The sequence below is a fragment of the Diadema antillarum genome, unplaced genomic scaffold (assembly GCF_040938485.1).
Source record: "Diadema antillarum isolate AM-2024a unplaced genomic scaffold, OU_Dant_1.0 seq00000178_RagTag, whole genome shotgun sequence".
NCBI lineage: Eukaryota > Metazoa > Echinodermata > Echinoidea > Diadematoida > Diadematidae > Diadema > Diadema antillarum.
This window is the reverse complement of record NW_027271245.1, coordinates 71542-128654: the sequence shown is the minus strand read 5'-3', so window position 1 is coordinate 128654 and position 57113 is coordinate 71542. Positions and strand designations below refer to the sequence as shown.

At 38.8% G+C, this 57113-nt stretch overlaps 4 protein-coding genes across 4 annotated transcripts; all 4 read right to left on the bottom strand.

Moving 5' to 3' along the window:
- Nucleotides 1-2457: 2457 nt before the first annotated feature.
- LOC139728425 (uncharacterized) lies at nucleotides 2458-28642 on the bottom strand. The gene is made up of 5 exons (XM_071639370.1): nucleotides 28526-28642; nucleotides 9522-9834; nucleotides 8431-8723; nucleotides 7252-7854; nucleotides 2458-2480 (listed from the first exon to the last, which is right to left on the bottom strand). The coding sequence occupies exons 3-5, from the start codon at nucleotides 8693-8695 to the stop codon at nucleotides 2458-2460; spliced, it is 891 nt and encodes a 296-aa protein (XP_071495471.1). The 5' UTR covers nucleotides 8696-8723; nucleotides 9522-9834; nucleotides 28526-28642.
- Nucleotides 23591-24834, bottom strand: LOC139728424 (uncharacterized). The gene is made up of 2 exons (XM_071639369.1): nucleotides 24501-24834; nucleotides 23591-23913 (listed from the first exon to the last, which is right to left on the bottom strand). Exons 1-2 carry the CDS (start codon nucleotides 24754-24756, stop codon nucleotides 23591-23593), a joined length of 579 nt encoding a protein of 192 aa, XP_071495470.1. The 5' UTR covers nucleotides 24757-24834.
- A 2949-nt stretch (nucleotides 28643-31591) lies between the features above and the next one.
- Nucleotides 31592-37610, bottom strand: LOC139728422 (uncharacterized). The gene is made up of 3 exons (XM_071639368.1): nucleotides 37319-37610; nucleotides 36439-36853; nucleotides 31592-31703 (listed from the first exon to the last, which is right to left on the bottom strand). Exons 1-3 carry the CDS (start codon nucleotides 37608-37610, stop codon nucleotides 31592-31594), a joined length of 819 nt encoding a protein of 272 aa, XP_071495469.1.
- A 779-nt stretch (nucleotides 37611-38389) lies between these two features.
- LOC139728421 (uncharacterized) lies at nucleotides 38390-40411 on the bottom strand. Its single transcript, XM_071639367.1, has 2 exons — nucleotides 40095-40411; nucleotides 38390-38738 (listed from the first exon to the last, which is right to left on the bottom strand). Exons 1-2 carry the CDS (start codon nucleotides 40358-40360, stop codon nucleotides 38390-38392), a joined length of 615 nt encoding a protein of 204 aa, XP_071495468.1. The 5' UTR covers nucleotides 40361-40411.
- Nucleotides 40412-57113: the final 16702 nt, after the last annotated feature.

The window sequence follows — 57113 nt, the reverse complement described above, 5'->3', positions numbered from 1 at the left end:
GTGGAGAGAGAAAGAAAGTGTTGCACACTTATATTTTTATATACAACTTTTATGTACAAATATGTTTGTTTACGGCATGTCAGTGAGGGTTATTTATGTTTACTGATATCAAGTGGACTAGCATTTGTTCCTTATTTTGAGAAAGGTTTTGCATGCTGTGCTACTTGTGTTTATCTTCTCACTCCATCACAAGACTGACCTCTTCAACATTGGAATCATACTGATGAAGAGATGAAAAGTTTACCTTGTTTGTTTTTACCTAAACAAAGCCAGACTGAAACACAGGAGGTTATTGCACAAAGTGTTAATCACACAGTGTTATCACACAGTTTACTGCTACCATTGCGTTAGGCTATGGCCAAAGCACAAGTCTCCATTGCAGCACAAAGGCAGCTTTGCTGATAGCTAGCAGAAAGAGGACCAGTCATGGAAGATGCTGGCATCTCCCTCGACAGGGTCTTTCATTTTTTGTTTTGTTTGTCGGGAAAGAACACAAGTGCACGCTGAACAGAATGGAAGTGAAGTTGCAGCTGTCATCATCCCATTTCTTTGCACCTTAAATTTTATGTTGTATGCAATGAATTGTGACCTGTTTTAGAACATAAGGATATCAAATGTGCCACATACTGATGCCGCTGTGTGTTGTCTTTGCGCCATTCACCAGTATTAATTGCCAAGTCTATTATCAAGATGTATCAAAGAGAGTTGATGGAACATTTATTCTTCACAGGAAGATGAGTGCAATGTTTGCTCTCTTCTTTCAAATGAGCCGGATGTTAATTTGATTACCCTATGTGTGGTGAGTGTGAAGTGGGCTTCGAGAGCAAGCCTTGAAGTAATATGTTTGGCTAATGTTCATTATCAAGTCCATGCTTGTAAGCAGTACAGTGACTTTTACACAGCAGCATTATGCAAGCACGGCAAATATGTGTGCAAAGGCAAGTTTGATATATTGTTTTAGGGAATTCCAGGGAATTGTACTCCTTGTTTTTATATACTTGCCTCATTTGTCATTTTTAGCTCTTGATTGTGTCTGGAGTAACATGTGCTGTGTATCGTGTAGGCACTATTAATCAAATCTGTGTGGAGCTCACATTGTCATTGCGTCACTGCGAACTTTTCTATGGAGAGAGGTCCTACTTAAGAGTGATCTTGTTTTGCACCTTTGATAGGTTGACATTACAGTACACCATGTAGTTTGATTTGAGCTGGTATGTCACTCAAGTCAGGAAATGATATGTGCAAGTGAAACTCGACTTTGCTCCTATAATGATTGATCTTTATCTATGTCATAACTTCCGATGTTTAATCTAATCTTGGCCTGTATCACTGTGTCCTTTACTGCAGTGCTATTCCCTTCCTGCTATGTATGTGGTCCATTATCCTGTCATCCCATTTAGTGTAGAAGCATTGGAAACACATTACAACTGTTTGTGCATCTGACTTCCTGTACAGGTGTAGGTAATCTTTCCACTTTTCAATACATATAGAAATGACATGGTATTTCACTGTTTATATCAAAAGCTCCTCCCTAGCCACAAAGTGATACAAGTGACCAACCATTGAAGTAAAGAAAAACTAAGGGATAACTCCACATATTTAGACAATCTTCCACCACAGCTGTATTCATTGACAGTAGGATTTCAGTAGTTATAGACGGCAAGAGCAAATGTGAGATCACTGTTTGCTTGTGAAAGACTTATGTAATTTAAAACCCTTTCAATGTCTGTATGCAGTGGTTTATAATACAGTGGTTTGGCTTTCTCCTTACATGTTTGTTTTTGTTTTCTATTTGTTTGTTGTCACTGAAACGTTTAAGAGCATACTCTATGTACATTTGCTTCAGACATGCCAGAGGCAGCCTTCAACAGAGACTACACTGACCAGTCAAGATGCAAACACTGTTTTAAAACACGGATAGATATCCACAAATTTTAGTTATTGTATGTTTGCAAGGAATTATGGGTCATCGAGTGTTCTTTGTCATTTTTATGTCCTCTGCATATCTTGCAGTCATATGGGGAACCAGAAATCAAATGCATTAAGGCGGAGGCATACCAGTCGCCATAGCGACATTCCTAGTTTGTTTTTGTATCGATAAGACTCATGTTGCAGTGTGGTGCACATTCATTGATAAATGCACCTTTGAGGCCACCTCATCATCTGAATTGGTTAGTAAAACCCTACTTAGTTTGGCATGGAATCCCCTGTATATAGTGAGGAGCAAGGAAAAAAACACAGTACCCACCACCATGCCATTATTGCAGCAATGATGGATTAAAGGTGCACGGACCCCTGACTCTAGAGGGTGCTGTTGAATGACACGATGGTCACTTCTATCTTTATTACAGCAATCAACAATGTAAAAGTATTGACTGTAACTGTCAATCAAAGTAGATCAAATATCTACATATAAGTTTCCACAGCTACGGCAGACAAACTTTGTCTTTGAAAGATCTACATGCTGTAGCCAGAACCAGCTAGGAACAATGGAGATGAACTGAGGTTGACATTATATTGACCCTTTTCAACAGGCTTGCTGAAGGAATCGATTCTATTTGGATGTTCTAATCATGGCAGATGCATAATTATTTACCGTGTGTCAATGTAACTGTGCCCTCTTGAGTCCCTGCTATTTATACCTTTAACCCTATCACAACAACCAGCCTGAAGTCCAGTTGACAGTGAATGTAATCATGTTGCCAAGAGACTGAAAGGGTTGAACAAATGAAAGCTTGGGTAGTTATGCTACTTTTATCTCAGTGAATGAATTACATTTCTAAATGTGCTGCAACAATCTAGATTAAAATAAAATATAAAAATGCCTGTAGAATTTGCTTACTCTGGCTCTTTGAATTCGGGAAGTAACAGATCAGATGACTTTCATCAATTTACATTTAATTTTCCAGATTCTAATAATCCAATTTCAAACAGTGTTTCTTTAAAAAAGAAATAAATTTTGATAGTTTACTTCCTTTGTAAGAATGCTACATTCATTGCAAGTTCACAGTTTTGAATACTGGTAAGCTACATGTATTTTGTTTGAATTGATTATTGCAAGTTTAGGCCCTCTGTGAAATAAAGTATGAAATGAGGAAACATCTGTACCATTACCTGCACTTCAACATTAAACTGATTTTAAGCAAGCATATTTCCAGGAGCTTTTGAAACATTTATGCACATTTTTTTAGAAAAAGGAAAAGGAAAAACAAACCTGAGCTGCAAATATATATAATAGGTTGTTGATGCTGATGATGAAATGGAAGTTATTTAAATGATTCAAGTAAAAAATGTCATTTTTCTGGCCACATGCTTTCTTGCCTTTCCATGGTAAAATCTGATGCAATGATGTTTATAATGGATCAGGAATGCCTCACACGACTGAAATCTTTGTCAGGTAATTCTTATCAAATTTTGAGAATTGATTTAACATGCACTCATGTTGACTTCAGATTTTCCTTGCAAAAGGCAGCATTCAGTTACTTCATCTGTATCAAATGTTGCTGAGTAAAATGATTGCCAAAGCAAGTTTGAAATGTTTTGCAATGTCAGTGCCCTGGTCACTACTTTTCAAAATCAAGAATATTTAGTGGGAGCACTTGATTTTTTTTTTTGTCCAACCAGTTGTAATTGTAGTACTCATCATCATCATGCATGTATACAAACATTTGAACTAATGTGCATGGACATCCTTCTGCATCAATACCAGGGTATCATTTGTAACTTGTGACAGAAATGTTCTCCATTCTCATGATTTGGAAAAGAAACCAGTAATCCTGGAAAGGTAAAAGACAAATTATGTACATTTAGATGGTAGACTGTAAGTTCTGGACTATGGTAATACCATGCATTGCCCCTTCAGAGAGTTGCATGTTTGTTTTTTGTACACGATTGTAAATATGGATAGCCATTGATATTCAATAAATATGCCATGTATGGTTCTAGTGCTATGACTCTATCAGTGATATGCCTCATTATGTATGTTTTCTTAATAGCCTTCATTAGCCTTTTCTTTATCCAATAGTGTGTATGAAAAAATTCATCCCTCAATCACTGTGTACAGTGCACTCCCATTATAACGAACACGGTTATAACAAAATTCCGGTTACAGCGCAATAAGAATCCAGGTCGCAAAATTATCAGCTCTATGTGCTTTTATTGTTTATTTGTTCGGTTATAACGAAATTTCTATATAATGAAAGAAAATTGCCGACTTCGTTATAACAGGAGTCCGCTGTAAAAGACAACTGTGACACAGTGGACTCCTGTTATGATGAAGTTCTCGGACCGGCAGTTTTCTTTTGTTATATCGAAATTTCGTTATAACCAAACAAACAATCAATGAAAATACATAGAGTGGATTATGTTATGGCTTGAATTTTTACTTCATTGTAACTGTAATTTTGCTATAACGATGTCCCTTATAACGGGAGTACACTGTATAAATATTCCTCTGGTCAAACATTTAGGAATAATAAACAACCATGGATGACTAAGGGGTATTACGTGTTCAATATCAACCCATAACCATCTATATATTGAGCAATTATAAGCCAAAGTGACCCAAAATTCCTGAAGACAGTAGAAGACATACAACCATATCCACGTCAGTAATGATGTTGTCTGGTAGATTTTATTGTTCATGATCTCTTGGGAGAGGCTAGAGTAAAAACTATCAGCACTGCCAACATTTGACAATACGCAATTCCCAATCCTACCATGTTTGATAATGCACATGTACTATGAGTGATTATTTCTCTGATATTTGTTTGAGCTTAGCATCCAACATAGGATCCAGATACCATCATTTTTTTTTTCCAATTATCTACACACCCTTTGCAAAAGTTGTTATTTTACTCAGCTATCTCTTATTATCATGTACCTTATCATGTTGGGATTGTACTTGAAGAAAAAGGAACTCAATCTAGATTACTAAATCAGCGCCTCATGTGGGTTATACAGCGGGGCACAGTTTGTTTGCAATTCCACCTCTGTTATCAATAAAAACAAAACAAACCAAAGCCGAGATACAAACTAGCAATCCTGTCATTATAAAGTAAATGCATAATTATGATGTGACAGGAAAATTTAGCACTGTGTTTTCCTCAACTAGAGCCAAAGCTGAGTAATGGTAAGCAAGGTCCTATTACACGTAGTGCTTGAAGTTAAGACTTTTCAGTGCATTGGTTAGAACGCACAAAGTATATCTTAAAGCTGTCACCAGCAGATCAATGACTTTAATACACAATGGGAAACTGCATTTAATATGCAACATTTACATGGTAGTTGTATACAATAAAGGCTCAATTGCATACAACAGCAATGTCTTTCCTTATGTCTACTATCTATTCCAGTATTCTTTGGTACTCAAGAAGCTTACTACATGTATTTCAAAAGGCAAGTATAATAAGGCAAGCATAATTAGGCAAAGAAAATTTTCCAAACATCCAGTGTTCAGGACTTCACACATGTAAAATTCACTTCCAGGCCTATTCACTGGTGCTCCAGTGATGTTAACATTACACAAGTATGCCATGAAGTAGGATCACTACTACAATAAAATCTTTGAAAATTGCTTGTTTTCAATCTCAGTTGTTACCATGAGCAGTCATTCATTTAATGTACTGGTATAAGCAAAGAAATGACTACCGGTACTGTATGTAATGCAGTATTTTTTGTGAGGCAAATTACAATCATGAAATTGAACATTTTCAAAATACTGCCTCCCAAACATAAATGTGCCTCATAATTCTTATCACTATAAGGTAGGAAATCAATAACTTCTCATTTGAACGCGAAAACAATATACATGTAGTAAATCTTCTGTAAGTGAACATTGCGTAAGTCAACAAATCACACACATGTCGATGAAATGTAAAAATCAAGAATACTGTAGTTAAATCTCCCATTTTGTTTTGTTATTTTGTCAATACAAATATTCCCATAAGTCAACAGATTTTCTCTGGCCCTGTGTGGGTTGACTTTTGCAAGGTACAATACTGATTTTTTTTTTCTCAATTTGTCACTGCTTTATATAAAACCATAAATTCAACTGCTGGCACGGATTGTCTCACGAGTCCCAACTTTCAAAATATCATACTAGCAAGATAAAGTAGCTCTGTTTTGAAATGTTCATGCGTGGCAATGAACGACTATTTCATCATATTTTATCATCAGTGTATGACAAGAAGCTATCAAAGGGAATTGCTCATCCACAGCACCGTAAATCGCATCTGAATCACATCGCCATTCGTTCTTTCCAAGAACAGTAAGGAGCTGGCATCGGAAATTGTTGCATCGCAGCGCCATCTGTGGGAGCATTCTGTAACCGACTAACGGTTGAACACAGTGGCTAGTCTTGTTCTTCATATTTGTTATGTGCTTACAAATACATTGTATCTATAAATACACTATATCATAATGGAAATAACACAGTCTGTAAGAATCTTCAGCTTATTGAAGGAGGCAGACATAACCAGAAGAAGAAGAAGAAGAATCAAGAGCGGGCCATGTCTCTGAATATCTTGTTAAACAAATCCAGCACATATTTTCTTGACACCAAACAGGCATACAAGTAGACATCTGCCAACAACAAACAATTAGCATAATTCTGTCGCTGGCAACTATGCTGTGAAGTTTTATGATATATGCTGCAAAACTTCGGATATTTCAGTTTGGAAAGAGGAAGGAAAAATGTGCACTTCTAGCAGTTTTGTCCTTCATGCTTGCAAATTTTCTAGTTGCATCCTTTGCTCTTTGTAGACTGATAAGATATCATAGTAAAACAGGCCCTCTTCATTCTGTAAAGATAATGCACCATGTTGTGTGTGGTATTGTAGCACGCAGCTGCCACATACCATGGTATCAAGAACGGAAGACGAGCAAGCCACAGGGACAGGTACAGGCAGGTCTGTAGTTTGGTCTTCAGCCATCCTGTTGCTATGGTTACTGATGTCAGAAGGCTAGACCCATTGCCTCTCTGTATCTCCCATGCAGTGAATGACAAATATGATCTGAAACACTCCTTTACAGTGACATGTGATGGTATCATTGAGTACATCATCCACACAAACTCATTGATGCCGATGTAAATTGTATACACTGCATTACAACTGTTCTGTACCCACTCTTTTGGGATTGACAATGATTTGATCATCCCATACAGCCAACCAGCACAGTCCTTAACATAGTTCTTAACAGTGGTGTAGTAAGCTGAAAGAGATCCAAAAAGATATGATCTCCCTTTCTTACCAGAATTGACCAAGCTGATTGGCAGACGGCACCACACACCATTAGCAAAGGCTTTGGAATAGGATGTAACTGAAGCACAGATTTTGCTCCCAGATTTCTTCATATCATGACAGGCCGTCTTCAGGGAGTTGCTGTATGTCAGAGACCAGCGCTGTACTGAAAGTGGCATGATGGGTGATGAAACAACATCCTTCAGCTTGGTGCAGATAAGCATCAGCGAGAGGGTAATGTTAGCAAACAGAAAGAACATCCCCTGCCGCAAAGGAGGATGCAACATAAACAAAATGATCAGGAGAATCTCAATCATTTGTTGAGAAAGGTTCCATGCAGATTCACACATAATCCCTGGGAGTTCTGTGACCTTGAAGTGAGTGGTAGCCATGCGCAGATTGGTGACAAACCTCTCTAGCTTCTCCAGGTCACCCACATCCATCTGTAAGATGGCATCCATCCTACCACTGGTGAGGACCAGGGCGGAGCTATCAAAGGTGGTTGGCTGCTTGATGCGGAAGCTTGCCATGCGAGCCTCCTGGACCTGGGTGTGCAGGTTCTCATTTGATGGCCATGGAAAGTCATGAGCTATCACAGCGACATTTTCTCTTCCTGCAGAGCGGGGAATATGGGTGGATTAGAGTGTTATTGTATGTACATAATGCTGTATTTTGATTTAATATTTTCCATATTGTTGCACTTAGTAACATCAGTATTAGGCACTTATAAGTTATATAATATATATAGTTATATATATTTTAGTATTATTACTATCATCATCATTATTATTAATCAAGGGAGAATAGGTAGAAAATGAGATGGAGAGATAGATAGATAGATAGAGAGAGAGGGGGATTAATATAAGAACAATCATGCAAGTTTAATACCACTATTTCTCTATATTATATTATAGTTCTTCTTCCCAACACTGATTCACTAATTTGTAACTATAAAACTCAATGTTTTCTTTTTAATGCCACATTTCAACAGCAATCACCTGAAATCTGGAAGAATCTAAATTTTCATTTTGAAACTATTCGATTCTTTTTTGTTGTTGTCATCGACCAATAGCAGAAATAGACTAAGAAAAATATGGCAACAAGATTCATAATTTCGTCTGTCCTTAGAGAAAATAATGTGAAACTACTGTGACAGTAATTGTATCACACATCAAACTGATTTGCTCACCAAAAGTCTCTGCCATGCGAGGTAGAAACTTATCGTACAGGGCATCATCAACATCAGTGATGGAAAAACGGCGATTGTGGATAGAGTGACAGAGAACGATTCCATCCACTGTGCCACGTGCCAGCTTAAAGCTGTCCAGGTCGTTGTATGGTAGCTGGATGAATCTCACTTCATCGCCGCTCCTGGATGAAAGATCTCGGAGCACACGTAGCAAACGGTTGATGCTGGATTCTGGTCCAGAACTGCATACGCCTATTACACCCATGATGGGAGACCTTGTTCCTTGGATAGTTCTGTTACAGCAGACAATAAAAAAAAAAATACATGTAAAAAGGAATTGTGCTCCCAGGACAATGATATGTACTACAAAAGAAGAGATGGACTTGATTTACTTTTGAAGAGTTTAAAACTTTTTCTAATTCAAATGAATGCTTCTTTTTCTGTCCTTAAAATCTATCTGTGTCCATACTCTTCCAGCATGTAAATGAATGGCTGCACATTGGCACTGGTCAAATGGTCCCTGAATCGATCATGATAAGCTCATGGCAACTTCTTTTGGCTCTACCAATATTCCTAACAGAAATCAGCCATCTCTTTCCTTGATCATGCTGTCTCATAATGTAAACACCAGAAAATCATGACTTTATACATATCTTAGAATTCCAGGATATCAGTCATGGTTTCCCTGCAGTGTGTGTCTGCATGGTGCTTTAATAGAAAGTTGAATTCTAAAAATATATCACCATCAAAACACTTCATTGAAGTCAGAGCACGATTTTTTTTTCGCAATTCTAATATGATTCTGTAGAATCTAGCTATGAGAATTGATCACCAAACTATATGAATGTTTTTCAAAGTTGAAACATATATTTGTATACCCGAACGAACAAAACTTTGCTACAGCTATATATCATAATACAAAGGCCGAACCAAACGTCTGCTTTTCAAGCACCCTTTACTTTTAAGAAGATGACCACCAAAATGTGGCATACTAGTATATACTTATGGAAGAGACCTTTATGTGGTTTGTTGATGCCCATCATGATCTGAAAAGTGTAAGTGCAAGCATACACGCATTCTTCACTATTTACCTTGACTGCTCTTCTGAAGAGAGTTTGCACACTGTATCTTGTAACTGCTGCTAGGTCTCTGGTAGCTGGCTGGCGAGATTAAGGGACAGCGATCCACGATTTCGACGAAATACGATATCAAATGTAATGCACGTCAAAGACAACTGACGAAGTCGGAGATGATGACGAGTTTTGTATATGACTCCCTGCCGAGACCCTGGCCTGGCTTTTGCTCTGGCTTCTGAAGCTCTGCATTCACTCTGCATTCAACACAAGTAGCGTCGTTTGATCCATGTACTTTACCCCTCTGCAGCTACTGAAAATGTTTGCCTTTCTATACGGGGCGACAATGACATAATTTTTGAAAGTCACATTCATGAGATATGAAGCATGTATCGACCGCTGAACTGCACGTAAATAGCATGTGATAGTTTCGTATGTCGGCAAGGAATTTCCTGCCGCACGACGGGGATTCTCCACCACCACATACATGTATAGTACTAGTATGCACTGGCAAAGGGTCTCAACAGTGGCGAAAGTGTCTATGGGAAAGGCACATGACCAGGCATTCTGTCGCTGGCTCTGTTCAGCGGTTCAACTTAACCTTTTTGCTTTTTTGCTTTTTGAATAAATACTAGTACACATTAAACATACACTGTAATTGAAATAGATATTGAAATCCCCTCCAGAATCCTATTCGATGAGTGTGATTACTCAGCACTGTACATTTGCTTTTTAAAGCCATGAATTATGATTTATGATTCATCCAACATGTAGGACAATGCCAGGGGAGTGGGGGGTGGGGGGGGGGGGGGGGGAGGTGGAGGGCTCTTAAAAAGACTTCCCTCCCCCCCCCCCAACAAAAAAATAATAATAATGATAAAGAAATGAACACCCATGCATGCATGAAAAAAAAAAAACTTAAAATGAAAAAGCAGTGCAAGTGCAGCACATCGAACCATCCTCAAAAAAGTTTATATACATGTATATGTACAAACATAATCTTGAATGAAGCGAGGTTATTATAGCATCTATAGATAAAGATTTGATTTGAAGGATTTTCATGATTTGTCTCCATCAGCGATTCCGTAGAGACGTATTTGGTTTGTTTCCCTTTTCCGACATGTTTGTTGAAATATATACTGTAGATCAGTAGTTGTGATCTTACAAATATAATTGCATACAGATATATTGTATAATGGAAGTCTGTCGGGTTCGACAATGACGTCAGTGACGCCGGAGGTGGGAGCGGAGCCCAAAGGCGGACGCACAGACGCGGCCACATGTTGGGCATGCCACAGCAGAAGTAGGGTCCGTGATCCTCTCTTTGCGGGCTTTTCGCTTCTGGTCCAAGCTCCTGAGGCGCTTCTCCTCAAACAGTCTTGCACCCCTTTGGACAGCTGGGCGCCAGACGGTGCGGTCAGAGGCAAGCGACTGCCAGTCACGGGCTGAGATGCCACAGGCAACAAGGGAAGTTTTCAGACTGTCTTTGTACCGCTTCAGGGGCCTTCCAATGCTCCTTGCTCCAGAAGCCAGCTCGGAGAAGAAGATCATCTTTGGTAGACGAGTATCATCCATTCGGACAACATGTCCGACCCATCGGAGCTGGGCCTTCATGATGAGGGCCTCGATCCCAGACATTTTGGCTCTGCGAAGCACCTCAGTGTTTGAGACTCTATCCTGCCAGGAAATTCCCATGATTCGTCGCAGGCAGCGGAGGTGGAACTGGTCAAGTGCACGGTTTTGCCTCCTATACAGCGTCCATGTCTCACAGCCATAGAGCAGGGATGTGACGACGACTGCCTTGTAGACTGCCAGCTTGGTAGAAAGCCTGATGCCTCGTTCACCCCACACACGTGTCCAAAGTCTGCCAAACGAAGTTCCTGCTTTTGCGAGCCTCTTGGAGACTTCCTTGTCCATGCTGCAGTTTGAAGACAGGCAGCTTCCCAGGTATGTGAAGCTCTCCACGTTGTTCAGTTTTGTGCCCTCGATCTCGATCTGAGGCTCAGGAGGTGACAGGCCAGGTGCAGGCTGGAGCATCACTTCTGTTTTTTGCAGGCTGATGGTCAGTCCAAAGGCTTTTGCTGCTTCTGCAAAACAAGTGGCAAGTTCTGAGAGGTCTGGTTCATTCAATGCTGCAAGCGCACAATCGTCTGCAAACAGGAAGTCTCTCACAAGGGCCTTCAGGACTTTGGTCTTTGCCTTCAGACGTCTAAGGTCAAAGAATCGGCCATCACATCTGTACCGAATACTGACACCAGCATCACACTTGGAGAGGGCACAGAAGAGCATGGTAGCAAACATGAGGCTGAAGAGTGTAGGAGCCATCACACAGCCTTGCTTTACACCATTGGAGACTGGGAATGGGTCAGAGATATCTCCGTTTGCCACAATGCGAGCCATCATGCCATCATGAAAGGACTGGATGATCCTGACAAACTTAGGAGGGCAGCCCAGCTTGGTCAAGATAGCCCACAGACCCTCACGGCTGACAGTGTCAAAAGCCTTCGTCAGATCTACGAAGAGGATGTATAAGTTCTGGTTTTGTTCTCGGCACTTCTCTTGTAGCTGCCGTAATGCGAAGATCATGTCTATTGTCCCCCTGTTGCTCCTAAATCCACACTGGCTCTCAGAGACCACGTCGTCCAGCAGATGGTGTGAGATGCGGTTCAGAACAACACGGGCCATAATCTTTCCTGCGATGCTCAATAGTGATATGCCCCGGTGGTTGTCACATGAAGCTCTGTCCCCTTTGTTCTTGTACAGATGCACAATGTTGGCATCCTTGAAGTCCTGCGGCACCGATCCTTCTTCCCAGAATTGCTGTATCAGCTCGGTCAGCTTGATGGCAATGGCTGCACCTCCCTCTCTGAAGATCTCTGGGGGTATTCCGTCAGGACCAGGTGCTTTCCCCGCATGTAGTTGCTTGATTGCCTTCAGGGTTTCTGCCAACATTGGGGGGTCATCAAGGAAGGTCAGGACTGGGCGCTGTGGCATATCTTGAATGGCCTGCTGGTCGATCTGAGAAGGTCTGTTTAGTAGCTGGCTGAAGTGTTCGCTCCAACGCTGTATGATGTTGCTTTTCTCAGTAAGCAGGGTTCCATTGGCAGAGCGCACAGGTGCCATTGCATTTGGCGTGGAGCCATACACATCCTTCAGGCTGGCAAAGAATTTCTTTGAGTTGTGCTCGTCTGCGTACTGCTGTAGTTCTGCAGCCTTGTTCTCCCACCACTTGTCTTTCATCTGTCGCAGCTCGGTCTGCACCTTTCCTCTGATGTTCTTGAGGCGGTCACGCTTCGCTTGGGAGTCTTTGTCATTGAGCCAGGCTGTAAAGGCTTCTTTCTTCTCCTGGAGGAGGGTGGTGATCTCCTTGTTGTTGTTGTCGAACCAGTCTTGGTGTTTCCTTGTCATATATCCAAGAGTCAGACTGGCAGAGTCATACACCACATCCCGGAAGTTGGCCCAGGCCTTCTCGTAGTCTTCCTCTGCTGGTAGATGTTCAAGCTGGTTTGCAAGGTTGGTGATGAGGGCTTCTTTTGTGTTTGGTTCATTTAGCTTCTGGACATCCATTTTCTTTTTAACGTCAGATTTCTGACGTCTATGCCTGCTGACAATGGAAAAGGACAGTTTGCACCTCAGCAGCAGGTGGTCTGTCCAGCAGTCAGCTCCCCTCATTGCTCTTGTGATGCGAACATCCTGGATGTCTCGGCGCCTGGTGATCACATAATCAATCAAGTGCCAGTGCTTGGATCTTGGGTGCATCCAGGTAGTTTTGTGGATGTCTGGCAGTTGGAACAGGGTATTGGTGATGGTGAGTCCATGTTCAGCACAGAGGGTGAGTAGCAGTTGGCCGTTGGTGTTCTCATGGCCAGTGCCATGTGGCCCAATGACATCTGGCCAAGACTGGGCATCTCTACCCACCCGGGCATTGAAGTCCCCTAGTATCAGCAGCTTGTCGTCTTTAGGAACTGACCGCAGCACTTTGGAGAGGTTCTGATAGAACAGCTCTTTCTCCTCCAGAGTATAGGTCATGGTGGGGGCGTACACACTGATGAGTGACAAGTGCGTCTTGCCATGGAGAGGGATTCTTATCACCATCAGGCGGTCGCTGATACCCCTTGGGAGGGACCCCAGGTTCTTGACGAGGGTGGTGCGAATGGCAAAACCAACTCCTGCCTCCCTGCGTTCATTTAGTGCCTTTCCCGACCAGAAGAAAGTGTATCCAGCTCCAGCCTCGGTGATCTCCCCAGTGTCTGCAAGGCGTGTCTCGCTGAGGGCAGCAATATCGATGCTGTATCTCAGCAGTTCTCGACCTACAAGTGCTGTTCGACGTTCTGGTCTGTCACAGTTTTGGTTATCCATGAGTGTCCTGATGTTCCAGGCTCCAACACATAAGGTGCTTTTCCGGCGGGATGATTTTGAGTTCGTCTTTCGTGTTTCTCTTGTATTTCGACCGCGTGGTAGATGTCCAGTCAGCTGCGGTATGCTGACAGGATGGAGATGAGGCAAGCTTTTTTTAGGTCACCTTTTCTAGACCCTTCCCCATGAGGGGGGAGCAGTGCTGTCCCTGAAAAGGGCTGCTCCGTCGTCAGAGTGGCTGCCGAACTATGCCCTTGCCCCGGTAGGTTGTAGAACGACCATCCTTGCCCTGACCGCCTGAGTGTAGGTCCATGGCTAGAAGCTCCCAGCGCCATCTTGCACCTGCTACCGTCGCCACTCGCCCATCGCCTCAGGACTTGGGAGAAGAAGAGAAGAGATGGAGGGTGGAGTCACTGAATCCTGGGCGAGAAGAACTGTGGAGGCCTTGGGTTGCCCAAGCCCAGGACCCCCCTCTCGGTCCAGCTGATCTAGCCAGGAGGGACGCAGGGCGACACATCCTAGCCACAACTGGACTGTAGGAGCTGCCGGAGAGATGATGAAGCTGCAACACCTAACCGCCTTAGGGGCTCCGCTCCGGATTTGGATAAGGTTTACTCCCTAGCCTTTGATTAACCAAAAAACTGCCCGCAAGGCAGCGGGAGACTCGTGGAGGGCGGGGACGTCTCACTACCCGTACAGGACCAGAAGGACCTGCCCACTGCCCACTGGGCAGTGGGCAGTGGGCAATATTGTATATTATATATCATATTATGTTATATGTTATATATTATTCATTATATGTTATATATTATATGTCATAATCATAGAACAAAACGTAATTTTTGCCTAATCAAAGCATTTACCCTTTTACACTAGAAAGTCACTATACACAAGGCCGGAAAAGAGTAATTTCTGTGACGTTTTATGATCCTATAGTGTTCTGTCTGTAGACGTGATTCCTAAATTTCTGTTATATGAAAATCATATTCTACGTTCATATTGAAATGTTTCCTTGAAAACAGAAGACAAAGGATTATAATTATTACCATGACTACTGTAGAATGTTGTCGTACATGGGGATTTGCTGTAATAATATGTACAAAAATCTCGCAATTCAAGCTTACTTATTATTGATAAAATCATCAATACTGTCGTCCGCATTTTGTTGAAAGGGCGCATGTTGTTACATATAACAAGAAATAGTTGAGAATGAGGTTATATGATATACATGTATATATATATATATATATATATATATATATACATATATGGAAAATGGGGTATCCGGCGTCTTTTTCTCTTTTTCACTATTCAGATTAAAAAGGAATTACCCTTAAATTTTTATGGTCGGTTTGATTAACTTGACCCTATAATCCAAAGGGGGATGGGGGGGGGGGTATGCGCACGTTGTGCCCCCGCTATATTTACATTTACCACACCTACGCCCTTAGTTCAATTTCAACCAAATTTTGATGACTTTTCCTAAAATTTTTGTCGCGAATATTTTGATGTATAATTCAGCTTTGTTTGATATTGCCGGTTGCCATTATGGCACTATATCCGGGCGATTACCCTCAGAGGGCAATTACCCCCCCCCCCCCCCCCCCCCCCCCCGCCTAGATACGGTTTAGTGGTAAGGTTAGAGTAAAGATTAGGGTTAGGGTTAGGTTTAAGGTTAGGAGTATGGGTTAGGATTAGGATTAGGTTCAGGATTAGAATTAGGATTAAGGCCGGGGAAGGGTCAAAATAGCTTGGGCTTTATAGGGTTAGTGAAATCAGTTTTGACAAAAAAAAAGAGTGAAAGGCACACTGAAAATAGGAAAGGCATGTCCATTCTTAAGTTGTACATGGTTTTCTCGAATCGTCGTATTCAACTGGTAATGGTAAAAAAATCACGTAGTCTTTACTGTTAGTGGCTAGGGAAAAAAACGATTACAGACGATAACAACTATCATTGCTTTACAAGTTTTCCCCTGGTTTGCATGCAAAGTATATCTTCAGATTTTAGTTTTAGTTTTTTTAATTCATGAATTCAAGTTAAATCGTTCTAGAGTTGTAATGATTTACCTATAATAGTGCTATGAAAAGCGTGAAAATATAGTTGGTACAGTTGGTAAATACTGCGACTAACACTATTAATGCAATGCAACATATCATGCAACTCTCGCCAAAGAGATGTAATAAGGAGCATGTTGGCATTTCCGCCTGACCAAACTTGTATGAGTGAGCGATATCATGGTCTTCCCGCAACCATCTCAAACTGAATGAAGCCAAAACTGAGCTGTTGTTCATCTCATCCCAGTTTAGGCAGCAACCGGGATTTCAACCTTCTTTGGATATGGCTGGAGAATGCGTTTTTTCCTCTGACGGTGTGAGGGATCTCGGTGTTACTCTCGATAAGCATCTCATTCTCACTAACCAAATTCGAAATGTCTGCAGATCGGCTTCTTTTGGCATTGTTAGAATTGGGAAAATAGGGAGATTCCTTAATGAGCCAACTACAGAAAAGCTGGTACATGCATTTGTGTTTTCACACTTGGACTATTGCAACAGCCTCCTAGCTGGTCTTCCTCGCTCCTGTCTTGCTCCGCTACAACGCATCCAGAACACCTCTGAACGTCTCATCACACGCACCGTAGAAGAAGCATGAACATATCACACCTGTCATCAAATCACTGCACTGGCTACAAATTCATGACCGCATTATCTTCAAAGTTCTACTCCTCACCTACAAGATTGTCCACAACGTAGCATCATATCCTATCTTCATCATCTGGTTTCCCTCCGGACTATATCTTCTTCCTCAACAACCAGACGCCTTCGTTCTCACTCCACTGCACATCTTCAACTCACATCGGCACCGCGCACCCGTACTCGTTATGGCAACCGCGCCTTCAGTGTAATCGCACCTACACTCTGGAACAACTTGCCCATCCACGTCCGTGAAGCTCCAACAGTAGACTCCTTCAAAACAGTACTGAAATCTCATCTGTTCTCTCATGTTATTGTAACATTGTGGTTTTTGTCGAAACAAAGAGAAAGAAAGATTTCTGAGAACCAAAAATTCAAAACAAAAAGTAACATAAAAATATATTTTCTGGAAAATGAGTCACCCTGCGTCATTCAGGAAGTCCAATCCTTCCGGTCACATTTTCCACTTTTACTTGCCAAATTTGGGCATAATGTCCACTCTCTGCCCTCCTTGGGTCAAGCTATGACCTCATAGCCAGACATAGCCCTCCACCCAAACAAAGTGGCAGTAAAAGTGACGTAGAACTGTGCGTCGGTGGATTGGAATTTAAAGTTAAAATATATCTTTGGGAAGGGTCCTAAACCCAATAAATAGAGAAAGTTTTCCTCTCCTCACTTCATATTGGAATCTTTGACAACGGGAAAGCATCGAGACATATTGTGAGCAGAATTCGTGAGAGTCAGCTATCTTCGTCTCCGGCAGGGGGCTTGCTTGGGTTTGGTTTTGACGATCAGAACCTGCGAATAAAAACGAACACCAGTAACCAACATTGCGAGTCCCGGCTCCATTTGTTGTCGTTACAAAAAATTGGCGTCACGGACAGGATCGCAGTTCACTGGTCATCGACAGCCCCCTCGCCGGAGACATGATGGAGAAATCAGCAGAAATCGAGGTGTTGAACGGAAGTAAGCTGAAGGCGGAACCAGTGGAAGAACGGTCACGTTCATGGTTTCTGGCCGTGTCTATTCAACTGTAAGGAAGCAAGCGTTCAGTCGCAGTTGTTGAGGAGTGGGATGCCTCAACATTACCAAATGGACTCGTTCTCTTACCTACTTTCGTAAGGGTGCCCTCCTCGGGAAGAGTTCCTGTCCAGATGGTAGACTTCAGCAACAGCGACATCTAGCTTCAAGGACGCCGACTGGTCTTCTGGAACTATTTTCAGGCAATCCCTATTCATCTGGCGAGTGTAATGCTGTTGTACGAGGATGCGTGTGGTTCCTCCTCTGGCCTCAATTAGATATTGAGGATGATGCCCAGACGCGATGACGGAGAACCTGGAGATAGCTTAGGAGCCCTGACGTCCCCAGAGCAGTCGTGTATAGATGACAACCCAGACGTCAACCACGGAACGACAGTGACCATGTAGGCCTATCAGTTACAGATGATGGCGAGGCAGCCACCGCGAGGGAGGACGACCTCCCTGCTTTGGAAAAAGCAGGGGAGCGCCCGGAAGATGGACTGGAGTCAGCTCCACTCCCAAGGCGTTCGGCTAGGCTGCAGGGAAAGGCGCCGCCAACCGTAACTGAAGAGATTTTGGCGGATGTTAGCAAGTCGCACTTGCTACTCCTTACTCTACTTTCAGGTAGAAATTAAGTGTATCATTAATTAATATTAAATAATTATGTTTGTGGTATGTTGTCAGGGATGCCAACATGAAGCAGGGGAGAATGTAACATTGTGGTTTTTGTCGAAACAAAGAGAAAGAAAGATTTCTGAGAACCAAAAATTCAAAACAAAAAGTAACATAAAAATATATTTTCTGGAAAATGAGTCACCCTGCGTCATTCAGGAAGTCCAATCCTTCCGGTCACATTCTCCACTTTTACTTGCCAAACTTGGGCATAATGTCCACTCTCTGCCCTCCTTGGGTCAAGCTATGACCTCATAGCCAGACATAGCCCTCCACCCAAACAAAGTGGCAGTAAAAGTGACGTAGAACTGTGCGTCGGTGGATTGGAATTTAAAGTTAAAATATATCTTTGGGAAGGGTCCTAAACCCAATAAATAGAGAAAGTTTTCCTCTCCTCACTTCATATTGGAATCTTTGACAACGGGAAAGCATCGAGACATATTGTGAGCAGAATTCGTGAGAGTCAGCTATCTTCGTCTCCGGCAGGGGGCTTGCTTGGGTTTGGTTTTGACGATCAGAACCTGCGAATAAAAACGAACACCAGTAACCAACATTGCGAGTCCCGGCTCCATTTGTTGTCGTTACATTATGTAATTTGTATTGATTTATTATATACAGTCTGCATAAATGTTAAGTTTGTTTTATAAGTTATAACTTACAATGTTTTTTTCTATGTATTTTGTATTGTGTTTCATCGTATTACAATTTGTATATACTCCATAACTGAATTCATCTTTCCTAATTTTTCTTCAGCACTTAGAAACATTGTAATAAGCGCTTTATAAATGATATCTATTATTATTATTATTATTATTATATCCGTGTTTCGTGAAAACATGATTATCACCATCATTACCCCCATCATATATACTTGAATCCAGAGGGGTTCAGGTCACGCTCTGTCCGTGACCATGGAAAGACGTTGAAGGAAAATCATCCCGGTGTTTTACAATCATCTTAACTTCAACCTCTTTTTCATCTTCCCTGATACATTCTTCTTCAGGGAAGAACGGGATAATCACGACCAGCTGTGTACTTTTTATCGCAATATTCTTGTTCCGGAAATAAATATGCGAAACGTTCGTGAGACGTTCTCACTCCCTCCGTGCTCAAAGGCCAGCAGAGATATTGTCATGATGATATACATGTATAATCATAATAAATCTGATTTGATTTGATTTGATTTATTAGTTCCTGCCTTATCATTGTACATGCACATACATGTATAGATGCAGCGTGCGCACATTGTTGGTGCCATGAACATAAGTTGTTGACAATACCATGTTGTTTTTCTTCAATGCATTTACAAAGTACAGCAAAACGTATCAGTGATACAATGAATAATACAGAAGGGCGCTACAGTTTAAGCATATAGAGCTTGATTTGCATGCAGCCCTCGTAGATAATACGTATCAGGAGAGGGATGGATGACTTGCTTCGAGATAGGATAGAAGAAAGGGGAAAGGAGAGGTCTGTCTGCTTTTACCGAAGCTTTACACAAAGTTAGATCACCTGGATCACTTATCAGTAAGGCATGGCAAAATTTTTTTTTTTTTCACCGAGGTATACGTGAACAGTTACAGGTCATGGTCGGTTGCATGATTACGTTATACTTAGTAAATTAAGTACGGCGATATTTCCACGAAGGAATCTCGTGTGTAGTACTCTTACAATGACATTGTGAAATCACTGATATAATATCCAGAGAGCAACATTGTTTACATTGTTTTTGAAGCTTTCTTATTGTAGTAGGCCTACATGGACTTTAAACCACGAATTTCAGAAGGAAGAGAGTTCCAAATATCGAGATCCGGTGTGTCTGATAGATATCAGAGCCATCATCGCATTGGGATTATGTAAACGAAATTTATCAGATTGTACTTGTGGGAAAAGAATGTATGACCTTGTATATCTGAAATAATGAGTAAAAATATGGCAACTAACTGTAAAGTAAGCGAAACATAAAGAGTGAGTTTTGCGAAAAATTAATGTTGTTTACCTTAAGTGCTTTTATTTCCGCGAATAAAGGATCTGAATGGTCCCTATAACCTGAGTTGGTGCATGTACAAAATAATATACTTATAAAATAGATACAAATCATAATAAACAACTGCTAAGGTTGATCTGTGATACACACTTTTTATTAATTGTTTTGAAACAGCCTTGTTTTATAGAATTGTTCATTAAATTGTATAATTTAAGTGATGTAAAGGTAACCATGCACTATTGTGGATATACATTGTACATGGATATACCGCTAGTATGCGAATAGAATGTCTTTCTGTAATATAATGCATGAATTACTATAAATATATCAAATCTGCATACAATAAGTTGAACAAAGATCTGATTCATAGCCTGGTCGCTTGATTATATCACGCTCAAGAAGAGTTTTGTACTTGTCAATTTCTCTGGCAGTATAATTCTTATCAGTTAAAACCTCATATAATGGAAATGACAGATTCAAAACTTTTATATAGGCAGTAATAATATTCTATCCCCAATAAAGGATATAGAAATATAAGAGATCACTTTCATATCAACAGGAAAAACACACACAATTTCTTTGGTTTGCATACAAAAAGAAAAAAAAAAATCACACAACCAAAATAACTGTGTAGAGATTAGAACAGGCAAATATCAGTGAACGAGTAGACACACTGCATATCAAACATATTGCACGAATTTTGTGCTTTATTTACAAATGCTTTTACTCTAAGTTCTTACATTAACAAAGCTGAACCTTTCCTGCAGACATTAACATCCCTTTATATAGCCCAACCAGACGCCTTGCGAAGCACGACGTCTTCGTGCGCCAGCAGTGTACAGCGAGAGGGCTGTGCATAGTTGCATTTTATTCTGCTTCTCGGGGGAAATAAAGAAGAACTGCATCTTACAGCCAGTCTGCTGATGTGAGATATGATTTGTTTTTATCAAACTTTTTTTTCTTCTTCTTTTTAATTAGAATGCGCGATGATATGATATAGCACAGGGACTTAAATGCATGATATGAAGAGTTAGACCACAATATACAGATGATGACTGGCGGGGGAGGGAACATACCGAATGTTCCAGCCGAAGGGTTTAACGTTTGGTACATGCTCCCGACAACAAAAGTCATCATCTGGTATGTTATATGGTTAGTCAAATCTGCTTTTTCACATTGTATGGAATAGGCAAATTTATTCTATCGATTGTGTGAAAATAATTATGATCGTTCAATCGTTTGATATCGTTTGTCATTTGTTACGTGAAATTGTTTTCCCATGGGAGAACATTACAAAAATGTTCTCCCATGGGCGAACATAACTTGTGTGCCTCCATCACGTGACTGTGTTTATCCAATCAGTAATTGGTATTTGACTAACCCATTTAAAATAAAGGATTAAGCGCCATTTTCAAAAAATTTAAAGTAAGTCCACAATCAGAGAGAACAAAATAAAACCATTCAAGTGACACCTCACTTGTTACATAACAAAGAGTATTCATGAAACAATGAAAAATCCTATATTTTCTTATAGTCTTCTATATCTTTAAGTAGCTTTAATCGCAAATATACTCTGTATATTAATGATATATGTAATGTGTCTGATTGTTTAAAGTTTATTCTATATGCAGATGACACCAGTGTGTTCATGTCCAATTCTGATATACAAATATTACAGGAACAATTTGCAAGTGAATTAAAAAAGCTAGTTTATTGGTTAGATATAAATAAGCTTGTTCTTAATATAAATAAAAAAATTTTATGTTATTTTCAAACAAAAAAGTACACAATGATTTTGTTTACATTAAAATCAATGATGTATTTATTAAATGTGTTCCATATGTTAAGTTTTTGGGTGTAATAATTGATGAAAAATTGTCTTGGAACCAGCACACTGATGTTGTCTGCAACAAACTTTCAAAAAATATTGGTTTATTGTATAGATTTCATTCGTATCCAAAAGAAGTTTTATTGTTATTGTATAATTCTCTAATTCTGCCTTATTTGAATTATTGTATACAAATCTGGGCAAACTGTAGTGAACAAAATATGTTGAGGCTTTTAAAATTACAAAAGAAAGCAATCAGAATTGTATCTCATAGCGATTACCGTGCTCATACAATATTTGATCGTCTGAAAATTCTTAATATTTATAATATGTATATATATCAAAGTGCAATATTTATGTTTTCATGTTCTCATAATATGCTTCCTGGAGTATTAACTAATTACTTTAAGCTCAATAGCCAGGTACATACATGTATAACAAGAAACATTTTTAATTATCACTTGCCATTTGTAAGATTAAGCTCGTATCAAAAGTCAATATTTTATAATGGACCGAAAATATGGAATGAGTTACCAGAGGAAATAAAGTTAAGTCAGACTTTTACGATTTTTAAAACCCATCTTAAGCAGTATTTAAGTGACAGACAATCTTTAGAATAAATGTATCATAGAAAATATTTTTGATAAGACTATACATAAACTTTTTGTTTAATGTGTTTGTGTGTCTATGTTTTTTTTTTATGCTGCTGTTTGTAACTTTGTAATATATATGATATTCGTTTGGTACATGTTAAAGGACTTGGCTTCATATAGGGCACCGCCTTCCTGTCAAGTTCCTAATGCTTCATGATTTCTTATGTTGACGTTTATATTTTGTATCCGTTGCAGTCATATCAGTTATTTTATACAAATTTGACGACATGAATTTAAATGTAATGTATTTGTACTTATATGTAGTGTATTTTCTCTGTTTGTTTGTATGGTTTTTATGGAGTATTGAATAAATAAATCCAAAATCCAAATCCAATTAACAGGAATGGAGTTAACTCGTTTTGCAAGCAAACTCATCACATGCTGTACAATATATGTCTGGTTGGATGGGTTGTAAGATAGGAGCATCATGAGCAGTGGTATCCTATCCCCCGCCTCCTTCCCGCTACACACATGCATGACATACACACACTTTACCAGATACAATGTATAGAGAGACTATTGAGCTACACAACACAGTAACTTTCACTTACAAAAAGTAATGCAATTTCACAAATCATTAAGTCTTTATTGCACCAACGCCCTCGGTGCAAATGCGATTCTAATCTAGCAACCACGTTCGAATCAGCATTTTTCCCTAGAGAAAAGGTGGAGGTTGAGGGGAGGAGAGATACCAGACGTATGTTGGAATTCATTTCATTTAAAACCAGTCCTCCCTTCCAAAAAATAGTAATAACAATAATGAAAAGCCATGAAAAGCAGAACCGTCTTCCACCCTCCCCTGTCGAATCACATCGTAGCGTCATGCAGTCCATATCCAAGTCCACGCACTCCTGTTTGCCAGACGAGTGTAGATTTTTACATCATAAATTGTCTGGTGGGTATGACGCCAAAGCAATGTTATCTTTATAAATTTGGATGATGACGGTTGAAGAGGAGGACAAATCTCCGCCAGTCTGTCGACTCCGTGTCAAAAATCTCTTGACTTGAAGCCAATCGCCATTGTCAATATCTACCACTGTATCCAGCTTGCCACATGTCAACGCCAGGTCGGTGCATTGGAAAGTGGTCGGTTGCTTGATGTGGAAGCTGGCCATTCGCACTTTCGTCAGTCGTTTGCGTGCTTCGCCATCCCCGCTCTCTGGTTGGGGGAAATCATGGGCTATCACGGCTACATTTTCTTTTCCTATAATGTGAGAACATGAAGAAAAAGGTTTCAATATTTGAGTGAAAATGCTATGCTTGCGTTTTCTGTTCTTGAAAAAGAGAAGAGGAATAATCATTTTGTCGTTTGTTGGAAGAGAATTTATATATGCATTTTCTTGTCAAATTAATGATTTCTTCAAGATGTTTCTCACTCACAATTCTTCGTATTTTTGTTCTTGACGATTGCACCGTACACATGGTGTCATCGTGGAAGTGCGGTCCAAATATTGCTTGTGCATCCTTTCACACAAAATGTAATCATACGTAGTTGTATTTATTTATCTTTGAAACTCGTTTGTCTATAGCCTAAGATCTTGAGAAGGGAGTTACAGTTCGTGATTCCGAAGGTTCGTTAAGCCGAAAATGAAATATAAGGGTCGTTATTTCGAAAGGTTCTTTAATTCGAAAATGAAATAAGGTGAATTCGTTATTCCAAACACTCGCTTGTACCCACCTTTCCTTCGTTTCATTTTCGGATGAATGAACATCAAGGTACATTATTCAATTTTCTGATTAACGAACCTTCGGAAAAATTTAAAATCGCCCGAGAAGAGTATAACGTCATACCAAAGGTGCCTTTAGCGTGATTCAAGAATTTGTCGTAGAGAGAGTCCACTACATCTGTGATGGCGAATCTCCGATTGTGGATGGAGTGACACAGGATGACTTTGTCCGCGCAGTCTCGTTTGAGGCGATATGCGTCGAGGTTGTTGTAAGGCAGCTCTATGAACTTGACCACCACTTCTTGTTCGGATCGTAGCTGTGATTGGAAGGCCCGAATGCTCTCCCGCCCCGAGGACGAGCAAACCCCGACAATCACCATGGTCCTGATGGGACGATGCAGTATTTTCTCTTACCGTTGTCACGCGAGGACATCTGTGTGAAAGATTTTTTTGGTTTTCATGAGGCGTTAACCAACATTCCAAAATATCCAATCATTTGAAATATTAGTATGCGCTATTCGCTATAAAATTGGCCAACCACTGCTGCTTGCATGCTCATAGAGGAATACTATGTCTTCTAAAACAATTCTCTCCATATTCAAGTATTCTCTAATAATCTCATTCGAATTATTCTAATTTGCTGATTGAAACATTTTCGTAATGGCGACACAAGGCTCTACTATAATACATTGTAACAATTAAACGGTTGATGTCATTCATTAACCTTGATTTCCTTAGGTTGTTGACCCTTTGCTTCATCGTTACATCTTATTTCGCTTCACGCTTTTGTATTACTTTGTCATCATCGGATATTATTGCATCATGACACACTTTGTAATATCATGATAACATTCTTTAACATGCTTGCAGAATGCTAGAATTCTATTCTCTGTTCTTGCTGTCGATATGAACTCAACGGCAATTGTCCCATGAAGATATTTCAGAGTATGCCTATACATTATGAGACAACACTCTAAAATAGAAATACAATTCAGTTTGCTAATTGATTCCTTATCAGTCTTAAGTTTGTAAGGAATAGATGCAGTTCACATTCTCACTGCTTTCGTTTCTTGTCTATAAGTTTACCCATGATGCAGTAGTCGTTCTCTCGACCCTTACACTTTAACATCGATGAAAAAAAGTAAATGACAAGTCGAAACATGTTAATAATATCTTGAATAAAAAAAAATCACGCTATTATGGTATTGCCATTAGATTTTGCATACTGTAATAAAATCGGTCACAAAAAGTGTCTTGCAAACACCAAAAACAATTTTATATAAGAAATACAGATATTCAAACTACATCTATTTTTGTTTGGTATGTCAGATCTTCTAGTGGTATTAACAGTAGCTTAATATACCGACATTTAATCTCCTTTCTGGGCGATGTTTGATGTAAATTGGGACTATACACACTCTTACTATACCACTAAAATGATTTTCAAAACGAAGGGTTACAAACATCACGCATGAAATTCTTAATAAAATTTAATGCTTAGCACTTGGGAACCATCATCGTATGACGACGTTACCACTGTGACATAATGTACCAGGGTTACACACACACACACACACACACACACACACACACATATATATATATATATATATATATATATATATATATATCATACCGCTTCTGTCGAGCTCTGCATATAAAAACGTGTACCATAGACTAGTAAGTGAAAATATCAAGCAGTACAAACATCAACAGCCTATTCCACATACCAGGCACATATGCTGGTAAAGTGTACTGTTACACATCCTTTGACGGTTGGGATTAACAGTGCGATCCACTGAGTAAATTCTACACACGCTGCGATTTTATTTTATTATTTTATTTTATTTCAACATATTTTGACAGGATAACAAGATCAGCAAGTGAATGCTGTTTTACATCAAGGTCCTGTACAATCCAACTATATAAATACAAAAATCATGTTACATAAATGTAAGCATAAAAACCACTACAATTAAACAAGCAATCAGAGCTGAAAGGAGCAATATACGTTAAATTGAAATCAGTAGTAACCAGTCTAGGTATAATATAATGAAACAATATGATACAAAAGAATATATTAAAACAGTGAATAAAATGATGCAAGATTATATACACAATCATACCATTTAGTGTACAAAAGGAATGTAAAAACTCTGCCAGAAAGGACTTGAATCAACAAGCCCACGATCATAAAAAGCAGATAGAAATTCTATGTAAAAATCTACACTAATAAATAGATTACATGCAATCTGGCAGTCATGCCCGTTTAACCTAAACAGTCGAATGCATGTATACCCATAACACACATTCAGGGATTCATGCACACATAATTTGCACCAGGCAAGTGTGGGTAACACAGTGTGACAAAAAATAATATGGTACATATTATGTAAAAACAGGGCGTTTGATAAAATCAGTGAAAATACATTTTCTTATATAACAACTTAAAAGCTGACAATGACTTTGATTTCTTTAAAACATTTGGTAGTGAGTTCCATACCTTTTCCTCCTGCATATCTAAAACAGCTTTTAAAACACTCTACATTCGGTTTAGGTGGTACCACATTCAAAGAATCAGCTGCTCTTGTATTAAACCCATGCCTGTCAAAAAATCATCTCAATATTATTGCACATTCGGGTGGGGGCAAGTCCATGGATGCATTTATACATGAGCGTTGACAAAAAATAATTCCTTCTATTTTCAAATGCTTGCAAATTCAAAACCTTGATTATGTCATTCCCATTTGCAGTTTCGTAATCAAAATTTGATGTGATAATTCGTGCTGCCCTCTTTTGTAATCGATATAGAATATTTCTATTTTTAGCAGAGCAATTTCCCCAAACGGAGCATGAATAATCAATACACGGTTGAACAACTGCAGTATACAAAAGTTAAAGTGAATCTTTATCCAAAAATTGGTTCATTTTTCGTAACATAAATAATTTCATAGAAATAGATTTGGCTAAATTTTGTACGTGTGCATCCCAATGAAGATGGTCGTCTATTATAACACCCAAATACCTAAAATCATGAACCTGTTCAATCCTTTTTCCATCAAGAAAAATGTTCAAACTTTTGGAGCACCGTGGACTTAATAACATTACCTTAGTCTTATCTAAATTAATACTTAATCTGTTTCTCTTGTACCATCTATATATCGAGTTCAGATCATTTTGCAACACTGATGTAACTATATCAGTATCTTTGTGCGAACAATAAATTACTACATCATCTGCGAATACATTACAGGAAGATGAATATACAGATTCGGAAATATCATTAATAAATATGAGGAAAAGTATAGGCCCAAGTACACTCCCTTGTGGTACCCCTGTCGTGATACTTTCAGATGTTGAGAGATGACCATGACAAAAAACATTTTGACTCCTACCAGTTAAATAATCAGAAAACCATTTCAATTGTTTGCCCTTGATGCCATAACATTCCAACTTATGCAATAATAACGTATGATCAATTGAATCGAAACACTTAGAAATATCAAGAAAACATGCTGCAACTACTTCACGATCGTTAAAAGACTCCAACCAATCATCAACAGCTCGATGGAGACAAGTGTTAGTTGAGTGATGGGGCAAGAATGCAGCTTGATCTATGTTAATCAAATCATTTTGCTGAAGATATGCCAATAACTGATCTTTAATCTGCTTTTCAAAAATTTTTGATACATGACAAGCGACAGATAAGTAGCCTACGCCAACGTAATTTTATATATGCCCATCAATAGCCGATTTGCACAATGTATCAGCTACTTTCGTTGCCAATGTCAGAATGTTTTTATAAGTAGGCCCTATAGGCCTACTGCCTGATACTATACGTTTGCACCACCCTGGGGGGTGTTTCATCAACGTTTGTCAGCGCTGACAATTTCAGCAAAATCCTTGGTTTTGATTGGCTGAGATGCTCTGGTCACTGACTGTTACTATGGTGATTGTCAGCGATAACAACTTTTTGCGCTGACAAAGGTTGATGAAACACCCCCCTGATCAGACCACTGTAATTGTTCTTCCTTCAGTTTCCTCAGCCCCCCCCCCCCCCGCCTCACTTTATAAATGCGGTTGTGAGTTTAAGCTCGACATCAATTTAACGGATATAAAAGTTCAAAAATTAGAGTAGTCGTTACTTACCAAAGCATCTTGTACATCGATCATTCAACATGGCAAACCTTCCACAACGTAAAACACGTCAAAATGTCGAATGACCATTGCAGGGTCGATACGTGCAATACGTCATCTCCGTGGTCGTATAGCCATGTGACAGAACATCCTGTAATCTGTAAACAGGTATATAGGTTATCATGACTGTTTGATTTGCAGAGGGAATCCCCGGTTTTCATTTCCATTGTGTTTGTCTCATGACCACCAAATTTTTTTTTAACGACTTTATAGTCTTCCTACCGGTTACAACTTTTCAGTATTTCGTAAAGCTAATTGTAAATGTACTGTGAATAATTCAAAGCTAGTTTTACACTTCACGCAAACATATCAGCTACACTCGGGTATAAAAATAGGCCTACGTATATGCAAATTACACACATACGTACAAACTTACACACACACACTCACACACACAAATGTCACTATAAGCACAAGCACAGAAAAAACCATTGAAATACAGATCAATACAAATTAATACAAATACAAAAACACATGGTAAGAATGTATGACATTTAAAGTTCAGCATGTCTGAGCGGACCCAAATACTGACTTGTTTGTTTTGTTTTGTTTTTAATCTTGGTTTAAAGAAGGAGGGCATTCAACACAATGTGTGATGAATGTGTTATTTGGATACCGGTATCAATTCGACATAATATAATGTAATATTTATTTATTTGTATATTCATATTATAATGATTATTACATTCAATAAGAGGTAGAATTCCTCGAATGTTATGTACTTGTATCTTTCGACATTGATATTGATGTTGTATTGTTCTATAATGTCTACCATATCCATGTAGGCCTATATGTATCTATGTTTATTGCTATATTATCTCTTTTAAATGTTTTTACCAAATTAATGTGTATGCATGCAAACGAAACAAATTTCCTACGTGGAAAATAAAATAGAATAAAATTGAAATGAACTGAATAACATAACAATTTATATAGTAGGACCTCATAAAGTCTTTAAAAAAAATCCTTACAACATGATGATAAGTCTCCAATTCTTTCTTTTACATACAGAAAATATCACACAGTCATAGTATTGGTGTCAGTGTCAGGAATCCTTTTCCTGTTACTTCCTCCTCGGGTTACAACGCCATATTGCCGAATCATTACCACTCCATGCAGAGCACACTGATAATAGATTTTCGTCGTGAATTCGAGTTTAACAGCACGCATTATTACAGGGAATATAATGTGTGCAAGCGAATGAGAGACTTAACTGGGCAATGGCATCATCACTTCATGTAATTTGCAAATTTTAATGAATATAGACAGTCATCACCTTCTTGGAAAGCACATACGAACGATGAACATGGCAACTTTTGTCCAATTTCAAAGGACCTTGATTGTTTGTTTAATTTTACTTTTTTTTTGAGGGGGAGGGGGTTAAAGTCAACATGAACGCAAAGTGAATTTTTATTTTGAGGCACATTCTTAAAAGATTCTGTTAAAGTAGTATTTATTTATTCACAACATGTTTTAACAGGGACATTCCGTTCAGTTCTGCTGACAGCTTTTCAAGGAAGCTCTGTATACAATAATACAATGCATACATAAACTTTCAGGTAAAAACAAACAATAGGTGACCTACACAAAAACAAACAAACAAACAAACGAATTATATACTGTATTTACAAGTACATTCACAAAGGGTACTAGAGGGGTACCAGTGTATTACAATAACATGTGGTACATATATCAACTCAACTCAATGTATAATCAAATGAGCAAAAAACAAACAAACATTATTTTCTACCATGCTTCACAACCTAAGATCATATAGTATGTAGCAATGGTCGGCAGTGTTTCTTGAAAAGAGGCAATGAACTCGGCGTCTGGACGGGAAGGGGTAACTTATTAAAGAGCATTGGACCATAATAAGAAAAGCTACGTTTTTTGTACTCAGTGTTAACCTGAGGAACAAACAGTGGACTGTTGGTAGCATACCGTGTTACATAATAAACGGGTCGCTGTGTGATCAGGCGATTCAAGTAAGGCGGTGCAAACCTGTTCAAAATTTTAAAGACCATGAGACAATGCTGGTATTTTATCCTGTCTGCAATATTTTGCAGACAGGTGTTTTGTAGTGTGTATATGACTGAAATATGACCTTATTAATAGCTCTTTATTAAACATTTGAAATAACCTGCTAACCTGTGAACCTATCGTAGGATCAAAATGTCACTAAAATGCACACATCCCCATTGGCATTGTATACATGCAGACACGAGCAAACAGACATGCACGCATTCATCTCTACACAGTTACCGTGCATTTCCCTATATAGCCCATTAGTATATCATGCTCATATCGACACATCTTCAATTGAACTTTTTTCTTTTTCCTCGTTCCATCTATTTCATTCTTAACCGCGTTCTCCTCCGTCATCTACAATGCACTTTGATGTCTTTATCATCATCAATCAGCCTTATGATGACATGTGTTGCATCCAAGCTGTAAATTGGTGTTTATTGCAATTACTTGACAAATTTATATAAGAAGAAGAGCACATACATACAACATTTGATGCTATGACGTATTTTCAAAGCTTTAAACATCACTATGTGTGGCAGATATGTTACACGTAATCTTTGCTGAATATTTTGTTTTCCAAAATAATGCTTTACATTTTTAATGTTCCGGAAAGGTTTGCTATTACCCTTTGGCAGATGCAAAAGATGTCTAAGACAGCCTGTTGGTTATATACAACTCAGCCATTCAATCATGTTGAATGATTACAGTGAATTATATAGAAAATGTGTGGCTATTCATTCATGAAATCGTCCTGTCTCTCATGACTTTAATATAGCATTATCTCTTGTGTTCTTCCTCTTCGGATTACACGATTACTAAATACTTTGGGCGTCTTCATGCTGCAACATTCTGAATACAGGAGCACAGTGGCCCAGAGACATGGACAGTTAACAAAGCGAAGAGACACAGAATAGAAAGTTTTGAGATGTGGTGCTATACAGGAGAATGTTGAGAATATCATGGACAATGATAAAATCAAACACATAAGTGTTAGAAATGGTGTCGGCTGAACGTGAGCTGCTCTCGACCATCAGGAAACGCCAGATGCAGTTTTTTGGGGTCACGTCGCGCGGAAAAGGCAAACGGAACATCATAGTCCTGACTGGATTTGTAAATGGAAAGAGATCACGTGGACGACAACGACTCGCGATCCTTTCCACAATGGCTGGGATAGCTGGCGAGAGAGCATCGTCATTACATACATCACTCGCACGACAGGGAAGCTGGAGGAGGCTTACTGCATCAGTGATCGCCAACGGGCAGTGACGTCCATGGCAGAACAGAGACAGTAGGAAAATTTGAGCCAGCATGTTCTTCTGTTACTCTTCTGTTACTGGCATACAGCAACGGTTATTTTAAGACATAAAAGACCAAACTTGTTATTTGATCTCTGCTACTATACTACGACTACAACTACTACTACCGCTACTACTACCACTACTACTACGACTGAGACTACACTACAACATACAAATTGTAACTAAAGCGTCTACAACTACTTCTGCTGTCGATAGCAACATTACATGGTGCACTTTATAGAATGCTTTTAATCAATCTTAAATTGCAGTGCGCATTTTAGGTTCTATATCTTCGTGCTCTACGAGATGTGCAAATGAAACAAAATCATATGTGTTTGAACAACGAACTTATACAGGGAGATTCCCCCTCCCCCCCCCCCCCCACGAACAAGGTTGATGAAATGAATGCTACAAAATATCAGAACATATTGGTGAAGCAAGCACAAAGATATTTCTATAATACAATACATTCAAATTGTGTAATTCTTTAAAGCCCGATTAGATAAACCCTTGTGACGTCATAGCCGGATGACAAGACTATACAACGCCCGTCTTTTTAAAAATGATATGAAGGGTGCACATTTCGTCAACCTGTTTCTTACATACATGTGTGTCAATGGGGATATTCTACAGCTACACCACCATAAGGATGGAGGCAATGAACATGCTCTTTTATTGCGCCTGTAAATGAAAATGTGGTATTCTGTTTAATTCCTTGCTTTTTATTGTAATAATAACAATAATAAATGCAATTTAAGGTGCCAAATCACTCTAATGAATAAATGCTCTCGGCGTAATCATGTGCAAAATATACGAACTACATACGAGTACATCAGAGATAGAAAACGAGAGATAATAGCAGTACAGGACATAATGAAAATGATAATAATCAATTATTGTAAGCCATATCAAACAAATACTTCTTGAGATTATTTTAAACATTTCAACAGAATAAAAAAAAAAAAATAGGGACGGAGATCCATGAAGGAGAGCCGGCGGCGTGGGCGAAAGTTTGTTCCCACCGCTTCGCGTAAAATATTTAGATTTTATGATGACAAGGGGTCAGAATTCTGGGAACGTAAATGTCTAGAGTTAATGTATTGGCTGATCAAGTCAATGCTATACTGTGGAACCGAGCCATTAAAACAGTGAAATAAAAGCAAAATAATTTAAAAACAATGTATTTTTCGACAGGCAATCAAAGGAGCCATTGTACTCTTATCACCGTGACATACCAGTGGGCGTAGCCTTCTCTTCCGGTGTTGACGGCATATAGCATTATGGATTTAGAATTTCAAAGTCAGAACTTCTAAATGGATTGTACGACTTTCCTTAAATTTCACTGTTTGGTAAATTCCCATTTGACTTCATTTCTACTCATAATGACGTATAAAGCTCAACCTGGGTTCCGTTTCACAAAACCTGTTATCAGTGACAACTGCCACATTTCTATGGCAAATTAATGCTCTCAGCCAATCAGATTCAAAGATTTCAGTAGCTTATAAAAAGCTATCGTAACTTTTCACTGAAAACAAATTTTATAAAACTGGGCCCAAATTTGAATAGATAAATGTCCACCACTTAACAAGAAAAATCCAAATAAATGTCTTGTTCCATAGTACAGTCTCTGCAAGTCAAATATCATATTGAACTCCAAAACACACTATAACTACATGCAGCATGAGGCACTGACAGTGGGACTATAGTAAATTTTAATGGTTGATAGCTGCGGCAGGAATTTGTCAGCTGTGCCAAACTTACTTCAAAAAGTTGTTGGCTTTTATTTTGTTGGAAGGTTTGCATTTTATCTATTTATCTATTTGCCTTATCTAAACAGGGTAACCCGGCCGGTCATTGATTGTATACTGATATTCTTGGGATTCCTGTATCTAAATATGACATAACAATAACATGAATATGAAGTATTGATATATATCACATGGCTGACATTGGAAATACACAATAAAAATGCAATGAAGTATAGATGCGCATCAATTCAACAATATACATTGTACGTATAATACCTACACTAAACACAAATTTTGGTTAGTTAGCTTTCATGGATTTCTAATCACACCAATGTTGGCTGCCCAAATTTTTGATGTTCAAATTGTATAATCGTGTCTTCTGTTGGGGCCTGATTTACATGATAACAATTATGGCAATCTGTTCCATTCTGCTGCGCCTATGTATGAAAAGGATATACTGCCATGGTGGTGTAAACGAGGGAGACGGGTTCGCAGGGGAGAATTATAATGAAGGCAAACTGGAGAGCGGTGAGCTGGAAGTTTAAAGGGACATTCCAGACGATTTTCATAATTTCACATCGTCTAATACATAAATCGACAGCTCTATGTATAGATTCGTGGAATCCATTGTCGTCCTAATTGAGCAGAGAAACCAATTAACTGAAAATCTTTTAAAAATTACACTGAACAGCGTTGATGACATCAGAGCCTCACATATTTTCGGAATGCAGTGTACTTCCATTGCAAAATATCGCCTGCTTAACAAGTTCACCTGTGAAGAATTTTGTATGCCTTTTTCTTTTTGTTCTGCTTCCTTGAGAGCCAACTCATGCATTCTTAAGGCGAGGATGCCATGTTATTATCCTTGTTCATTGCAATTTGTTATAAATTTTGAAAACATTCTCATAGACTCATCCTAATCACTATATATAAATTCTGAAACTCCGTACTCAGTTTTACTAATTTACAGTTGTTCAAATGTAAAAGTCTGAAAATCATCCAGAGGTTTCCTTTAACCCTTTGTGTGCTTCGAATGCTGATTGGCACAGCAAAGACCATATAGCATTGTACACACTGTCAAATGTGCCTGGCACAGAAAGGGTTAAGTCGCACTAGTGGAGACGGGTGAATATAGGAGACAGGGACAAATGTAAGGAAGAATAGGGTGAGGATCAGGTATCAAGCCTTCGGAGGTCGTTGGGAGGCGATGGATGAACAAGAAAGGAGGAAGGAAAAGGTAGAGAAGGTTACAAAATCACGTAGATAACAAAGAGAAGAGAAGAAAATTTGAATTCAGACGGATGTATTGTTGACATTTTTATTGAAAAGTATACGGCTCAAGAGATCTCTTTTTTTTTTGCAATTTGATTTTTTTTTATAAGGGGCCTGCATACTACAAGCTCTGCTGTTTAGCAGTCCCCTTCATTTCCAGCAATTTTGTTTCTGACTTTACCATAATGATATAATATTTATTTCTATAGCTATGTCATTATTACATATTACTATGTGCATCATATTGTTGTACCGATTTTGTGACATTATCTGTATATGCGAACATTTCATTGTATTCCTAATTATTTTGTTGGAAATGAAACAAATTAACTTGAACTTGAACTTGAGTACATCATCCTCTATACGGTGCTCCAGTTAAAATTACTCTCTTTTATGTATAGGTTTGTGTGTAAATGTGTGTGCGCATAGTACTGAGGGTATTGCATGTTTTCACCACTATGAAGAATAGAATGTACGTTTCAAGGTTACATAATCAAGCATGGGTGTATTATTGTTTAACATTTATTCAATTGGACACCTAATGAGTCCTCAGTCTATCAATCACGGAATTATCTCATTCAACAATGAGAAACGCGTCCTTAGCACATGGCAAATGTTAACTGTATAACAGTTTGAATGGAGAAATAAGATTATTAATCAATAAAACTCGATTCATTGTTCCTTTATCGTGGAGTCATTCTATCATTGTTAATTGAAGATGATAGGCCCTAACCAAGAGTAACATAATCATATAAGACTTTATGTATGATCTCGTATTCGTAATCAAGAAAGTATTGAAACTGAGATGAGAGATGCAACGTCCTGAGGGAGCTTTAGATTTTCGCGACGCGGACGTTCGGAGGAAGAAACACTGTTCAGAGCATGCGCACATTTGCGTATGAAAATCGACCTCGAGTCGTCCGAGTTTGCACGGTCGGTTCTGGGTCATTAACGATTGCATCCACTCGAATCATGACGCAGAGAGCTATACTTGATGAAATGATCCTCTGGGGCGCCATTTTACTTTGTGTAGGTTGCGTCCTTGCGTAATATAAAGCTACTTTGCAACACGACGCATGTATGGGGAGAGGAGAACTGCCAGCGGCGGTTCTGCCATTTTACAGATGGCAAAAAAACATTGAAACTATTGTGCGGGGGAAAATCTACGCCAATGAAACAATCAGCTGAGAAGGAAAGTTAAAAAGTTCATGAGAAAGTAACTGGACCAATAAAAAAAAGCTCAGATAAATTTGAACGTTGAACTTTGAACCTTACTTACATTAATGAAATGGCTTTCAAATTTAAAAAAAAAGAAATAAACATATTCATAATCATACAGCTCAAAGAAAATGGGACCATAAGATAAACGCTGCCAATCAATGGTGCGAAGTGTGCACTTTTTCAACTACAACAACATGAAAAGAAGAAAAAAGTTGGGTCATCTCTTTATTACCATGGTGGCCTAAAGATGGACATGTCTGGGAATGGATAGAAAAATGAAATCCAATTGTTATCTAACCTGGGAGGTGCTCCTCCCTGATCTAACAGACTACTTGTATTATAAAGTAAGCCCGCTGTGTTGATGAGCCTGCTCAAAGCAGGAACAATTTTTTCAACAAAGGTCTTCAACTTCAGAGCTGCATGAATGAGCGCTCCAGCTCCACCAAGAATTAACAAGACTTTAAGTAAAGACAGGCGTCTGCGGGGCTGGACATTCTGCACAAACACGGCCAAGTTCTCTCTGTCCTCGATGTCAATCTCCAGCGTGGTATCCAGCCTGCCACAGGTGATCGCCAGCTTGCTACACTCGAAGGTGGTGGGCTGTTTGATACGGAAGGTGGCCATGCGAACATGATGGATGGAGCTCCTCTCTTCACTTCCTCTGTGTGTGTGCCATGGGAAATCATACACGATCACAGCCACGTTGTTCTTCCCTACAGTTCAAAGTAACGTAAATTGATTATACTTCACTGAACTTTGCGTGAAATACGGTGTACTAAGTTAACGTGTTGATTCCGTACACATCTCATATGAACCATTAATTTTATAATATTTTACATTTTTCAAACTCTCACGCACACACACACACAAATACACACACACACACACAAAACAACAACAACAACCACCCAGCTGTGTTTAAGCGTAATGAATTGTGTTGTGAATGAAATTGATTACATTAGTTGAATATCCTGTATCTCTAGTTTTAGCTATTGTACGTCCTTCATAATTTTCATAACTGGTATAGCTTGACTGTTTGGTGAGAAATTCAAGAACATTGTCGGTAACAGATCTGTTATGATCAAGACAATCATGCACTTATGATCCCAGTTTGTGTTTTCATTTTCCACAGTTCTTATATTGACTGAATCATCAAAACACAAACTAATTCGACTCACCATAAGTCTCTGCCATGCAAGGCAGAAACTTATCGTACAGGGCATCATCGACATCGGTGATGGAGAAACGGCGATTGTGGATGGAGTGACAGAGAATAATTCCATCCACTGTGCCACGTGCCAGCTCAAAGCTGTCCAGGTCGCTGTATGGTAGCTGGATGAATCTCACTTCGCCACCACTCCTAGACGAAAGATCTCGGAGTTCATGGAGCAAATTTTTGATGCTGGATTCCTGTCCTGAATCGCACACGCCTATCACGGCCTTCGTATCGAAGAGTATTGCCAGGGCCATATCTTGTATGGTGAAAAACTGTAAGAAAAGAATAATTGGTTGGCCGAAGATATAATTATTGTCATGAGATAAAGAACTTGTGGCCTTATAGACAGCACACACACACACACACACACACACACACACACACACAAATACATTTTCTTTTTAGTCCTTTGCTGGGATTGAAACATGCGCATTCTTCCGGTACGGTACCCGTATGTGCAGGCCTACAGGTATATTGTTGTTTTGATTGGATGCATGCTTGCCCGAGATAAAGTAATTGTCTAACCATAAAAATTATATGCAACGAAAGAGTGTAAGCCTAGCTTTCAATGAATTAATTATTATTATCATTAAGTTATTTCTAAACGGTTGTATCACTCACGCTGGTATCATTGAGATGCACCCTATATTGGTGAGCGCTGAAAATGCTCTGGCATATTGAAAGAAACTTATTCTAGCTTACGACAAGATAAAATGTAGCGCGGGAGTTTATTGCGTATAACACTTGACAGGCCCATGATCCTCTCCATATGTCGCCGTGAAAAAAAATAAGACAAGCTTACCAAACAAAATAAAAAAAGTTTATGAGAAAGTAACTGGACCAATAAAATAGTTCAAATAAACTTGAACTTTGAACTTTGAACATTACTTACATCAATGAACTGGCTTTCAAATAAAAGAAAGAAATAAACATATTAATAATCATAGAGCTCAAAGATAATGGGGCAGTAAAATAAACGCTGCCAATCAAAGGTGCGAAGTTTGCACTTTTTCAACTACAACAACCTGAAATCTTAACTGCAATCTAACAGACTACTTATATTACAAATTAAGACCGGTGTGTTGATGAGCCTGCTCCAACGAGGAACAATTTCTTCAAAAAAGAAGGTCTTAAGCTTGTACAGGATGCGTGTGCACAGGATATAAGAAGCTGCAAGAAAGAGTGCTCCCACTCCACCAAGAAACAAGACTTCAAGTAAAGACTTGCGTTTGCGGGGCTCGCGGGTGCGGAGCTGGACATTCTGTAGAAACACCGCCAAGTTCTCTCTGTCCTCGATGTCAATCTCCAGCGTGGAATCCAGCCTGCCACAGGTGATCGCCAGCTTGCTACACTCGAAGGTGGCGGGCTGTTTGATACGGAAGCTGTCCCATGCGAACACGATGGATGGAGCTTCTCTCTTCACTCCCCTTTGTGTGTGTGCCATGGGAAATCATACACGATCACAGCCACGTTGTTCTTCCCTACAATTCAAAGTAACGTAAATTGATTATACTTCACTGAACTTTGCGTGAAATACGGTGTACTAAGTTAACGTGTTGATTACGTACACATCTCAAATGAACCATTCATTTTATAATACATGTATTTAAACATTTTTCAAACTCTCACGCAGTGATGCCAAGTTCAAAAAAAAAATTGTATGAGTGAGATTTTCATGACTCGGCATCTCGGCATGCGAATGTGTGCGCGAGCGAGGGTGTGGGAGGGGTTTCTTTCCCCCCCCCCCCCCCCGTGGCCTCCCACGGTCGAGATTTTTCAATTTTGAGCTCTTAATGGTGCAATCAGGTGCATACTTAAAGAGGATGGCTAGTAACTGATCAGTAGGAATCCGTGGGAATGCTGGAGGATGATTTGTTCCAATCCTTGTGGGATTCATTTAAGAGTACATTATATATCTATTGTTGTGTGAAAATTATTTGCTTCAGAATGGTCTCATAATCAAGTAAAGTGCAGTTTTAATGTTTCCAGGTTAGTGTGCCTGGTCAGTGATGGGGTATTAATCTGCACATTACTTGAATATGAGACCGTTCTGAAGCAAATAATTTTCACACAACAGTAGATATATAATGTACTCTTAAATGAATCCCACAAGGATTGGAACAATCATCCCTCAGCATTCCCACTGATTCCCACTGATCGGTTTAGGACCCCTCCTAGCCATCCCCTTTAAGTGACCATTTTTTTACTTATTTTGCGAAAGACAAAAGGGAAATATGCCTTCATTTGCAACTATCACTATAATCTTTTGAGCTATGCTCATTATTATAGGCCCAAGTTGCGGACTTCGCCCGATGCGTGAGAAAAATGGGTGCCATGCGTGAGATCGTGAGACGGCCCCCTAAATGCTTTAGTCTCACGCAGAATGCGTGAGACTTGGTAGCTCTGCTCACGCACACACACACACACCACACACACACACACAAAAGCAAACATCCAGACGTGTTTAAGCGTAATGAATTGTGTTGTGAATGAAATTGATTACATTAGTTGAATATCCTGTATCTCTAGTTTTAGCTATTGTACTCCCTTCATAATTTTTATAAACATGTACCTGTACTGGTATAGCTCGACTGTTTTGGTGAGAAATTTAAGAACATTGTCGGTAATAGATCTGTAATGATCAAGACAATCATGCACTTATGATCCCAGTTTGTGTTTTCATTTCTCAACAGTTCTTATATTGACTGAATTATCAAACACAAACTGATTCGACTCACCAAAACGTCTCTGCCATGCGAGGCAGAAACTTATCGTACAGGGCATCATCGACATCGGTGATGGAAAAACGGCGATTGTGGATGGAGTGGCAGAGAATGATTCCATCCACTATGCCACGTGCCAGCTCAAAGCTGTCCAGGTCGCTGTATGGTAGCTGGATGAATCTCACTTCGCCACCACTCCTAGATGAAAGATCTCGGAGTTCATGGAGCAAACTTTTGATGCTGGATTCCTGTCCTGAATCGCACACGCCTATCACGGCCATCGCGTCGAAGAATATTGCCAGGGACGTATTTTGTATGGTGAACTGTAAGAGAAAAATGATCGGTTGGCCGAAGATGTATTGCCATGACATAGGGAGCTTGTGGCCTGGATAGCAGCAGAAGAAATACATTTACTTTGTTTTATGATAATTATTCCTTTGCTGGGAGTGAAATGCATGCGCATTCTTACGGTACCCGTAGGCCTCAATGCTTACGCAGGCCTAAACTAGGTATATTGACGTTTTGATTGGATGCATGCTTGCCCAAGATAAAGTAATTGTCAAACCATAAAAAATTATGCAATGAAAGAGTGTAAGCCTAGCTTTTTAATCAATTAATTATTATTATCATTAAGTTATTTCTAAAACGGTTGTATCACTCATGCTGGTATCATAGAGATGCACCCTATATTGGTGAGCGCTGAAAATTGCTCTGGGCATATTGAAAGAAACTTATTCTAGCTTACGACAAGATAAAATGTAACGCGGGAGTTGATTGCGTATAACACTTGACATGCCCATGATTCCTCTCCATATGTCGCCGTGAAAAAAAATAAGACAAGCTTACCAAACAAAATAAAAAACAAAATCATAAAGCGAAGGAACACACAATGTATAGGCATATAGTAGATGTATGTATGTAAATGATATACATCACGTGCAGCGTCGTAGAGAGGTTCTTCAAATACAGCGTGTTACACAGGTCTTGGCCATGTTTGTAGTGAGCGATAGTCCGTAAGTCACAGCGTTTACAGCGTTTACTTATCCCCGTGTGATGAGAAGTCTCAACCACGCGGCGGGCCTGCAGCGTTTTTCCGCCCGACAGTGGCGGCACGGCATCTTGTCGAGTGTGTCTCGTCGATACTGCGGTGAGCATGGGGAATTCCCCACAGGACGTAGCCTTCTGTCAAGGCCCTCTCGCTGTAAGATGGCTACTAGTATAACAGGCGAGTGAAGCGAACCTCGCGCACCGCCACTCGCGGCTGGGCTCTCTTCACCGTCACCGTCACAGCGAGAGGGCCTTGACTAAAAGGCTACACATGACATGGTTTCTGTTGTAGCTCCATGGTACGAACGTTCAGTACGTGCCATCATTGACCCTTGAACCTGGTAAAACACAGACAGACAGTCAAGGCAGACAGTGCTCAGTGCACAAGTGATATACGCTGAAATACTCGCAGTGACTCTCCATATCATATCTCAACAGTGACGCGGAGTTATAATCCATTCTGTTCATAAATACATGTAATAAAAATTAACGATAACTGCAGGGATTGCAGAACGTTTTTCAGGGAGGAGCCTGCAGGGCGGGGTGAGTGGGGGGGGGGGGGGTGGTGAGGGTCAATAGTAACTCCCCACGGGAAGACTGTAACGACGGGACCTCTGAAAATTCATGGGTGTTTTGATATTTTCCCCAATTTTTGTTAGTTTTTTTGTTAGGTTTTTTTTTGTGTGTGTGTGACGAGACAGAACATGAGGCGGGCCGGGGCAGCCACCCTCCTTCTGACCAGGGACACCTCCCTGTTCTGACCTACGCGGCCCCTGTTCCGCGGCCCCGGAAAACAAACTGAAAAGTGAAGTCAGTTGAACCAAAATGCTGAAATCTAAAAGAAAATATCAAAAATTCGATTCGAATGTACAATAGGCGTAAGGGTAGCTTGATAAAGAGCGTCATTATGAATCTATTTACTTGTAAGTTGTAGCAGAGCCACTGTCTGTAGTGAATAGGGATTTTTAAGGGGTTTTCACCTGAATCTGAATCCAATTTGATATCACAATCATCATATGGGAAATTGTGTCAAAGTGATAGGGGAATCGTCACATGCATACGTGCAGTGCAATTTCTGGTGTTGAAAATGATTGCTACAAATTCAAGTGAATGTTCGTCCACAAACGCACACCACAGTTTCAAATGGCATTCAATTACTCACCAAATTTTGCTGAATGGATTGGATACACTGATGAATGAAATTTGACATCTTCAATCAGTAAGTATATGAAATAATACTGCTCATAATAGTATACAATGCAGAAGGAAAGAGAGCTTAATAATTACAATGACTTTGTTAGCGTCATGTGATTTTTTGCGTATTGCGACAAAGAAATGGAAGGGGAAAAGGGGAGAGCAAAAAAAAAAAAATACTGCATCCTTATATCGGGGGTGATTTACAGACAAACGCAGGAGCATATCATTAAAGGCGTGAATAAGGCGTGAATTATTATTGATGATTAGTAGAGGAATATAATGCCGCGCCATCAATGCCACGAACAGTGCAGTGGGGATTCCCCAAGATCCTTAGATGCCATTTTCTTGTCTTTGTAGCCAATACTCAGTCACTATCGCTCAATCTATTTGAGAAAAAGGAGTGGCAGACAACGTTTTTACGACGGTTAAGGCTTAAAATTTTGGTGGGCCGTAGTGACAAAACACACAGGTCCTTAACAACTAGACAGAGATTTTGTTGCAATAAGACGACGGTAAGTTGTAGGCGTATATTATAGAGAGGAATTGTGTAAAATCGTATACTAATTTGGCATGTAGTCCATACCACAGTTTTCGCTCACATTAAGCATATTGTACACACGTTTTTGAGGACATGTGTACATGTGTCATGGTGTGTGTGTGTGTGCGTGTGTGTGTGTGTGTGTGTGTGTGTGTGTGTGTGTGTGTGTGTGTGTGTGTGTGTGTCTCGCAGCGTACTTTGGGCCTATCTAGGTCCAAACTGTAGAGATAGACCACTTTATATTTCCATCACTGTCTGGCGTAAACATCTTCATACACTCGCCCATTCAATAACTGATGTCCTCCTTTATTATTATTTAATTATTATCATACATAATTTCTATATTGAGTAGTAGCAATTAAAGGACGTAAGACGGTATGACCTAAAGTAATTGCCCAGCAAATAGTGTCTGGTTGTCGGTACGTATTCCTCAAAGCAGTTGATGTTAATTTATCCCCTTTAAATAATACAGTGGGCCCGGCAGTGTCGATATGTTTCATTTTTCTACTGTTTCATTTTTCTACGTCTCCTCCTATCTGGACTACTGCAACTCCCTCCCTTCCGGCCTCCCTCTTTCTCACATATCCCCTCTCCAACGTATCCAAAATTCAGCCGCTATAGATTAGTCTCCCTTATAGGAGACATGACCATATATCTCCTGTTCTCCGCTCACTCCATTGGCTTCCAGTTACATTCCCGTATTACTTTCAAGATCCTATATACTTTCTGACGTACAAAATCACACGTAATCTTGCACCCATTATATCTTCAAAACCTAGTCTCTCTCCGCTCCTCCTCTTCTGCCAGACCCCTCCGTTCATCTTCCTCTCTCCAATTACTTCATGGCCCACGTACAAAAACGCGTTATGGTGACCGCGCCTTCCTCTTCCATTGCTCCACTCTTTGGAATAAACTCCCTCTTTATATTCAGAATGTCTCATCTGTCGAATCATTTAAAAATTTTCTCGAAACTCACCTGTTTAATCAGTTGTAATTTTTTTTTTTTCTGGAGGCGCACACAGTTATCAATTATTGTACACATGTATTTTTCTTTTCTTTCTTTTTCTCTTGTTACTGTTAACGCTGATTTTAATGTTATTGTGTTTTCTGGTCTATTTGTATGAGTAGCAAAAGTGCGCTTAGAAACGTCAGTATGAAGCGCCATATAAATGCAATTATTATTATTATTATTATTATTATTATTTTTGTTTTGACTAGGAAACCTAGACACTGGACAATGCCAATCAAGTTAGGAATTTGTACGCCAATGGAATCTAACATCCGGGCTCTTCTAACAGAGCTCGACAGCATTGCGGACCTGCAGATCAAATGCATTAGGCTTCCGTATAACGATCTCGACCGATTTCGGATGACGCCAGGTGATGTTGACGGCATCATTCTGTGTCACTCCATCTTCGACCGTCGATTTGCGATTACCGATGTGACAGACGCCCTCTATAACGAATTTCTCCGACACGCGGAAGACGTCGTGGGTAAAGAGAATTCGGAAAATTCTCGTTAAAGGCATTGTTTACTAATTTTATTTTACGTGATTATTAGTGAACAGAGTGTACATTTGTTCAATGTTGAGCGGTACATTGCCATGGTAGTTTTTTTTTTTTTCCCCAATAAAAAGCATGCAGATGATTATTACTGGTTGAGCTGGCTCTATGGGTGTTGGGTAGGGGTGGTACATTGAGTGATAATTTGTAGTTATTTATGAATTTATTTTTCTCTCTCTATCTTTCTCTCTTTCTCTTTCTCTCTCTCTCTCTCTCTCGCAGTTCTGTTTTGTTAATTGTTCAAATATAATGAGGTTAAAATGAAATGTTGTAAGGGAATATGGTTAACATGGAAATTTAAAATTTATACATTGTTTATTAACTGTATGCATTTTTACATACTATAGTTAGGTTTTTGATGTCGGTAGCCATTTAAGAGCTGACATACATAATATATGCAATGTATTATATTTTTCCCTATTTTCTTTTATGTAGAAAATGACCTGATATCATTCTGTGAACAATAAAGATTGTTAGTTACACATATCTTAAATCGACACTTATTAGTACAAAGAAACAGTTGGGTTTTTTGTTTTTGTTGTTTATGTTTTTTATGTATGCCTCTAAATGAAATCTGTAATTTTTTTTAATATTGTAAACTGACTGTTTTGGGTGCACCAGGTGGGTTGGGGAGGATGGCCTGTGAGGGCCCAAGTCATTTTGTTGGCTCATTCCAGACCCGGGCTGCCCAACCTGGTGCACCCTTACCACTCCATTGTATGTTCTGATTTCGAAAAATGTAATATGATACTTGAGATTGAAAGCCGAATAAATAATATCAATATTAATAATAATAATAATGATAATAATAATAATAATAATTATTATTATTATTATAATAATTTTGCAGATGAAACAAAAACCCAGCTTTAGTGCTTCAAAATAGTCTTAGAATGTGAGTCAGGGATAGAAAGAAAAACAATGTCAAAATGTTAATCAGTATGATCTGCTGATAATCAATGTTAAGTAGGGTTATTATTAAATTTACAAAATGTGATCAACAATATAGTAAAATTGTTTCTAGAATAGATTTAGGCTTTATTGCAAATTTTATGGTATAGCTCGAGGATGTTTTGTGATGCAACTAATTACACATATTATGCATCAAATGTGACGGTTCGAATATTTTTTAAATCAGTGCTCCCATGGTAAACAATGCCTTTAGATTAATATTATGCCCTGTAACTCTTTAAAAAGCAGACTGCTTGCGTATTATAGCAAGGTACACCCTACCTGTACACAGGAAAATACAAATAGCATGATAGACTGTAAAATGTGGTACGTAGACAAAACTCTGACAAAAGCTAAAAATAAAAAGTTCCCTCTGCGATCTCATATCTTCGATTTCAATCAAGACACATTAACAGAAATCAAAATACAATTCCTCACAAACTCAATAAGATACACTGTACGAAAGTAAAGAAGAATGGTAAAGAAATCTTAGAACTGCGTGGTGAGTATTTCTGACCCTTATATAACGCAATAATAGTCGCAACAGCAATTCCTTAACTCTTTCTTCTTAAATCAATAAAATTTACATTACTTTAAAAGACTTTGTGAATAATTCCAAAAATATTCCACTTATGGTCATTTAAGTGAATGGTTTTTAGGCAAGAGTTGTGCTGAAGAGGTGTAGTTGACTCTTCGCCTGTATATGCTTTGTCGCATCAGTCAGTCATTGTCACTGAATATTTAACATTTTAACCATAATGCTTCTTTTGTTAATTCTTTTTTTCATTGTACCTACGTTTTGAAAATAATCTTATGATACTTTGGGACCAAGCATTATCATGAACACGCAGAGAATCATTGTGGGGGGGGGGGGAATCACTGGCTCCCTCTTCTCAAAAAATTTCGCAAACTTACTTGTCTGTTTGAAGTGTAATATTTCCGATGTAAACAACATTTCGACATTGTAGACCCTACTTGATGTTAATATTACAAAATGCCATTCTTTTTTGTTGGGGGATGGGGTGGGGTGGGGGAGGGGGCAATTAAGTGCCTCTGCTGCATGCTGCGTATGGCCTTCCTTGAAGATTCTATAGTAAAGTACGAGATCTTTTTATTTTCTTTTTCTTTTCTTTTTCTGATAATCATGTTGCTGGTCCAGTATTGCTCCAAAACCAGTGCATAATTTACCATTTGCAGATGAAACAAAGCATTAGTGTGTTAGTGCTTTAAAATAGTTCAAAAGTGTGAGTTAGGGATAGAAACAACCACTGTAAAAGTTTGAATTGATAAAATTGATGTTACAAGCATGTAAGTATTGTTAAATATACAAAATGTGAACAATAGTTACAATAAAAATATTTCTAGACTTAACCGTCTAGACAGTTACTGTTTATTAAGCAAAATACAGATATCTCCTTGTATTTTAGGCTTTATCGTGAAAATTTTATATGATAGGATGTGTTGTAGTACAACAGAAAGGTCATATCTTGAAAATTTTTAAATTAATGTTCCCAAAGTTAGACAGGACCTTTAACAATGTGGTGATAATACAATATATACTTTTTCTACATTATGGTATCACAAATCTAATTGCATGCCATTGTTTCGCTTTTAAAATGCCATGACACATAGGAAAGGAGAGCATATCTGTCATTGCACACGACTTCAAGTGGCCGATGGGTGAGGAAATGGAGGACCACGGTGAAACAAAGAAGGGAATGATGGAGGGATTTATGAACCAGCAGCCGACAACGTTCCAACGTTCCGCTCTCGCCTTGGTGTGTGGTAGGTTGGATACCTCACTTCAGATGGACCCGGAGGACGTGGAAAAGTTACGCCAATTTGTGTCTCAAGTCCGTCCCAACGTTTCAAAGATCTCGACCGCCCGATCGTCTCGTTTAGATCACTCTGGTAACATGGCGGATCATGACGGTAATAGGGCCATCATCCCCAGTTTCTTGCAATTGGCCATTATTCCTTTGGTGTTCGTATTGATGTTCATGCAATGGATCATAGAGGTGATTCGTGGTAAACAATAAAGGAAAACGTCAACTCACAATCACTGTTGACTTCATTGACTGTCGCAAGTCATGTAGATTTAAGTGTAAAAAATACTGCATCAGAAACAAAGAATTATGATGAAAAGCAAAGTTAAAATTGAAGAGCTTTATTTGCACTATAGTGTAAAAAAAAAAAACCCAACCCAACAATGAGTATAGAGTAACAATATAGGATGAGATATACAGCATTACAGTAACAGCATTCAACTACAGGAATATGGCATTCATTGAAACGTAATTGGTTCAGATAGTGATAGAGAGCATGTACAATAGTCTATAGTGGGCTTTGGGGAAAATATGAATGTTAGAGGTATTTTTTAGTAAAAGTTGGGAACCGGTCTATTTTTGTATAATTCAAGTACGCTGAATCTAAAATTCCGGTTCCCAAGCGGAATTTTGAGTAAAAGACCATCTAATTTGCATAAACAAAATTTGCATAAACAATATACACCTTAATAATCTAATTTGCCTAATGAGTTATGCAAATAATTGACCATTTCTATGCATATTATTTTCCCTAAAACAAAATCTTGCCATCAAAATGTATACTCTGGCGTATTGAAAAAAAAAAGCTAAGTTAACTGAGCAAACAAGGTGCACATTATTGTGACGCTTATGGAAATATGTTTTCAGATTGGTATTCAAGAGAATGTAGAGCAGGCAGGTTTCGAGATTGTATACAACACACTGCCGCGATATATAAATATGTTTCATAAGAGTTATTACATCTACACCTGTTCATGATTTGTGATAGAGATATACAGAAATTAACTGCAACTATCAAACAAAACACCTCTTTAATCTACGCCTGTATTTGCATAATAAATTATGCCAATATTTGCCCATTTTCTATGCATATTTTCCACAAAAACAAGGCCTTGCTATCAGAGTGTATCATGGCGTCGTGAAAAAAGGAAAAGTTAGGCAATCAGATCACTATACATTGCTCTATATATTACTGGAAGGTCACTGTTCTTTCCCTGTACTTTGTCGTTTACATTGGATAAGTTGGTATATAATTATATATTTTCGTTCTGCAGGTAAATGTAAAATCCAGTGGCAACTTTCATAAATCTCGTCTGCGAACATAAAATGTCTTTTTTATCTCTTCTCCCCCTCTGTAGGCTCAAGCGAAAAAAGAAAGAAAAAAAAATTGTAAGAAAAATCCTGGAATCTAGGAAACAGAAAAGAAGGATGACTTTGTAATACATACTTCACCCCCTTTATATTTTGGCTGTCGAAGAAACATGATCTGAGTTGAAAAGTCTATTTCTCAGTGGAGTTGAATCAATCTACATTCATGCAAGGTTTGCATCATCAGATTGTTGTTGACGTGCACACATTGCTGCACATCGTAGGCCTGATTTGTGACATTTGCATCGAATGTTCTGCATTGCTTTCACATGCACATAAAACCATCTCAAGGCAACTTTGCAGGATTGGAGCTTGAGATATAAGTACAGGCTGTAGGCCAGATCAAAACGTTCCCACCCATTGTCTACTGGTGAAGAAAGATCAGGTCTGACAGAGTGAGCAGGTTTTTCTCTTCTTTTGTTTTTTTATACAGGAGTAGATATTGTCGTTACTGCTTTCGCAAGCGTTCAGTTTACTTTTGTCGGTAAAATGGACGGAACATACTTTGGGCCAAACGAGTTTATGTGATGCATCTTTTGAATCGAATATAAGTTTATTTTGAAGACGACTGATAACAGCCATGTTCTTGAAATCATTGAGTTTTCTCCTCGTACAAGCAGGATCCTTTGATGATTGTTAGTCATTGATCACTTGCTTTACTAAGAATGATCTGTCAGTATCAGTTTGGCAGAATATGCACAACTCAATATTTAAAGAAGACGGCCTCTTTAAGGTTCGGATCGATGTTGTCTCTCAAGGGAACAGAAGTAACTTCATGTTCGCATCGACTATATGTCTACAGCTTTCTTGATTTAGAGAGAAAATAGTGATATCTCGTTATATTTTAGGCTTTAATGCAATTTTTTTAGATTGTAGGAGGTTGTGTGATACACCTATGAATGAAGATGTGATAACTCGGCCATTATTGAAATCACGGTTCCTAATGGTAAACAGTATTTTAACGCCGGTGAGTTAAATTATTTTCTAAGTGATAATCAAATATTTAGATATTGACAACATGACGGAATGAATCAGATGGTGTATGATCGACAATTTAATTTAATTTCATTTAATTTCCACTACTGATAAGACTATTTTTTCCTTCACGTCCCGTTCTTCCTTTCATAGTTTACTAGGTTGTTTAATCAACAAGGCGAATATTTTCATCAAGGGACCTATACATCTACAAGCTCTGCTTTTTAGTAGGTCCCCCACATTTCATGTTTGTAGAAATTGTCTTCTCTTGTCTTCTATTTGAATTAAGAAGCTATGTCTATAAAGCAGGGGCGGATCCAGGAATTCTGTAAAGGGGGGGGGGGGCGTAGCTAATATTTTTGGTGCCACTTCCGGGTTTCATTTCATTTTTTCTTTTTATTTCTCTTGTTTTTAACGAAAAATAAGGGGGGGCGTGCGCCGGTTGGGCCCCCCCCCCCCTCTGGATCCGCCACTGTATAGTATTATATTCAAGTGATTGTATGATGTTATTGTGGATTGAGATGTGGAGCAAGAAAATCAAATCAAACATAAGAACTATAAAACAATAGAACAATGCAGGAAAAATATTATTCCATTTTGACAAGAGACAAGACACACAACATTAAGTATGTTAAGGTCATTTGATCCCATCAAAAGAGCTTGATTAGCAATAATGATATGATATAGCATCAATATAACTACTAAAGCAGTGGAAAAAATAACCTGTGTAAAATAAAATGTTCACTGCATTTATGGAAGGAAAGAGGATGTGGGAGAAAGGGGAAGCGGTGAGGGCAAGACTCAGAGTCTCATCTTTGAGTATAAGAGATAATTTACTAGCTTTCAATTTCACGAATTGTATTCATTGCGTTTCTGTATAAATCTACATGATAAATACATTGTTTTACATGCATTGCACTCCGATATAGCCGTCCTTATAACAAGAAATGTATAAAAAGGCTGGCACCTAATCAATTTTTATGGTGAGAATGTCACAGCATTGCAATATTGCATTAAATCATTAAGATTTAGACTTGCAGACCTATGCAAGATGACAGTAAAAGCAAAATAAAAATCAAATTGATTCTCACATTGCAAGAATTACTGACACCGCTTACAAGTTACAACTTACTCTATTTTTCATATCTTAAGAAAATGTACATTGTACTACAGTGTGTATTACTATTTGCCATAAGTATAGTGTTTCCGTAAACCTCAATGTTGACATAGATGCTTACACGACAACAGTGTGAATTCAAGAGATGTTATTGATAATCTATTATTTGCATTCACATTGAGTTAGTCAGACACGAAATGAATTAGACTGTAACAAACACTGTGATTTGTGGATTTATAAATAAAGTTTTTAACAAATTAAGTACAATGTATAAAGTTAAGAAGCACAATATCATACTATTGATGCGTATTCAAAATAATGTAACAAGTTTTAGTTTTAGTTCTCATAATCTATGACTTGCACTTCTTCAGACTGTTAAACAACATATAGTTTGCTAAGTGTATACTTAGTATTATGTATAGTACCTAATGTTGGATGTAAATAAAGTTTAATTGGATTGAATTAAAGGCTCACAGTGTGTCATGTGCACAAGTGTAATGTGTTAAAATGGTTCATTGGTTAAGCATGTGTATCTTCTTTTTTTCAGGAGTCTCTTATCTCAAGATTTAGTATGAACGCTTTTCACTAAGTGAGGCAGCCACAGTTTAAAAAAAAATCTAGAACGTCTCTGCCATCAGCAATTATCTATAGCTACACTTTTGATAAGAAAAACGGGTTTTTTTGTTAGTTTTGTTTATTTGGTTTTTTTTTTCTTTCAATGTGCGACGTATAATGCTAAGAGCATGAAAACTGGAAAGAAGCTATAATCACCAGAGCATGCACGCGGCGTAAATATCCACACTGAATGACACAGTTTTTATAAGAGGTCGCGTACGTCCAACGGAATATGCAAACGGAACCTGACTAGATTTGTAAACGGTAAAAGTTCACGGGGCAAACAACTTTCCTCTGCATCATTTCATAATGAATGACTTGGATAGGCCTTATAAACAAAGATCCTACGTTGGATCTTTGATAAAGCGCATCCACATGCACGCTGCACTCGTGCGACGGGTTGCAGCCGAGGGAGATCTGCTGTAAGAGGCTCACTCATGCATGCACTGACCTCTATCGCTTAGGCCTATTTCCATCGAGATCACAGTGGGCTTACTGCATCAGCGATCGCCAACGGGCATTGACGTTCATGGCCGAGCAGAGAAAGAATATGACACTGAATCAATGGGCTGAATACAAGGTGTACACTCATGTAATACATGTACATAATATTCACGTCTGAACGGGGAAAATCTTAACAAGAACAACAACAACGCGGGGATTCCCCGAGCCACAGACCAGCACTGAGCATGCGCGTTTACAGGTAAAGTTGGCTATCTAGATCTACACCAAACAGAGCTGGTACTTGGGTCGCGCCTGTTACTCATGCTCCTCTCGGCCCCATGCATGCAGACATCGTGTTATTTGTGTAGTAAATCTGCTGATAGCTCGCGTGGTAGCGGTGCGGTGGCGACAGCCAGATATCAAGGAGTTGTCTTCAACTGAGACACTTGTTTAACTCGTCTGTATGTTGTCAGCAATATAGCCACAACCAAGACAACCACCCTCGTCACCAGGTCACCTATTTTGTCCCGCTTGCGTGTACGACTCCCTGGTTCTGGTAAGCCCATGACCCTGTTTAAACGCGGTTTATATTAAAGGACAAGTTCACCTTCATAGATATGTGGGTTGAGTGAATGCAGCAATATTAGTAGAACACATCAGTGAGAGTTTGAGCAAAATCGGACAATCCGTTAAAAAAGTTATGAATTTTAGAAGTTTCTGCTCAGTCACGGCTGGATGAAAAGACTACTATAGCTTGTGATGTCACATGAGTACAACGATATAAAGAAAGAATAAAGAAAATTCAACATATTTCCATTTTTCTCGCATAACAAAAGAACACTCGGCTTCTCTCTTTCAGAAGGCAGGGGGAATAATATTACCCTTAACATACGTCAGTAGCAAGTCGAAGAACTGTGCACTTTATTCAAAAAGTAAAGTTTTGTGAAATTTTCTTTTTATTTAGTTCCTTATATTGTTGTACGCATGTGACATCATACACTGTAGTAGTCTTCTCTTTCAGCAGTGACTGCGCAGATACTTAACCCGTTGAGGACGGACTGAATTTGCTACAACACGCATTTCCCATAGACACTTGCCCGAGTATACTCGGGACTCGTCCTCAACGGGTTAAAATATTCGTAACTTTTGAACGGATTGTCCAATTTTCCTCAAACTTTCAGCGATGTGTTCTACTAATATTGCTGCATTCTCTCAATCATTATGTATATGAAGGTGGACTTGTCCTTTAATTGCAGTAGACCGGTAAATCTGCCCCTCTTATTTAACAAGAGGCTTCCAAACAAGAGGCGGTCTTAGTAATTTTGTCGCGACCTGAGATAAACCTACTCACATTTGAATAAGGTCTTCTTCATCCAGGGACCAGGGTAGCCTCTTCAAGATTGCCACTGCTCTGGCTCTGCCCTGCCGGATTATTGTTACTACTGATTACCCTGCTTACACTGCACCACCTGGCCTTGGTATGGGTAAGAGGGACGTGGTGGGTAAAATCATCATGTCCGAGGACGTAAGCACTGCACGTGTCTGCCGTTCTGCGCTGATAGTTGGACTGTTAAGTTGTACTAGTGTGATGGTAATACATGTAGTATAACAATTGCATTGATTGTGACATAATATACCAGCTAAAGGTGTTGCGGTCACTCGCTAGAGAGAAATATTGTAGAAGAATAAGTGTTCGTACTCGGCTGGAGCTCGGTATTGTGTTCTTATGTAACTCTGCCAGCGGCATGTGTTCTCCGTCTGCATTTTCCTCCTTGGTACTATTAGTAGGCCTACATGTACTTCGTACGGTACTATATAGGAACACTTGTGTGCATGCAAGGCAGGGATTATGAAACTGCATTAGTGTTGCGCCATATGACTGTGCATCAGATACAATGCAAATGATGTGGTCGATCCTGCATGAAATTGTTGGACATCAAAGATTTTTTGTTTTAAATTCATTGATTTTTGTTTTAATTTTTATTTCTTACATTAAAGGGACAGTACAGTACTGCCTACTGGTTGAGGTGAGGATTCAGGTTTATAACTTTTTTGTGTATGTGTGAGATAATGAGAAACCTCTTACAGAATATGAAAGAGCATGTAATTTTAAGAAGGATTCAATATTTATTTGATGAAAATTGGCCTTCAAATAGCTGAGATATAAAAAAGTGATCCTGATAACATTGACAGGCCACGACTTTTATTAGGATCTCTTTGTTTTTCCTTGATTTTAGATTTATCAGTCATTTCAAAACTGATTTTCATCAAATAAACTTTTGACTCGCCGTAGAATTGTACCATGTCATAGAGTGGTTTCTAAATATCTCGCAAGACGTCACTTTAAGCTGAATTCTCATCTCAACCAGTACTGTACAGTCCCTTTAAGGCCATCTCCTGAAAAAGGTAACTCTTGGCCTTTAAGTGTATGATGAAGAAATGATAAGTGATGAAAAAATAAACTTGTAATGTTAGGATTTACTAGGAATGCTACTCTTGAGATATGACGCAGAAAAGGGGATTGAAGTTAAGACAAGAGTCTCTTAAGAGCACCAGGCAGAGCACTGAGCCACCTGGAGAGATGACAACCACTGTTTAGTAGTGATGTGTTTGAATCTGTTCACATTTATAAATGTAAGAACATTCTTATGTCAAAGTAGCATAGCAACTCATAAACAGCTGACTGTTCTTACAGCTTAGTTTTGTCATGCACACTGACACAAGTGTCATCCATGGGTGGAATCTTTCAGATGGAACAAAATGTGGGTCTACATTAAAAAAAAAATAATGTGAAAAGTGTGTGACTTATACTTAATTTGCAGCTTCCAAACTTTGGAGTTACACAGTAACTTTCAACAGAGTTACATGTTACTAAGTACTTAATACTAATTAGAAAACACCAAATATTCTGAAATTAACCTATATTCAATGACAAAAATGTTCTTTTTAAAGTTTTTTGATGCAGTTATATGCAACCAGGTAAGATGTGGATGAATGTAATATTATGATTTTTTTTTTACCGCACATTCTAACTCTGCCTAGTCTATCTAGTGGTGCAGTTGTAAGCAAGACTGTGTTCTTAGTACGTGAACTGACAATTACATGTTTATAGGGAATGACCTATATCACTGTAAATTGATAGAAAGTGCAGTTTTGAAGTTATCTATTCAGTGTATATAGTGCTGCTTAAAAGGTTAACACAAATATCCATTATGGCCACATGACTTTAGAGTAGCTGAATATGAAAATCTTCACAAAAATTAATGAAACTGTTCCTCAAAAACAATGCTTCAGCAGCAAATAGTCATTTTGTTTGGAAAATTCAAAGTCACGAAGGCAGTAACAGTGATGTATGTGTGTAATTTAGTCTTTGTTGTTGCTGGATGTTTTGACAAAATTAGACAACAACTGAAGATAATACTTATAAAAATGCAGACATTGAAACACAAATTGTTGACTTGAAGAAGCAGTGAATGAATATACGGAACAGGAATGCCTTATCAATATGCAAAAGGCTCACTGAATGCGGGTAATAGATATGAGCTAATACAGTCCTCTCCCATTATAGGAACACGGTTAGAATGATGAAATTCCGGTTACAACAAAGTAGAAATTCAGGCCACAACATTATCTGCTCAGTGTTTCTTTTTTATTGTTTATTCGTTCAGATAAAACAAAACTTTGATATAACACTAGAAAACTGCTGGTCCTGAAGACTTCGTTATAGCAGGAGTCCACTGTACTGTGATTTTGACTGTGAAATGGCAGAGATTAGTTAGTCTGTGTCTCACAGGTAGTTTGTCTCATTTCTTACATGAAGTGACAAATTGATACTTATCTTCCACAGAAGCTTCAGTCACCGTCTGCAGGATGTCAACAATAATTGGGGTCTGCTCATCTGCCAGGCAGGATAATGTCAGTGGGCTGCTCTCAAGACTGAACAGAATTCCTAAAGTAGAAGCCGTATTTGTCGAGCTGCCGTACAATGACGTGGACAAGTTTCGACTGCCAAAAGGGCGCCTGCATGGAATCATCCTCTGTCACTCCATCCACAATCGTCGTTTTGCGATAACAGATGTCACAGATGCCCTCTACAACAAGTTCCTGCCACATGCCGAACATACCATTGGTCAGTTGTAGCATAAGTCAAAGTTTGTGCCCATGAATAAAATATGTGCTTTAAGCCAAAGGCTGAAGTGAGCAATGCATAGGGATTACAATACTGTATAAGCTGTAATTTTTGAGTGCAGATATTTTTGCAAATTAGGAGGTCATGGACATTTTTCGCAAGATGCTGTTTTCGTAAATTGACACAAAGTCGTCTTAAGTGCACTGTTAAACCAGTGCATGGGCGACATTTTTGCATGTTGTTAAATTTGCGGTCCAGCAGTGATTCACAGAAATTAAACCCTCGCAAAAATGATGGCTTATATAGTATTCATTGTCCTGCATCTGGTGTTTGTTTTGCATTAACTGGAAATAGAAGGGATAGAGCTTTAATTATTGTTGCTACATGCTTGTATGTGTTCTGTAGGGAATACCTGTGTGTACATTGGGAACTGCTTGATTGGTGTAGTTTGAGGGTTGGACATGACAAACCAATTTGGATTGATGCATTTGAAGGTGCCTATGACAGCTTGTCTGCTTGTCGAAGCCCAAAATTCATACAGTGACTCAGCAGATCATACAGAGCTGGAGTCAAGCTATTTCCTCTATATAGTTGATCCATGTTTTTCTTTCCCCATTATCACATTGAAGGACATCTAATGTACTGAGGAATAAAAACTTACAAACCAAAAATAAACCTGAGTTGTTGTGCTGTATCAAAGTTTTTGCAAATATACCAGGGAAATGTGCTACTTTTCCCTTCTGAATTACTCAAGTACTGTATACAGTAGCAAAGCATGGAATTACTGAATATCATTTATTGACTGAAGCAGTTTATCAATGCCTTGTAGATGTACCACATAAAGAATTCTAACAATCCAGGTCAGAACATATTGCTTGCTCTGGTATTACTTTACAGTAGTAATTTAATTTGTGTAGATTTCCAACAATGACATTGTAATCTACCCCTTGCCGCTTTACAATTTTCCATAAAATATGACATTACAGTGATTGGAATCAAGTTTTTTTTTTTTTTTTTTTTTGCGCAGAATGTTTTTATATGTCAGACATGTCTCAAAAGTTTCAGGTTGATAGGAACAGTCTGTGTCATAGGGAAATGCCAGAAGCTTGATCATTATTACTAGATTTCTTTCCCTGTTCCATATGTTATTCTCTTCTTCATACTGATATCAAATTTTCTTAAAATTTCATTCCCTTCTAATCCTTGTGAAGGCAAACAAAACGTGGCAGTGATTGGACATGACTTCTCTTGGCCTCTCTCCAAGG

Excerpts from the sequence above, each read along its gene's own strand:
- LOC139728425 (XM_071639370.1), bottom strand. The coding sequence starts at position 8,695 with ATGGGTGTAATAGGCGTATGCAGTTCTGGACCAGAATCCAGCATCAAC. Across the intron at positions 7,855-8,430 it reads TCGCATGGCAGAGACTTTTG|GAAGAGAAAATGTCGCTGTG; the intron begins GTGAGCAAATCA and ends CCCGCTCTGCAG. Across the intron at positions 2,481-7,251 it reads AATCAGCTTGGTCAATTCTG|CTGGTTCTGGCTACAGCATG; the intron begins GTAAGAAAGGGA and ends CATTGTTCCTAG.
- LOC139728424 (XM_071639369.1), bottom strand. The coding sequence starts at position 24,756 with ATGGTGATTGTCGGGGTTTGCTCGTCCTCGGGGCGGGAGAGCATTCGG. Across the intron at positions 23,914-24,500 it reads TCACGCTAAAGGCACCTTTG|GAAAAGAAAATGTAGCCGTG; the intron begins GTATGACGTTAT and ends CTCACATTATAG.
- LOC139728422 (XM_071639368.1), bottom strand. The coding sequence starts at position 37,610 with ATGGCCCTGGCAATACTCTTCGATACGAAGGCCGTGATAGGCGTGTGC. Across the intron at positions 36,854-37,318 it reads TTGCATGGCAGAGACTTATG|GGAAGAACAACGTGGCTGTG; the intron begins GTGAGTCGAATT and ends TTTGAACTGTAG. Across the intron at positions 31,704-36,438 it reads CAGGGAGGAGCACCTCCCAG|TCAGGACTATGATGTTCCGT; the intron begins GTTAGATAACAA and ends TTACAAATCCAG.
- LOC139728421 (XM_071639367.1), bottom strand. The coding sequence starts at position 40,360 with ATGGCCGTGATAGGCGTGTGCGATTCAGGACAGGAATCCAGCATCAAA. Across the intron at positions 38,739-40,094 it reads CGCATGGCAGAGACGTTTTG|CTTCCGTATCAAACAGCCCG; the intron begins GTGAGTCGAATC and ends CGCATGGGACAG.